Genomic DNA, 72089 nt, shown 5'->3' on the forward strand with positions numbered 1-72089 from the left:
ATGAAAAAGAACAAAGGGCAATAACTCAAAAATTGTATATGGAAGAGTTATCATTCTTGCGCACAGCATTCCTCATCCACCTATGACATTTCATGTTGATATCTCAAACACTTTTTGAGTTATGCTCCACTCAGGTGAAAAATTAAGTATGAAAAATAACAAAGGGCAATAACTCAAAAATTATGACAGGTAGAGTTATCATTCGTGTGCACTGCACACCTCCTGAGTGAGATCTATGCACCTATGAAGTTTCATGTTGATATCTCAAAGGCTTTTTGAGTTATGCTCTGGACAAAAATAAATTTTGAAAAATAACAAAGGGCAATAACTAAAAAATTATGCAGGATAGAGTTATCATTCTTGTGCATTACACTCCTCCTCAATGAGGTCTATCCACCTATGAAGTTTCAAGTTGATAACTCAAATACTTTTTGAGATATGCTCCGGACAAATATGTCGGACGGAAGTTCTCACAGGACAGTAATTATGTGGCTACTCTATTGTTCTCTCTATTGTTCTTTTTAGCCACACAAAAGAAAATAGCCACATAAAAGCATTACGGAATGAATGACATCAAAGAGAAAGAACAGTACGTTACCTATTGTCCCTCTAGCCACATAATTACTCTCCTGTGAGTGCGGACGGACGGAAGGTCGGACGGACGGATGGACGGACGGAGACTATTACTATATATAAAAAGGCAGGCCTTAGCGCGAGCTCGATTTTCTTTTACCGTAAGATAGTTTAAAATAATCGTTCATTTTTATTTTACATTTTCCGTTTTAAAATTGTCATTCGGTATTTTATACACTGCTTCCGTTTATTCTGGTTCCTCCTTCTATTATGGTTCCTATATACGTGCGCGGGACACCAGTCTACGCTTCGTTTTCAATCAGAGTACATCGGCTTTTATCGTTATCTTGTAATTCGAAAAGTTGCGATGTGTCCAATTCGGTACTTCGGACGAAAGTTTTCAAAACCATCACTTAGCAGGTACTCGCGTTACCGTAAAGCTCGCTTTGCGAGCAGGCCCTTCGGACCAGCTCGTCGAGCTCGCTAATATGAAAAAGGCAAAGCCTCAAAGCGAGCTCAATTTTCTTTTACCGTAAGATATTTTAAAATAGTCTTTCAATTTTATTTTACATTTTCCGTTTAAAAATTGTCATTCGGTCTTTTATACACTGCTTCCGTTTATTCTGGTTCCTCCTTCTATTATGGTTCCTATATACGTGCGCGGGACACCAGTCTACGCTTCCGTTTTCGCTCAGAGTACATCAGCTTTTATCGTTATCTTGTAATTCGACAAGTTGCGATGTGTCCAATTCGGTACTTCAGACCCATCACTTAGCAGGTACTCGCGTTACCGTAAAGATCGCTTTGTTTACCTTCCTCCATATTGGATGGAAGCACCGTATCAAGGAAAATCTGCACCGTTTCCCGTACCCGACAGTGCAAATAGACATGTGAAATAATTTAGATATGACATTGACCTTCAAATGACCTTGACTGTTAAATGAATTTTTTTTTTTGTCATTTACTTATGGAAAGGATTCATACTTGGACAAAACAACAAGTGTGGCTAGATAGACCTGAGAGGTCAAGTGCCGTAGATCAGTAAAAATATACGGCACCTTGTTATCGGGCCGAAATTGATACAAGTGACAGGATAAATGTGGATATATTACCTGCCAAGATCAAATATCACTCTCGCCTGACGGCTCGGGTGATAAATAACTGTTGCAAAAGTGCCAAATTCAATGTTTGTATATGCAAATAAAAAAAAATTCTTCATGATACCAAATTAACAATCTTGAGCCACCGTAAAAGCAAACAAATAAATGATTTAAACAAATCTTTAAAAAGAAATTTAAAAGAAAAAAGAATAAAGTTTTTGCTTTTTTTTTAAATAATAGGTCTATCTAGCCACACTTGTTGTTTTGTCCAAGTATGAATCCTTTCCATAAGTAAATGACAAAAAAAAAAATGTGTACATATAAGGAAAATTAATGACTACCGAAGCGGGGCCAATGTTGACCCCTGGGGTTTTATTTGAACAAACATGGTAGACACCCGTTAGAAAATGTTTCATGCTTAATATCTCAGCTCTAGCACTAGTTTTTAAGAAGATTTTTAAGTTTTTACCATATACATAACTATAAGGAAAATCAATGACGCGCCTTGGCGGGGCCAATTTTGACCCAATGCCTTTTATTTGAACAAACTTAGCAGACACTCGCTAGAAGATGTATTATGTTTAATATCTAAGCTCCAGCTTTTTGGATGTTTTTTTTAAGAAGATTTTTAAAGTTATTAGGAAAATCAATGACCCCCAACCATAGGTCTGCAATGACGAACGACGGATGGATGTCCGACCGGCCGAAATAGGATAAGGGGCCATTTCTTTTGTTTAATAGAGGGTCATGTGCCCCTTACTCTACTATTATAGAATGAATTCTTATGTTCTCTTTTGTTCTGTTTACAGTTAGGTGGCCCCCTATACTTATTCGGTTATGCGTACAACCACCGGACGAAAAGCGATCACTATAGCTCACCTCGTAACTTTATGAAAAATGTGTCAAATGTTATTGGACGGCAATTGGAACGACAACCTGACTGTAGAAATAGCTCGAAATTTGTTTCAAAGCTTGAGCCAAAAACAATAATATAAACAATAAAAAAAAACAATACCATTCATAGGAGTGATACATTTTTTTTAATTAAAGGCAATGTGTGTTGACAATATGAAAGTGTCAACCCAACAGGCAAAATGAATCCTCAAAAAATCTCAAATACTAATATTGACATTTTTTTTCTTGATAACGGCAATTACAAAAAATATCAAGTAGATTGTTCTGAAAAGTTAATTAAAAGATTAGAGTCCTTAAATTGGTGGAGTTGGTGGGTTTCTACTTGACTCCTGGCTTACGTCTGCATCATCTTCAAATCCTCGTCTGTCCAACAGCTTTGGTGCTTTAGGTGTGCACAGGATATAAAAACAGTTTGAGTACCATCTACCCTGGCTGAATGGGTTAATATTATTAGCAAATGTGTCTTTTAACGATTCGTTCGTGGTTTCTTCTCGGCAAACAAGTCGTGTATGATAAACTACAAGACATAAAAGTCCGGTTAACAGTATTAGTAAGCAAAGGATTCCTTCAATTACACTGGGTATTGACTTCATAAAAGCTTCGTTGATTGGATATTCTTGTGCCCGGAAAGAGATAACTGCCACGTTACAACCAATCACATAACATGACAGCACGTTCGCTATAATTAACAAAATAAAGTAATGTTTATAATTTCTTTTTCCGATGCAATTGGAGAGAAATGGGCAGTGGTGATCAAACCTTTCCACACAATTATCACAGACACTGCAATGGGATGACCTGGGCGGTCTGTAGATCTTACACGTTCTGCAGTATTGCTGCTGGAATACTCTTCCTTTGATATCTGTTTCCGTGTAACGCGACCCGTTGTCGTCTGTTTTGTAGTTAATTTCTTCCTGTTTTTCAATATCGTAAGCGGTGGCTCGTGGTAAAATTCCGGGGTCAGTAAAAGCGGTCACGTTAAACAATACCAGCATAAGAAGAAAGATGGGCACCCCTAACGCTGGAACCACTGGGCTTACTCTTTTTGATAGATACACGCTGTCGAAGCTGAAAAACAGCCCTCCTAAAATTGAAACAATTAAAAATCTAATTATTAAAATATGAACAACAACGATGATATAGATTGATTTACGTTGAAAAATAAAATTTACATATGACAATTTGAAGTGAAAAACCCTGTCAGTCAAATGGAAATCTTTCTATAAAGTCACACCGGTCATTTATGCACATTTTTACTGCTAAATTTATGTTGTTATTTTGACAGTTTACTTGTTTCTCTCCTATTAAATAAAATTATGCATCTTATAGACTAGTACCATCAAACAGAGATTATACTACATAGCAGAAAGGGTACGTATGTTCCGAGAAGTAATGGTTAATTAAATCTGATAGGTTTTACAAAACAACAATAATACTGTCGAATATATATAGTGCATTTAATCACGATAAATAGTCGTTCAAAAACTAATTTGATGAAGCAAAAAGACGGATAGAAACCTTTAATTAAGTGAATTATTTTGTGGGAATGAATATCGTATTGATTTGAATTAATAGTTTAAAAGTAATGCCTTAATTGATGTGAGGTTTCACTGCCCATGTTAGCCATTTTGAAACTTGTTACCCTTCGTGTAGTCCACATACATATTACACGTACTATATATAGAGTTCCTTCAGTGATCACAGATGATAGTTAAATTTTAAAAAAAATCGATAATTAAGTAAATCACGGGACATCACAAGTTATAAACGCAATATAACCACTATAAATGAGAAAAATATCGGTCTCTGAGCTATTAAACACCGGTTGTTTGTTTTAATGTGTAGGAATTGACCACGAAGGCCGCAACCCGTACTATTATAATACAATAATACCTATGATCAAGATCAAGGCGAGAGTGATCAGGTATCCGGTGCTATCAGGTCCACGGATATATCTTCCTTTACAACAGAATTTATTCCCTCCGGGGAACACCTCCCATTTTCTCCGACGTTTCGTTTTACCTGTAAAATGTTAAGAGATTACTAAAATAGTAATTGGAAACCGTCATATTACTGTAAGTCGTACAATAAGTTATTTTATGAAAAACAGATTCATTTTCAGCGGTATTTAGAAGCACATATTAAAGGGACTCCACTCGTGACACGATTGGACTGGAAATTATTCGAGAATTATGTTCCCTTTGATGGAGATCAAACTCCAAATAGGAAAGTGACTCAAATCGAGATAGACAGTATAATATCATAAAATTAAATAGCATTTTCAATTTCTGTTTATGTTTCTTAATAATCAATTTGCATATCTTTCATTTTTAAGTGCCCTAGCTGGTCTGGTCAATGTAAGAATTTTTTATGTAATAAGCTTTTGGACCTAAGTTGGATTCCTTTAACTGAAATCCTAACAATATTTGTGAAAATTGAAATTCTTTAACTCATGTAACTTTCTGACGAATAACAGTCATAAAATACAGGTTTTATGAATAGATTACCATACCTTTCGAATTTGCTTTTCTTTGGAAATTGCTGGAGGTCTTGGTCTCGTCTAGAATTTGGACGGTAACTGGTTGGTCATCCTTGGATGTGACAATCCCTGGCCCAACTTGGTTATTAGAAGGCTTGCATTGGCATAAAGAAGACTTTAATTTGTCTTGGCTATGGGATGACTTTATCTCACCTTGGCCATGGACAGATTGCCCTGTCTCTCCTTGAGTTTTGGGAGACTTTGGCTCTTTAAAGTCTTCCATTCGTAATTCGAGTCATTTCTGTAACAGAAGAAAGAAAGATATACTGCAAGCTACTAGTATTGTAAAACAAAAATTAAAGTTACTTTAAATCGGAACAAGATATTAATAAGTCAGGAGAAAAAAGCAAACAAAATAAAGTTATCAAGTTAAAAAAATTGGAGGATTTGATATTCATTGTTTTGTCACAATGACCATTGGAATTACTCAAAGCACAATTAGGTTACAGCTCAGATAAAGTAATATTTAAACAATTGTATGCAATGATCTTCAAGATATTCAATAAGAGCTAGGGACTGGTTCCCGGATTCATTTTTATCTCATACCTTTCTCTGAAGTGACTAGTCTATAGTCATGTCTACGTCCCCGTGAGGGGTTTGACATTAATGATAGATATTTAGATAGAATGACCTTGATTTTAGAACTTGGTTCTGGCTTGCGGCATACAGCCATTTATAAAAAATCAGACATAAACAACCATTGTGATAATTAAAACAAGAACAACATTCATTTGTTGCAAATAATGTCATTAAATTTCTGTTTTAACTGAAAAAGTTAGGCTATTCATGCATATTTATTGCATATATCTTCTTCTTTATAGAATCAAATAAAGAAAATTAGCAGAATAACAATGAAAATTTGTCTCCATTCAAGAAAACAATTTATTAATATTTGTACGAAACAAAAACCCAGGGCAAAATCAGTAGTCCTGTAATCGTTGGATATAACTTATTGCTTGAACTGTTAACAAAGTATACTCGATAATACAATGCTTGACTGATGATAAATAAAGATGTACTTATCTAACTTCATGACCAATTTATCTCCGAATTCATCATCGAATTTATGGGACTGCATACAAGTAATTCTAGATATTTATATTACGAATAAAATAAAAATACTCACTGAGAATGTTTCCTTTGGTAGGGTTTTCAGAAGCTATACTGATTCTGATTGACGTAAACGACGTCTCTAAGTAACGACGTCATGCGTGACAAGGGACGTCACTCTTTAAAATTATTGCGTTGCAGGGGACGTAATTTTTGTTCTATACTGCAAAATAATATATGCATGAGGGCTAATTGCTAATAGATATTAAGCTTAACTTCGCCAAAATTGTTTCCTACTTATTTTCAGCGTGTGCACTTTTAATGGTTACGTCACATGTCTTACGGTTATGTCATATGTCTACGTATAAAACGTCAACAGTGATTTTATTGCATAGTAACACGCACTTTCGGTCCTTCTTTATTCAATAGGGAAAATACTATTATTGTTAGAATAAACAACAAAGCACAAATTTGTTTGGCTTTTTAATTTTATTAGGTTTATCATGTGAAAGACATTAATAATTTTGTTTTTATTTCTTATTCTAAATAGTCACTGAATATACAATATAGATATAAATACCATCAGGTTAGAAAAGAATTTATAAAAGTATGTATGAAGAAATAAAAAAAACAGTTGTTTTCTCCCATGAATCTGTAATTCACTAAATACAATGTTTAAAATCAGTTGTAATGTCTATATATTATATATAGTTTATATTTGACTTACTTTTCACCTAAGTGCTGCAAAATGTGCTAAATTCAATATTTTTAAACACGTCTTTTTATTCATAATACAACATTTAAAACGGCGTTCTGTCAACGTGACATAATGGTTAAAATTGACCGTGAATTAAAAGACTCATTACACTTGACAATGCTATTATTACTTTTCAAAAAAAAATATGTTTTGTTATTTTGTAACAGTTTCTAAAATGTAACTCATTTAGCATATCAATGAAACATTTTTTTTTTGGCTATTAGAAAATTTAAAGTGTTTTAGTTAGCATACATTGTAATCTTAATTTATTATTCAGCACCTTTGCATAAAAACTGCGCATGCATGTTAACATTTAAGAAGGACAATTTAACTTGCATTAACAGATAGATTTCTGTGACCATGAGCCTCGTATTCCGCAGAAAGGTTGTAATCATATCTAAGACTTAATGTGCCTTTAGGAACATGTATTTGGTTAATTTATATTAGTCTGTTGTTAACTATGTGTTACATAAATATGTGTACAAACGCAACATGTACATATCTATCTCCTGCAACACGAGGATACATACATGTATATGTGAAATCACTAAATCTACTATAATAAAACTAGTGAGAAATTTACAGACCAAGAATGTGTCTGCAACCATTACCAACATTTCTTGAAAACATTGTGCTTTTTATTTTTACATGTATAACACACAGTTCATACAATTTAAATAACACATAATCATCTGTGACTTATTCTGTCATTTTAAATGAAGCCTCAAATAAGATACAGAAGTTACAGGTTTATTTTTTATCCATATATTACATCTACACTGTGTTTGTTTTTTCCCCAATTTCCATTTACCCATAACATGCTAAATATCCATTAGGACTTGTCCATCTTTCAATCTGGAGAAAACCATTTATCATTTTAGGGGAAATTTAAAATATGAACTGTTTGAAAAGTGAACGTGTCCAGACTATGATCACATGGTACAGATGTGCCCGTTAATCTTGGTCTGCACTGGTCACTTGGGTAATGTGTAATTTACCGTCACCAAACAACAACATGTGAGCATTATTTATAAATATATATTTTGTGCTCCCTTTTTTTCCTAAAAAAAATGTATAAACATGTAAACTGGATAAAATATTGTTTTTTCTTTCTTGTTTCAAATTGAAATGCACCAATGGCCAATGTGAGCAATGTGAATAGGTCATTCTGACCTTATATAGAGCTTAAATTATCTATACATTGTATTAACTATTTGTAAAGTCAATCACCCAGCTATAACAACAAACACCCATTTTTCTTTCAGGTTTCACCTGATTATTTATCACATATTATTTTATATCTAAAAAAGAGGAGTATTACAATAAACAAAAAATATGCCTATCTTCTTTACTTTAAAAGTAACAAAATGAAACTTTTTTTATTCCAAAATACTAAAGTAAAATGCACTGTTATTGTAATATTTCGGCTTCAATTTGTTGAGCTTAGAAAAAAAATCATAATTCATGGTTCATAAATAACAATCTTAATAAATTCTAATCATTTATAAAAATCTTAACAACAACATTCAAAACAAGAAACAAAGTATTAAGTACAGGATCTTGGGTTTTTATATCAACTTAGGTCATGGCAAATTTTCCTCATATTACATCAGAACTGATAAGTTTATCAGGCAAATATATATCATATGATACAAAGTTTCAAGGACCAGCTGCATAAAAATGTGTTCAAACTGAAGAATTGAGTCATATGATTCTCTTCTACCCTATCACATCTTAAATGGAATAGTCCATCTGTCAATCTGGATATAACCATAATTATTTTTAGGGAAAATTTGAAATAAGTACTGACTGAATTTCAAATGGTGCAGGCCATGATCAGATGGCACTGTGATGGCAAACCTTGATCTGCACTGGTCACATGGTTAGAATTAGTGTCATCAGGAGGCTGTAACGCTTAAACACAGCACAATAATGTACTGACTTATCAAAATTTCAGCATATTTTTACACTACTTAAATTTCTTTAAATATCGAATCCTGTATTAAAAGTAAGGTTTAGATAGCTTTAGCTTATGTTAGAGAAAGTGAGATTTATTACTAGAGATGGATTCCTGAGGATGTCATTTACAGTGAATGTCTCTTAAATCTTTACCTCAAACCCTGCTAATGCCTAGCTTACACTAATGGAACTTTTCATTATCAATTTTAGGGATATGATGATGAAAATCTTAAGTTAGACAGTATAGAGGTATAGAGCCTGGTCAGACTGTTAATTTTCATGCTGCCCTACCTTTATACTGGTGGCATAACCTAACTAAGTTAGTTTCCAACAGGGCAAAGGTTAAAATCAAATTTGCTTTTTAAAAACTAGTTTTTTATAATGATTACTTGCTAAAAATAAAGTTTGATATATGTACATGTAATAACAAGTTGAATGTCAGTGTAAAATATTAATCTGTACGGAATCAGAAAAAGGCACAGGATAGTGTGATATACCGGACATATGTACATATTGCATTCTAAACAAATCAATATTGCAAATGATTGACATATTAACAGCACTGCCTGCAGCACTTAATGATATTTTATGATATGTTACAATTAAATTCATAGTTAAATATATTATGTAAAAAAAAATCAAGCAAGATCATGTGCGATCAAATAAAAAAACAACATGTTTTTAAGTAAAACTTCTACATTGGTAAAACACAAAATGTAGATTAAGTCATTTATAAAACATCATTACAAAATACTACATGGGTTGGAAAATATATCAAAATATAGGTAAGGACAATTTGTAAAAATTGTCATTTGTAAAATTACATATATTTTCATCAACATAAAGGGTTATTCAATTCTATCTTCTGATAGGCTAATTTGTACACACATATTTAAATTTTGACCAATGACTAAGCTTTTTTTCAAGACTCATTTCCAGATTTATGTTCTATAAGTGTATGTAGAGTTTTTTTCTACAATGAATTAATTTCTGCACCTGCGTGCACTATTCTCAAAAAATAACTTATTTGTCTTCCAGATTGAGTCACCCTATTCCTATGGAAACTATACATTAACATAAATTATAGACCTCAACTCATGTTTTATGTGGACCAAAATGCATGTTTTTGTGTTTTAGAAAAAGAATAATATAAAGCTTATACAAAAATGAAAGATGCTATATAAATCAATGTTAATTGAAAATATGAAAATAATCAATTGAAGAGGTTGAGAAACTGATATACTAAAAGTTAACAAAATTACAGAAGTGTGTGAAAATTAAAAGTGAAAGTTTATAATAAATGGTTTGTGAGCAAGGTTTGAGTATTTCTGTAAGCCTAGTCTATTCCTACTTGCAATTAAAAAAGTGTCCAGAATGCTCAGAGCGTGTCTTCAGGAATAAACAGCGAATGAAAGAGAAAGATGGTTTCATTAATTTCTGGAGATATCAGAATCTACTAAATGTGATAAAATATATCAGATCAAAGGCTTTTCTTAAACAAATCTTTATAAGTTATATACAAGAGACAACATTGAAATAAAATGATGACATCTGCTTACTACAACTGTTTTCTTTTAGTTAGGGGTTGGAGTGTATATGTAAATGAACTGTAATATGGCCAATTACCATCTCTACTTGTAGAGGAAGACATCAAGTGCCCAACAATGTATTGTCTAAGGCAAGGTACCTCAGTAAAACTACCCATTTATAGCGTTCGTAAGCTTGCTGGACCATGCTTACATACATGTTGCAGTTTAACTTAAATCTGTATCGTAATTTTTTAAACAAAAGTAAAAATATAAACAAAACATAAGACAAAACAGGCTACAAGATATCACAGGCTACAATTTTAACTTGAATGGATCTATCATGATTACTAATTTAACAATAGATTATAAAATAAAGTATGTGAGTAGTTAAGAATACAAGAATGAAAAATATCACAGACTAAAGTTAACACTACTAATACATGTAAATAGTTATAAAAATCCCTGTAGAAATAAACAATGCTGTAGAAAAATGTAATGCTTTAACCAATTAATAATATACTTATATACCATAATTTATTTGGTAAATTCACTCCTCATGGTTTGACAGTACTCCTCATGGTTTGGCAGTACTCCTCATGGTTTGACAAATAGGAAGAAATAGATACATGTATAAATATAGGAGATTCAATATTGTGTTTCAAATTATATTAAATAAAAAACAACTTTTAAACAACATCCATCTCTTAAAATTAAAAAAAGTTGACACTGAAATCTGACCTTCAATGACCAAGAAAAGGCAAACAAGATTTATACACCACCTACTGGCCTGCAGCAGAAATATGACAGGCATTGGCTGTTACATGCAACACCTTCCACCTAGTGAATAGCATCAACAAAAACCTGGTAAACTCTTTGCCCTGCAGGCAACAACTAGATGGCAAAATAATGCTAATACCCATCCCACCTGCACAAAACTAATTATCTTTCATATCATTCTAAGTTATACTTGTTTGCCATGGTATAAAAGGCAATGACTAAAGCACACATGGATTTTGACAAGACTCATACAAAAACAGATTTACATGCAAACCCATCAAATTATTTGGGGGTAAGGACAATGATGTCTGTGAGAGTAGAGTGTAGGAGGAGGGGTACAGGCTAGTGTCAAATTACACTATATACACATGTACTTTTCTTTAAATCTTAAGATATTACAAGGATGATTTTGGGCTGGTTATGCTCTAGTAGAAATAATAGTCTATGATGATGGAGAAACTAGGTTTACTGACCAATAGCTTATGTTCCTGAATAATAATATACATGGGTTGTCCCAATATTCTGTGACAAGATTGTTTAAAAGCTTAATAAAAAAGGTACGAATTTGATATTTTTATATGTTATAAACCCATATAATTGAAACATTTCTACAAATTTACATAGAAAAATATCAACAAATAACAAGCATATGCCGTAAATACCATGGCAACTATCTGAATCGCAGCACAAGTCAAATGTCAAAGACGGCGTTAAATCTATATAAGGCGCATTTCTCAAATACTCTCAATGGCTTACAACGCAAAAATGGTACAGCTTTACCCATAAAATGTCAATTACAGACTTAAATCACCTGGTTGTTAATATCTGTTGAATGTCTGGATGGCATACATTAATGTTTGCTATACGAAAACTTCCGGTATTGTTGCACCTGCTTTTAGCTGTAGGAAAAAGGCGACGGAGATCAGTCTTCCTATCATTGTTTTCCTTTTTTCCGCTTTTTGTAGTGCAGAACTCTGGTTCAGTTCATGCCTTTAGTAAACAAATGCTCAGGATATGTTGCTAAATTGTTCTATTTGGTATATTTGTTGAAAACTGTAACATGTGTCATCTCGAAAATAGTCAAGAAACATGAATGACCTGTTCACTGCGTCGCAAATTCTTCAAACGTCGCCATTTTAACTTTCCTATTTTCTATGAGATATTTTCATTTATCTATATCTTGTTTGTTTTTTAAGTTATTTAACTAAATGTTTTTGGGATGATGTAAACATAGCAGCAGAGGAAGTCAACTTGACATTGTGCAGACACATCATCAGATATTTGAAATATATGTTATTAATTTTAGCCTTTTCATAACAAAATGCAAATTATTTGACGTGCGCCGGCAACTCAAACCAATGTCGTTAATACTGAAAATTTCTAAGTAACTAGAGTAAATATTTTGTAAATGATTTGTTGTAATGTTAAATAATAAACTTAACGGTTATATGTGTGAATTATTATCTATTGGCGTTAAAAATGAACTGTCTATCAAATTTGTCACAGACTTTTGGGACAACCCTCGTATATATATATTAGTGAAATGTTCCTGAATAAAAATATATATTTGTGAAATGAAAATCAAGTTTCATTCACAAGTTAAAAAAATTTGCTAGTAAATGATTATGCATTAAAAGCATTGTCTGTGAGATCTAATTTTGGAAACTGATGGTATTTTGATTAACAAAAAAACAAATAAACAACACAAAAAGCCCAACCCAAAACTGTTTTAACCTCAAGCAAATTATTCAACCTCAAGCAAATCCTCCTCACTACAGATCTGAAAAAAATAATCTCATATTACAGTAACCTGATGATCATCATCAGAAATTACATAATTAACCCACCAATGTTTTATTAAATAAGTAAAATTTGACCTAGCTAAACTCGTATATAAATCTGGTATCATAAAATCACACAAGCCTTGGATTGGTTATCTGTTTGACTATTATTCCTGTAATTTTTCACTGCCTTTTGAACACTATCTACACCTTTGGCTTTCATTACAACATTTCTTAATTGAGGTTCATTTTTCTCTGTATGTTTGTCTGTTTCTCCGTCAGAATTTTTATCCGTCTGCTGCGGAAGTGGTTTTAATAATGCTGATCTATCTATATCAAAGTCATCAATGTCTTTATTTTTATTTGTGCGTAAGAATTCTTGTTCTCGTTCATAAATGTCCTCTGCCTCTGACAACAGATTTTCTACGAGTTCATCAGAAATTGGATGCTCTGTTATATGAACAGCAGAAAATTCAAGTTTCACTCTATTCACTGTAAAACAAAAATGAAAATAATTGATAATATGAACAAATATAATACACTAAATAGTACTTATACACAAGACAATTATAACAACATTCCCTGACCACAATGAACAGCAGGGACTATTTTTGCTTTAAGAGTTCAAAGATCCTGGTTATGGCCCTGCTCTGCAAAAGACCTGACACTGCAATTTGGACATATCCACAGACAACAACAACAAGCAAGGCTAATTTCTGGCCCCCTCCTTTCCTAAGGCCATGATTACAATTTACTGGTACACTGACAACAATGAATGTCAGCTATCTCAGTGCACAGACAATAAACAAACAAGAATGTACATTTGAACTTGCAAAAAAAAAATTCATACATCATTAGTGTAAAAATATTATGTATAAATACCCACCATCTGTAGGCAGTACGACTATGGGATAGAGGCCGCCAGGAGGTTCAAACATTACTCGTGTTAATGCTATATTGCGATTTATTGTGAGGTAACATATCACCATTCTGTCGACTTTATCGATCTGGGATGTAGGCATTAACATACCCCAACCAACTAAATCCCCGACCTTCACTGACTTCTCCGCTGAAAATATTGAAAAACATATATAATAACCAAAACAATACAAACATCTGGTAAAATCAATATAAATATCTAAACAAATCAAATGACTAAAATTGCAGGTTTTGAAGCATTGACCTTCTGTGAATTTATATTCCCCTAAAAAATGATTGTCGATTATTTGGTAAGGTATTGAAGTGCCTAAGGCCAGAAATAAACAACAAGTAAAAAGACAGTTATCATATTTACCTTCTCCAACAGCCCAGAACCTGAGGTATTCAATTCTATAGTTTGAATTTATATCTTTTTGATTATCACTAGTCGCAGCTGCCGTCAAGGCTATGATTGGTGGAGGGGGGTTACCATTTCCAAACTCATCTAATATCTCAATCTCAAAATGATTGAAAACTGTAAAACAACATGTCAATGTTAAAGTATGAAAAGTCATGGTAAAAAATATGTTAAATTGAATAATGTGGTTATTCTCAACAATCATGTAAAAGTCATGTTTCTTTGGATGAATCTTTGTTGGGAATGACAGATTATATTTATATCTAGGAAAGAATGTGTTAAGCCGGATGTAGGGTTTAATAGGAAGGTTACAGAAAAGAACCTAATAACAAAAGTAAACCATTTTCTATGTAAATATGTAATAAATTACAGAAATACTGATCACACTTTTTTTCTGCTGTGGTACCAATCAAATGACTGACACTATTTAAAAAATCTTAATACCTATCATCACATGTGTAATATTTTAGTCATAGTTCATAACAAGAGAGCCATAATAAATGTTTTGTTGAGCTGATTAAGACACACCAACACTGTAAAGATCATATCAGGTATTTTCTAGCTTTACTGGTGGAAGAACACCTCAGCAGCACCTTCTTACACAACTCTCTAACTGGGAACCTGAGTAGAACCACCAATCTTCCATTAGCTAGCTGGATAGCTTCTTCGCATAGTTTCAATCTAAATCCCTGATTGAAAAGAGCTCTGTCTCTGTTTTGAAGAAACCTCTAGTAGGGAGAATTTTCATGCGGTTTTCCCTTGTTGGGGTCTTGGTGGAATTTCAGGCAATTTCCGCTGCACATATACACAATTGTGAAATAATCATGTGTTGATAATGATTTGCATTATAAGGATAAAAAAATAAGGATCCTGTTAGTGGCAGGTATATGCAGTTCAACTATATTTAAGGGGAGAATGTTGTTGAATTTCAACATCAAAATTTTTGAATTGATGGCCCAGTGCTATAATAATCCATAGTACTGAGGGGCAAATGATTTGATATCAGCAACTTACACTACTTAGCCACCAGAGTGACATGCATTAAGTTTATGTAAAATGAAAATCAATATTGCTAATATTATGGTTATGTTCTTAAGGTTATATGTACTTACATTCATTTAAATGTGCTGGACATTGTAACGAGACAGGTTTCAGATGGTCCTTGACTGTAACTATATTTGTTTGCTCATCTATTTTACTGTCTGGTGGCAAACACCAGTTTCCTAGGTTACACTGTAATTAAAACACATATCTATATGAAACACCCACTATCTTCTTGTTTGTATATTCTTATTTTTCAACTTATAAAAGACTGGTTGCTGGTACTGATGGGAATACCCAGATGGAGGGTAACTGTTTACAGCTTTTACAAGGTATTGCTCAGTTACCGATGCACTGAACAATAAATATGAGCCAGACACAAACATACTAGCAGCTAAAGTTTGCTTCTTTCTCTTGCATATTACATTTCAATTTTGGTTCAAAAATAAAACTTGAAAACTAACCCTTAACCGACTGGAACAGAAAGTAATTAACCTTAACCACTAATAAAGTGCCTGACCTACATGTTTGTACCGTCTGATAAGGACAGTTAACAATATGGAAGCTATACAATTAGATTTAAGAAATTAAAAGGATTAAAAGCTAACATTATCATTTAGCACCATTTTTTTTTTATTGTAGTGAATAACATTGACATCATTCATATTATGTGACTTATTTTAGAAAAAGATAAGTAAGATAACATTTCCTAAAGAAGCAATACATGTGTATTATATTGACAAATAACTTTTGTAATGATAATAAATAAATACAATTCTTACAAATACATGTATATTAGGTCCCTCTGAAAGTCGATTCTGCCAGAAGACGTTCAGTTTCACATCATAACCATTCCCGCACAATGATATTGTTGGTAATAATTCATCATGTTTAATTGTTACATAACGCATCCCAACAGGACGATTATTTTTTATAAATAAAACTACCGAGTCTCCATTATCATTAAAGATAGTTACATCTACACCAACAATATCACCTGCAATAATAAATATGGTAGTAATGAGGCTCTGCCAAATTTCTGCTAAACATTATATAATAGCAGTTTATGTTTGATTCTCTTTCTTAAAAATTACTAATAAAGTAAATTGTAGTATGTAAAGAAATAGGGAGAAATGTTCTATACAATGCTCCTACACTCCAAACTTCTGTCAGTCTATAGAAGGAAAGCCTGACAACAGGAAAAAATTGGCAAGCAGACAAAAGCAAATCTATATGCTAACCTCCCATCTAAGTGGAGGCATAAAAACTTTAAAATCATTTTTTCTTATTTTTTGTAAAATAGTAGCATGTGAGTTTACAACTTGATTCATTACAGTGGGAATGACATCATCAAAATTGTGTAAAGCTTAGCTGGCAAAATATACTTTAAAATTTCTTAAAGTGTAAAATCACATTGTTTTTTTATATTCTTATGGTAATTCATATGACAATACAAAATACTACTATGCTGACTAGACACTTAAAAAATAGCTTTAATTATACACTTCAGTCATAAAGTTAAAGCTAAACATAACAAAATCCCACTGATCCTTTTTCATATCTTTGTTTACTTTTCGTCCAGAAGGTTACAATAAAGGCATTAAAATAAAAAAAATTGTACATTTACCTTCATTAAATCTTTCACCTTCTATATTGCCATTTGCCTTTTCGTTGCAGTACATTTTCCCGTCACGGGACACATATCCCGTGGATAGAGGACATTTACCAGGATGTTTATTTAGTGGGAATTTATGATCACCAATACCTATGCTTATCACAGAATCTTCATCTGCAAACAAATATAAATGCTATAAATAGACTTTGTCTGTAGTAGAAACGTTCTTGAAATGTACATGAATTATAGTGACATTTCATAATTCTTTGCGTACTTGAATCTTTATTCAATATTTCCAGGATCTTACATAGCTTTTGCTATTTGAAGAATTTGTTTTGTCATCTACATAAATATTGAAAGATTATCATACATTAAGATAAACAAACACATGAACACAAACATGCACCTGCACGCACAAACACAAGTTGTTCTTATTGGGTATATATCTACCTTCTAATTATATAATATATACAAATAACATAAGTTTTAAGAAACTTTTTTCTCAACTGTTTGCTATTATAGCTTATGTAAAGCAATTAGGCTTTATGTGAGTAATAGCCTTAAGCCCTGCATGGTTTAAGGAAATAAAAGCTCTAGGAAGTCCAGAATGTTGTCAAATAAGCTTCAAACTTTCCCCACAACTTGATACAAATAAGTGCAATCATATAAGTTTAAACTAAAACTCAGCAATATGACTGCCCAATCAAAGAATGGCCCCTGTGTAAGCTTAACTTTACTTGAAACTTATATATGTATTATATTGACTTACTTAGTTTAACAATTTGAGCACAAAAGTATGAATGTTCTATGGTTAGACTGTCATTGAACTGTATCACATGAATTCTTCTCTTGTCCTTGGGGACACTGACTTCACAATAGCTCTCCCCCACCACAAGCTCAACATCATCTGACTTCCTGAACATATCTTTATTTAATTCTGCAGACAAATATAATTTTTTTATTTTACTAAGCATACGTTATAATTTCAAGTACATGAAAAACTGATATACAATGAACAAGTGTACAACAAAAGGAAATCAGTCAGGCAACTGTGTCTTAATAAATTAGGATAAGCCATCCATTCTCAGAAAATTAATAATAATTATTTAATTCATATACTGCATAATGACCATGTTGAAGAAATGGTGACTTATTTTCAAGAAGACTTACTTTCCAGACAGACTTATTATCTAATTTTTATAGAGTAATACACATTTATAAATATACCTCTGTATTCATTGTCTACTTGTATCATATGTTGAGCATCTGTCAATTTTTTTTGGTACAAATCATCTAGCAAGGAACGTGTACTTTCTTGACCTAGGTCACGATTTGTCTCTAAATCTAGGGAGACCTTTGAAGCTGAAATACATAAAGTTTACACGATTTATATATAAAATCATCTAAGCTATATATTTTTTTTAATTTTCATTTCAGCATGATTTAAAAAAAAAGAACTTTTATTAATCACTTTCTAGACCACATTCCGGATTTTTATTCCAGTCTTATAATATCAAAACTTGAAAAGCATTGAGAATTTCTTAACAATACCTATATTAATTAATTTGTTTATTAAACTTGTCATGCAAAATTTAAGCAAAAAGTGTAGTAATTATAATGTAATCCATGTACATGTATGTTAAATTACATACTGCAGACACTTTTTTTAGTAAAACTCTCCCAATAAGTATATCAAAAGAACATGAATGTACTTTATCTAACATTTTTGATATACCCAAAATTGATAATGATTATCCCCAGAAATGGGAGCCAGCCAAGACCATTTAAGAGATTCAGCAAGTTAGGGTTAAAGGCACATTATGCCTCAAAAATGAAAAGTTGTTCTTCTAAAGAAATGAGAAACAGACGTTTTATAGCATTTAAATAATGGTTTAAGAACAATTTAGATGCTTATCACCTGAAGAAAGTAGCACGGAATGTGAAGTTATTTGTTATAAAAGTAGCAAAATGTAAACAAAGTAGTATTTTGACTTCCATACAAAATACTAACTCACTATAAATGTACTAATTGCCAAAAATTGCCAAAAAGCAACAGGAGCAAAAGATGGTTCAGATAATTGGCCAAATTGAGTTTCTTTTTTTAAACTATGATAAGACACACAAAAATAAAAAGCTTTCTACAAATACAAATTTAAGCATTTCTGAGTCATAATGGGCCTACAGAAAATAAAACAAATCAAGATTTACCTGCCCTTGTCATTACAATTAAAGGATAGAAACCACCTGAGGGTTGTATCATCATTCTAAAGAACACAATTTGCATATCCATAGTAACAAAACATAAGACTAATTGTTGCTTTTTATCATCAAAATCTGGCTTTGACACTTCTGCTGGATTATAGTGAATTCCAAACCCGATTCTTTGACCTACGTGACACTTCAAGTCTGAAATACAGGTGTAGTGATTTAATTTTTTTCTTTAGAAGAACAAGTATATTTCAAGAAAATACAGGTTTATCTATCAGGCCAAAAAATGTATTCCATTTCTTTCAGACTCTGTTATTTTATTTTGGTTCTTTAAGAAATGCTTTTTTCTTGCATTTTGGAATACAAAATTTACAAATTGAAGAACTGCTTTTGATTGTGATTAAAGATTAAGCAAATTTATAATTTCTGAGTCTCTATGAATGCAGTAAAAATAAAATATCTATACGATATAATAAACCATGGATACAATAAGAATAAAACTTTAGAATGGCATATCAATCCATGGTTACAGTAAAATACCAATTTTGTATGACATATTAAACCATGGTTACAGTAAAATACCAATTTTGTATGACATATCAATCCATGATTACAGTAAAATACCAATTTTGTATGATATTAAATCATGGTTACAAGGAGAATATATTTTTTGTATGAATAATCAAACAGTGGTACCAATAGAGACTAAGCATTTCAAAATTTCCTGAACTAATTAATCAGCCACTGAGACATATAGTTAATAATCTGTACAGAAATCAATTTTCATAACCAAAACAATAATATTATTTTACATTTTAAAACTTAAATTATACCTTTCCCCTCAGCTTTCCATCTAAAGAAATCTCTAAGAAGAACACATGTTGGAGTTGGTATCAATGGGCTGCATGTCGCTAGACCAACGGCAGGACTTTCACCATCAGATGTTTCCATCACTATCATCTCATAGTGAACTAAATCTGAGAACAAAAATCATAAAAATCTGATCGAATTTTGTACATATGAAACCAGTCAACAAAATCAACAAGTTGGAGTTGCTTGCTAGTTTTATGCCAGCTTCCAAAATGATCAAATTGTCAATAAATGCACTCTGTTTGTCAATCAAATAGTATGTAAGTGAAATTCCATAGCAGATATGTTCAATTATTAGTTTCTTTATCATGTAAAAGGGCTCAACATTTATCACAACTGAACTTAAATTTATAGGTTTTAACAAATGTCTAAAATGAAAATTCTTCCAAACGATACTCTAGTCATTAAATAATTAAGTAAATTAGTAAATACTAAATATGGTATGATTCAGCAACATGATGCTTACATACCTCTGGTAAGAGGAACCGGACTTTGTAACGTGACCTCAAGCTCTTTCTTGTCATATGTAAACATGTTCTTAGCTGGATCATAATTTACCCCAGTGTCCTTAATCCAATTAAGCATGTTTCTCTGAAAAAAAGAAAGATTAGTTTTAATGTTTCATTTTTAAATGTAGATTAATTTTAAGATTTCATTTTTAAATGTATTTTTTTAGGTATTTTGACCTACAAGTATTCAACTGGAAATCTTCATTCTTCATGATTAGTTAAAATCTATTTATTGGTATAAAAGATTTTATCAGAATTTGTGAATGACTTACACAAGCTGTCATTTACAATGTGTACCTCAAAATGAGTGATGAAATTGTCAAAAATATTAAATTGTAACAACATCTCAAACATTATTACATTTGACGTGAAAAACTTTTAATTTATCATGTGTTGATGTTGGAAAATGAAAATATATCAATTTTCATAAGGATTAATATTACAACTAATGCAACAAAGAGCAATTCACACATATGAGAGACCAAATACACATTGTTGTTTCATACAGACCTATACCATTTCTGAGATGGGTTTCATTAAAGGCTTTATAATTATCTTTTTTTGGCATGGCATGACTGGATATAACTTTTTGAGATTTGTGAACCATTTGATGTGGATTACATGTAGAACCAGAGTAACTTGTGTGCAAAATTTCAGATCATTCCCTCTGACACTCAATTTTTCAAGAATAATCATTTTAATGAGCTAAATGACCCAAAAATGAAGTGTTTAAACACTTATCTTAAATTTTACTAAGAAATACAAAAGTAATAAATTTTCAATTTATTAAGAGTATATTTCTTTACTTTTACTATATTTTCCATTTTAAGTTTCCCAGATATAAGATCTATGTAAAAAATAAAGAAATTCTAATTTTATTTTTTAAACCTCAGTGGAGTACCTTATAACGTGACTACTCTATAGTCCTATAAAATTCTTTTTATCACACAATATCATAAAGCTAAAAATCAACAAAATAATCACAGTCTGATAAAACGATTTTTCGAATTGTCATAACAATTTATATTTCACACATATAACATACAAATATAAAAAAAACTACATGTAAATGGTTTCATAACATTGAAAAAAAATCACTGCCATGTGATAAAAACATATCTCACAAAGCTATATCAAATACATAGGTTAAATAAGTACCTCATCAAATTTCGGTATTCCAATAGCTGCCTGCGGCCACATGATACCTAAATCTATTGGTCCATTCTCTAGGCATAACGTTGGCAAGAACTTGCTGGAATCTGGCTCAAATAAATACCTGAAAATCAGCAAATAATAAGAGGTTTATACACGGCAGGAGAGGGCCGGAAGGTGATAATCGGCCCGCAAAATGAATAATGGACCCGAGGGCTTTAGCCCGAGGGCCATTATTCATTCAGGGCCGATTATCACCTCCCCGCCCTACTCTGACGTGTATTAATGTCTTTAATACACTTTGTAGATCTAATAGTAGCATTTTTTTTAGAAAATACAACAACAAAGTTCTTTCGTTAAAATTCTTGTCTACTCTTCTACTGTTCTGTACAGAGATGTTTAATGTTTGTGTGTTGAAAGCAGTAGAATCTAGAAGCAAGTTTTATTTTCAATTTTTCGGAATGAATTTGTCATATTATTTCTTCAAATTTCAAAAGTAACAAAAATGTGTTTGTACTAAATATGCTTAAGCTCTCATAATAAAAATAAAGCAATTCGTGCTGACAACCTACTTTCACTTTTACAGTTAACTGTTTGATGACGTAAAATATGACGTCATTGTTTCAGTTTGTGCATGTGCACATGTTCTGCGGGCTGATAACTAGTTCTCGGCCCCGGGCCGCAAACTCATAATAGGTCACGTGACACTCATAATCAGTTGAAATCATAGGCAATTTTGTTACTATATATAGTAACAAGTGTATTAAAGAGAATTAATTAACAATTGTCTTCACAAGTCAGTAAGTCTAAAATCATTAACCTATAGATTCCTATGTACAAAGCAGAAAATGTAGGTTATTTTCACTAGCATCAGTAGTTAAATAAAAGGCAGCACGATATTTATCAACACAAGCATAAGTTTAAACTTCCGTTTTCAAATCCAAAGGTTTCTGTCACATTAATGACCTTCGAACAATATTTTTCGGTGTAAAAGGGACCTACTCTCAAAAAGCGTCACAATATAAAGTATAAATAAGTTTTATAACTAATGATGTACTGTTACTAAAAGCTTTAACAGCAAAGTTTTTTATGATCTTAAACTATTCATGTACAACTTTAACCGTGGTAAAAGTAATGTTTCATAATTGTGCCATTTTCATTATCAATCACAGGAAAACAATTGACAAGCTATAAAACATGTACTGAATATAAATTGATAAAACCTAAACCCTTGCTTTGTCACCAAATGTTATTGGTGTTCCTAGGTTCTATAGGTTAAAAAGGCCTTGAAATACAATACATTTAAAATATTCATACACTAAGGATAACAGACAAGGTAATCCAAATTATATCCAACATTGTCTATAACATGTGTATATTGAGAATTTGAATTCTAAGTCTTTCTTATACCTAGTTGCAACTGGAATACCATTCTTGATGAACAGAACAGTTGACATAGTCTCTCCAAAGTAGGTCACCATCACCCCAAACATATCTCCTACAAAACCAAAGAAAATACATTATTTCAATTTAATTTGTAATATATTGGTCTTGTAGCATAATATCTTTTATACTAAACACCAAACATAATTAAAGAACTCAATGCATTGTATAGTGTAAGTGAAAATTCACTTATTCCTGAACAAGTGATAGTCCACAAGAGATACATGTATATTAGCAGACTTCATTGCTGGATGATTAAGGCTGCTGAGTTTAAAGCATTACAACAATCTTAAATCCTGGCAGGGACTTTAGATTATTCATTCTCATGAGAATGGTATCCTGCAAGATTACTCAAGTTGTTGGTTCTACCTAGGTACCGAACCAAAACAGAAAATGATACCTGAAAGCTGCTTTCACTAGTAAAGTCAACAGTTGACCTTTTAGTGTTTTTGTGACTTAAAACACAACCAAAAAGAGGTTCTATTAGTATTACATTTCATTTTATTTATGCTTTACTTTTCTAAAGCTATCCAATTTTTATTGAAAGCAAGTAAAAGTTAAGTGAAATCAGTCTTTAAACATGATATAACCAAAAAACCCATTTATTCTAAATTGGTATAATTTATTTAAGCAGAACATACATGTATATTGGCAGCATTCTCTAATATATACATTGCAAGTATATATCCAAATGATATACGGCTAAATAATTGTGATTGAAAACAAAATATGACCAACATCCGTATAAAATAACATTTACAATTTAACAAATATCAAATTGCAGTAAGAAACTATGTTTCAGTCTTTGTACCTATCTGATATATTTTCGGCAAGAGATTAAATATTTTACCAATTGAAAACTTCTCTCCTTTTGTGTTAGCAGAGCTATTATGTGAGGAAAAACATTTTCCTGTATCACTATGGAAACCGACAGTGTTGTTCCAATGTCCAGGATGGGCATCATTATCTATGTCAGGACCAGCTATACCCAGTGTTATACAACTGTGTTGTGCTGTGAAAAATAACATAAATTAAAATTTCCTGAGTGCTTGACATATATAACCCCATACTGATTTGAATTTAGAACAGTCCATTTAAAAATTCAGGGCTTTTGTTAAAACACAAAAACCGAGAGACCAACAGTATAGAATCTGGTCAGACTACTACATGTAGTTTCCAGTAGGTTAAGGGTTGAATTGAATATGAAGAAGAATTACATCAATAAATTCAATCAGGTACTGTACTCAGTACTTAGGATAAGTATAATATTTTAAAACACGTATTTGCCATATACATTTTGCAATAGTTTAAACAAAATAAAACATTTTACTTATATCATTCAGCATCATGATCATGTATGTAACATATTTACCAATTATACTAATACCTGTTGCTTTTCTATTCATATGAAAGCAAACTTTTGCTCTTAAATAGTAAATTATTTTTCTGAGAATAATGTGTCCTTTTTTTATTCATATAATATTTATATTCTTTCCCTGCAATTGAAAATACCCCTAAGGATAATATAATATTTCTTCCTAATTTATGGACATGTAAATAAACTTAACTAATTAGTCAGATTATTGTTTAGTTCAAATAATAAAGAAATAGATTCTTGGCAGTCATTGGACAAGACCAAATTAAAGATGTATAACTGATTGAAATGTCTCAACCAATTAACCATCGAGGCATGCTATGTACTCACCCAATGACCTGATTTGAGCAAAAAAATATGGATGTTCTCGTGTAAGTGGCTGCTTCAGTTGTAGAAAATTGCTTGTCTCAGAAAACTTCTTCAACTGAACATTGCTAATCTGTCCAGGTAGAGGTTGGTGATCATCAAACAAAATGTCACCTGCACAGCGAAACAGGCCAGACATTTTCTCAGTATCTGAAATAAAGTTTTAAAAAAATGTCAAAATCTATAGCAAAATGAATTTAAAAGCTGTATAATGAATGCTTACTCTTGCTGAATTTTGAAGTTGTCTTGGATATGATTTAAAGCTGACCTCTGTAAATAAGTTATGGTGATTTATATACTTGTATACATAAAACAGTTAACCATTATTGACCAGACAAATTAGCTAAATGTCTGTGGCTTGAATAATACAAAGACGACCAAGTAACAAAATCTTAAATAGTAAAACATGCCTAAACAAAACAGATTAAGGAGTTGATTATGCACCAGTCATAGTAACCTAAACACCTGGGGGAAAGTCAGGCACAATAAGTTTTGCCAAAGTTTGAGATGTTCAAACCTTATCTTTACAAATAATATACTCTATAGAGATTGAAAGAAGGTAAAATCCCATCACACTCAAAAATTGAGGTTATAGCTGCTAACATGAAATAACATTGACCTGGACAAAATAATGAAAAGTAAAAACTTTAGGCTCATTTCCCACCTTGTTCCTCACACTGCCTTAAGGCTATTGAGCTACTTTGTATTTTATGTATGGGTAATATTTCCTCTCTCAGAATACAAAATATATCTCTGAATCAAGTTTAGACATTGATATTTGACTTAATGTGTGGAGTAGTCAGAATATTCTTCATCACCCATCCAAAATTAACTTGATTTCTATTTTACAAGTCTTAGTTGGACTATTTTTCCACTTTATTATCTAGCCTGGCTATCAAAACATTATATGCAGCTTTTTACAAAATACTTCTTTTGTCCTTTGTGTTATTTTATTTTTGGATCAGAACTGTATTTAAACCATACCAGAATAACACACATACATTTATCTTGTTTTAATTTCCAACTTTCTATTCACAATTAATTTTTGAGTATTACTTGATAAAACAATTAATTCAATATCATTTAAAGAATCAAATTACTAGAACATTCATTAAAATTGCCTATTTTACTGCAAAACACAATTATTGGAGTTTCTCAACTATTTTGCCTTCAGTATACCTGTCCTGTGACATATAAAATCAGGTGCAATGAGGACCTAAAACTTCAATCTAAACATCAGGTTTAAGCTCAATAGGTAGAGCATTGACTGTGAACTGGGTGACCCGCCCAGGTTCGATTCCTGGTTGGCAATGCATGTCACTTTTATTGTGATCAATCATTTTTTTCTGGTTATTCGCACTGTCACAGACTCTGCTCTGGCACTTACAGAAGTTATCAGTTCCTTGTGAAAGTGAGGCAACTAGTACTGGTAATCTGCTCGACAGCCTCTCCTCAAATGATGGGGTGGCTGAATTGTGCTCTGGATTAATTCAATCTGACTTACAGCTGTGAGGGTAAACTATCATGGAATCCGGGTCAGCTCGGCCCTAAAACGTACTCGACCCCCAAGTCAGCTCGGCCCTGGGTCAACTCGGCCCACTTTTCAATTATTAATATTTGGGTTTGTGTTATCACTATTTATTGTGATAATTGTAATTATCTATAATACAAGGATTGACAGTTTCCGAACTAGCAGCAGACAGGCTTTTCTTATCAGTAGAATTGCGAGTAAAGATAACCGATTGAGTATCTCACTGAATTTCTGACTCGTGGTAGGTTTAACTCAGTGTTCGAAATTAGCAGTAGTCCTATAGCCCCTGACTTCTAAATTTCTCCTCGGGCTACCAATTTTTCAAAGTAACAAGCCCGACCAGGCTACTGTATTTTCAGACGCAATATAAACAACTGTTTTGAACCAATGAATTGTGCTAGTGAAATGTCTTTTGGGCTAGTGAATATTTCAATCTGGTAGTCCGACCAGCCTACTGGGATCCTATATATTACCGGACAAAATATGATGTTTTTTCGCTGTAACTTTTATTTAAAATAATAAAAAAGAATGAAATTTTACTCAAATAATTGTGACTTTTTAATATAAGTAAACATTCCTTTATCAAACATAAAATTAAACATTTGACCGTAGAAATGTGTCTTTAAAGTAGGGCATTAAAAGAGGGAAAAAATCGTGTAGACAACTCAATTTGAATGGCAAAATTGAGATACTGGAAAAAATAAGTATGTCACAGAAATAGACACGGCAGCCATGCTTGTTACGAAGAGGCCAATATAGGGGTGTAATTGAAATTAACACTATTAACTCAATTAACATATTGATTCTTCATGATTCTTAAACATTTTGATATTCAAATGGAATTCTGTTTTTTGTCATACAGTTTTGTCATCATGTAGCATGTTGCAAAAGCCATAAAATCTATTTTATTTATATACATGTAGTTTCCTCCCATGGGCGTAACCCGTTTCCTTATATGTTTTTTAATTTGCATTTCTTTGTAAAAGACAACAACAACGAGATGTTGTTTGAACGAAATTCAAAATTACTTTTTATCATTAAAATATGTTATGATTGTCTCCTGAGGTAACATTGAGAAGAATTAAAAGTAAAACCTATCTAAAATAACTCATTAAGGGCCTCATTATAGGGGATGCGCAGGACAGATTATTTCCCCGCATTGCCTGGAGTAACTAGTAAACAAAAGAGTATGTTAGTAAATAATGAACTGAATCGACAATATTTGCCTGAGAGTGGTTTTGTTGTTATTTACTTTGAAATAGAAAGTGTGTGTACCATTCAGACCGGATGATTTTTAATCGAAGCAAAAAATAAAGCCTTATTTGACAGGAATAGATTTTGTCCGGTAAACTGATTGTCCGGTAAACATGTAGGATCCCAGTAGTGGATTCAAATCCTAATTTCTAACACTGTTAACTGTAAATTTAAATACCTTCAGTGTCAAAACAATGTGTTGAAATATATACTGAGAGGAAGCTAAGATCACCAGCTTTTAATTGGTGTAATAAATTTTAAAATCGGACATAATTTGCATTCTTTTACAAGCGAAGGGAAACAACTCTTGATTTTTTTCACTCGATTTACCTCAGTTATTTACGTAGTTCATAAAGAGACTGTCAATTGGTGGAGACAAAGAGAGTTTATAAATATAACAAAGAGCAAACAGTGCTTATATAGAAGCTTATGATATTAAGTAAACACGTTTTTGTTTCAAATTTTTTTGAATATTACTTTACAAACAAAATGCATCTAAGGTAACACATTTTTATTAGATCTATATTAATTTTATCGAATCTGCAAGACAAATAAATAACATTTTTTTTTCCAAATATACTTTATTTCGGCAGAAGTACAATGTATAATAATAAGATATTTCTTATTAATTATTCATTTACCTTAACAACATGCAAAGCAAAGTTAATATGTTATATATTTTTGTAAAGTGCCGAGTTGACCCGTGCCGAGTTGGTAAAAGGGCAGAGTTGACATTTTTCCACTATCATGTTCAACACACTTGTAAACACATTAACCTACTGTCCTAGGATGATAACTTGAGCCTTTGTTTACATAACAAAGACCAATAACAATGCGAAAAATAGGTGAGGCAGATCAATGCCACAACCTATAAAAATGAAAATAAAACTGCATGTTATCATATGTCTTGTTAGCGCAGTAGGTAGAGCAACCGTGACAGTAATGTGTTTTACCTGTACAGGCAGAAGTTCGACTACTAGTAAGACACGTTTTTTACCTCAAAACTGTCAATTGTCCAGAAAAACAAGTTTGACCGTTTTTTTTTCATATACATACATGACTATGAGATCGAATATTTTATTACACTGCGATCAAAAATACAAAAAAGTAGAATTGAAATAAAAAATAAATATATACTATAAACCATATATTATAAGAAGAAATCAAAAAGGAAAACGAAAAATAAATAAATAATAATGATAAAAAAACAGAGCAAGAAGGAAAAAAATGTGGTTATAAAATGGCACCACGTGGGGTTCGAACCTATGAGGACAAAACACTAAAAATTACAATAACTTCGATCTAACGGCAAAGCCATAACGGTAATACACCAATGATACTGTAAGAATAATGCTATATAGTATATGTAAGTGTTTACTTTTACGATATCGGATAAAATTCCAGATAACCCCGTTTTTGGACTTTCCCATGTACCGTTAAGACCAAATTATCATCCTAGGACAGTACCACTTACCAGTTCTGCACTGTCTTAATCTTTAGTCAAGAGAAAAATCTCTTACCAACAATTGACATGGGCAAATTTTGCAATTAACTGACAAATAAGAAAACCAAAATAACAGTTGGCTGTTGAAAAAAAAGCTAACTTCATGTAGAAGAGTAGACAACAAATTGACTTTAATAGTCAGGAAAAAGGTAAAGTATGAAAAACGAAACTAGAAAGACATGTTCACATAACTTAACTCGTATAAAAGTTACCTAAGCATCACGTCTACAATATATTCCAAATCGAAATGAAAACAGGCATTTAAATGCTGTAGAGAAATGTCGTGTTTATTTTATTTTCAGTGTGCGTCATGTACATTGTTGACACCTGTAACCAAAATAAACGGAAGTGAAACTTTCGGATTACCTTTTCTTACACGCCACTAAATTATTTTCAATTTAAGCGATATGACACTACTATATTTTTTCCTTCTAGATCTACATGTTCCGAAAAATAACACTAATCCACCAAGCGGAAAGTATTTTTCTTAACATAGCCCTATTGTGAAATGAGTTTACAACTAACATCTGAAACCTATAATTATGGTTCTGTGCCCCACTATTCAGTTTTTTTAATCCCTTTATAAGATAAGATAAGTTTTATTTCAAGTTGTCAAGTTTACAACAGTACAACATAAGCTCTAAGAGCTTTGATAACACAGTCCTTTTTAAATATGTTTTTATAAAATAAACCAGATGCTAAAAAACTAAAATGATAGTTTACTTAATTCTACATCACTTGCTTGTATATTTAATCATGCTTACAATGTCAGGTATCTAAAACATTTTACTTAAAGTTCAATAAATTATACAGATTAAAACAATTAAAATGATTAATGAATAGACAAATAAATAAATGAATACTAAAGACTGTTTTTAGCTGATTTTAAATATGAAAGACTTTGGGTTATCAAACAAATAGACAAAGACAGAGGGGATCATAAGTCAACAGTTGAACTCATATAAGAGCTTGCTTGAGTCATGCTGTGAAGATAAGCAAAACAAAAAAAAACACAAATTAAGCAAGATCCTATCTAGAAGCTGAATGATAATATTAAATACGCTGGAATTATAAGTATTATTATTAAGTAAATAAATAAATAAAGAAATAGAAATTAGCTGCAAGCAATACATTTACACTGTTTACCATTCCAGGATGTGATTAACTTTTTAAACTGAGCAAAGTTTGAACACTTTCTAAAATTGTAAGGCAGGAATATCCATAAAGCAGCTGCAGCATACCTGAAGATTTTTTTACCAGCAGTTTTTACTTAAGGGATCTGCAATATATTTGAATATTTGAAATTTATACCAGATGTTTTCTTGACAGAACAGCAGGAGACATATCATGAAAGATCTTAAAAGTTTCAATAGCCATAGCCCTCATTCTTCTTTATATAATTATGCAAATAAAACTAGAACTATCACTAAATGTGATTAATACCCCTGCAAGATTGCTTCAGAAATGAGGAAGTTACTAGCATCAGAATACCTTAATTGCAAAAGAACTGAAATAGAGTTATGGTTGTGGGCAATTAAAGATAGTTGTCGTTCTTGTATGTTGCATTTCCTTTTAATGTGGTTGATCATTGATGAAGTTTTATTGAATTACTCTGTAATAAGTCCAAAAAGACTTGCGCTTCTTGAGCACTGCACTTCCTCTCATTGCGCTTGACCATTGTATGAAGTTGCATTGAATTCTAAAAATTAGTTTTTAAGTTATGCACCGGACAAGGAAAAGGAACAAAGGGCAATAACTTTACAAATACTGATGGAGTTATGGTTATTGTACACTGCACTTCCTCTCATTGCCCTTGACCATTGTATGAAGTTGTCTTTAATTCCAACTACTAGTTTTCAAGTTATGCACTGGACGAAAAAAAATAACAAAGGGCAATAACTGTAATTTGTCCCACTGCACTTCATCTGACGGCCCTTGACCATTGTATGAAGTTTCATTGAATTCCAACCATTAATTTTCAAGTTATAAACTGGACAATAAAAAGTAACAAGGGCAAAAACTCTTAAATGAGTCAAGAAAGAGTTATGGTTTCTGTGCACTGGGCTTCCTCTCAATATACTTGACCATTGTATGAAATTGTATTGAATTCCAACTAATAGTTTTCAAGTTATGCGCTGGACAAGAAAAAAGCAATGAAAAAGTAACAAAGGGCAATAACTCTATAATTGCCCTGGACAGAGTTATGGTTCTTGTGCACTGCACTTCCTCTTTTTGTGCTTGACCATTGTATGAAGTTGTTTTGAATTCCAACCAGTACTTTTCAAGTTATACTCCGGACAAGGAAAGAATCAAAGGGCAATAACTCTGTAATTAGTCAAGATAGAGTTATGGTTTTTGTGCACTACATTCCTCTCAATGTGCTTGATCATTGTATGAAGTTGTATTGAATTCCAACTAGTAGTAATGCTTCAGACAAGGAAAAGTAACAAAGGGCAATAACTCTGTAATTAGTCAATATTGAGTTATGGTTCTCATGCGCTGCACTTCCTCTCACTGTGCTTGATCATTGTATGAAGTTGTATTGAATTCCAACCATTAGTCTTCAAGTTATGCTCCAGAAAAAAAAAAGCAATGGAAAAGTAACAAAGGGCAATAACTCTGTAATTACTTTAGATAGAGTTATGGTTCTTGTGCACTGCACTTCCTCTTATTGTGCTTGACCATTGTATGAAGTTGTTTTGAATTCCAAACAGTAGTTTTCAAGTTATGCTCCTAACATGGAAGTAACAAAGGGCAATAACTCTGTAATTAGTCAAGATGGAGTTATGGTTCTTGTGCACTGCACTTCCTCTTATTGTGCTTGACCATTGTATGAAGTTATATTGCATTCCAACCATTAGTCTTCAAGTTATGGACCAGATCAAAGAAAGCTATGGAAAAGTAACAAAGGGTTATAACTCTGTAATTACTTAAGATAGATTTATGGTTCTTGTACACTGCACTTCCTCTTATTGTGCTTGACCATTGTATGAAGTTGTTTTGAATTCCAACCAGTAGCTTTCAAGTTATGCTCCGGACAAGGAAAATTAACAAAAGGCAATAACTCTGTAATTAGTCAAGATAGAGTTATGGTTCTTACGGACCTCTGGACTGATTTGACTCCTATATACACCCCCACCCCCAAACTTTGTTTTGGGGGTATAATTATTCATACAAACACGGACCTTAATTACCTGTGATACAAAATTCCCATTGAAGGTTGCAATTGAATAATAAGTAGATAGAACAGCTCTGCATTACACAATTAATGCATTGTAGTACTAATAGGGATGGGAGTGGGGATTCGCTTCGCTGCAGTGATGTGTTGTCAAACATTTTCAATTTTGTGTACTAGTATTTGGCTATCAACCAACTCAACATGTTGTTTAACGACTATTTATATAATCCTTTTAAATGAGTAAAGTACGTGTTAAACATACTCTACGATAGTCAAGGTTGCGTAATGTAATTCTTTTAATTAGTGATATCAATGCAAATTACATTTCTTGTTGGTGTGCTTATTTTATACTTGGCGCCGGAATGAAGCAATTGTCCGAGATTTATCAGCGTCCATGCCGGTGCACTGTAGAAGTCTCATTGAGGACCTCTTTTCAAGCCGAGTCTTCTGTAGCCTATTCTTCATTTGTTCGTGGGTGGAGGTACGACAAAACCGCCAAGGCATCACCTTTATGACGGCATCATAACAATAACGGCTCTTGTTAGCGCCACCTTCCCAAATTACATGCAAACTATCCTGTAACTTTAAGTCACCCAGCCTCGAACATGTTCTAAACTATATACTTAAACAAAATGCAGCAGTCAATTGCTTTTGTATTTGGAGGCAGGGAAGGCTTTGAGCCGCGAGTTTTAATCTTCCGTTTATGCAGTCAAAAATATATCCAACCGACATTATGAGGACATCTAGTGGGGACTCCCAAGATGTGGCCTTTATCAGGGCTTTGATTATCTGAGCGTTCTCGATATTGCATACAGTAAAAAAAACATTTCTACATATTCATCATCAGACATTTACAATCTTGACTCTGCAACACGGAGGGTAACAGAAGAAATTAATCTTTCATTTGTCCCGCACTGCCGGTCATTAAGCTGATTTACTTTTGTACCAAGATAGGATGGAATACAGCCTAACATGAATAGCGGGGTAGTGTCGATAGTGTTGCTGATTTAGCAATCTTATTGTAGAAATCCAATGCAATGTGTAACTATTGCTTTGCTGCCATAAAAAGATAAGGTGTTTTCCTATACCCTAGTCTACAATCTTGAGATCTGTGTATTATTTGATGTAGATTTTGACCAAAAAAAATGTGTGCAAATTTGCAGATCATGCTCTCAACCCGTTTTATCAGAATAATTATTTTTGCTGTGCAAAAATGACACAAAAATCAAAAGCGTTGCTCAAATCGGGCTTTGAATCACACAAAAAATTGATATTAATTTTAGTTCTGAATAAATTTCTCATCATTAAAGTGCTTCACATGATCTATGTAAGAATTTCAAATTATTAATTTGACCTCAGTGGAGTTTCTTTAACTTATATTTGACAATCTGTTGTGTCCTGCTTTTTTAAATTTTTTTTAGTATAAAAAAATCAAAAGCTTAACAGGCAATGAATAATTTGATGACTATCCTCTTTTTATCCACCAGTAAAGGCCTAAACATGCATTAGTAAAATACAAACATATTTCAGTTTTCACATACTCTATCTATTTACAAAATATTGTATACAATTTATAGTCAAAGACATAAATTTGCCATATTCACATTTTTTCCCTGTTTTAACAACTGAATATTCAATAAAATTTAAAATACAAATCCTATGTACATACTAAAAACTGATATTTTCTGTACATGATGTTTGGACTAAATGGATTTAGGACTCATGTATGCCAAACATTGTAAATCCAATACATCAACTGCTCCTGTTGTTTAAGATGCCAAGAAAGTTAAGATCTTAAATTACAGTAAAACAATATTCATATACATTATCATATTTTCACTGGACAAATAAAGCATAAAACAAAGAATTGGGACAGATTGTGGTCTAAATGGATAAGCAGGGTGGTCAGAATTTTGGATAATTTTACCATTGACCTAAAAAACTGAAATTCTGTTCTTTTAAAATCTATCTAATTCTAGGGCTTCCATTATTTGGGTAAAACATTTTGGACAATGAAAACAGGTGACACAATTTAAGTGTACTTTTAATGTACATGTATCAATTTCAGCTTATTACAGTGTATGTAATTTTAAATTTTCTTAATGAAGGATATTTTGTATGGTAGATTTCAACAATCTTTATCAAATTATTAACTGCTGAACAGTAATATTTTTAAATTGTTAATCTTTTTGACATTTTAAAAAAACATGACAATTCTAACTAAATTCACAAAGCCAATTATACAATTTACATACAATAATGAGATCTTTACATTTTCAGCAATAATTTAAAATCAAATATTATAATTAAAATGATAATTTAAAATGAAGTTACAGTATCAGTAAAGTACTTAAAATATGACCATATCGTTGAATGCCAGTAATGATATCAAATGCCTGCAATATACATGCAGTATGCCATGCACTGTAATCAAATGACCTTTAGGTATTCAAACACACTCAGTGTATTGGGAAGTATGCAAGATATCCCAAAATGCCGAACTTTATTCACAGGTAGGGGAAAATAACATTGTATTCTTGCAAATGGAGAAGAAAAAACATTGATGTAATTGAATTTCAGGGGAAAACTGCATGGTTTTAAAACTTTTCCTGGGGAACTGCCATTAAAGAAGAAAAAGCCCTGCATAAAGAAATTATGTGAATACAATGAAGGTACATGTATTATGACTGAATGCTTAATTGAATGAATAAGAAATCTAAAATCAATCCTTTCTTATACATTGACACCATTAAAGTCACATGGCTACTTTTCAGTCCTACTTGTGTAGGAAGACTTTAGGCATATTCCTGCACCTTAGCAAGAAATATCAACATTTCATAAGCTAGCAGGATGGCTTCCTGAAAAGGCTCAGATGCAAGTTAACAAAGCCTATGTCAAATTTTGAACCCAATGTCATGGGGGGGGGGGGAGAGGAGATGGCTGGGGGTCAAATGGTTCCAATAAAATTAATGTGGTAGTACAAAATAAAAGGCATTCTCAAAACAGCTTAACATTTGATAAATGTAGTATAGAATGTCACCAAGCATCAGTTCTCTTTCAAGACAGTACCAGACTGTTTCAATATATAAACAGTATCAATACAAATCATAACAGACTCAACCTTTTCCAGCATATTCAAATAAAATATATGTCACCTATATATAACACATGACTGATGACTTCATAAAATTTAGTTAAATAACAAGACTACATCAATCAATTTTTCTTTAAATTTCAGAACAATTCAAGTTGAACATCTATTCAGTAAGCTATAAATGAAAAGTTCATTCCCACAATCAAATGTATGAATTTTATAAAAATAATGAACATAAAATGTCTCTAAATTTCTCAGAAAAAGCCATTTGTAGCATCACTTTGTAAATTTGAATCAATTCTGGGATGTGGTCTCCAAAACTTTCAACTTCTTAATAACTACATTTTGTAACGGTAATGTGCCTTAACCTTTTCCCTTATATAAGCGTGTTTCGACGGCTTTTTGCCCCCCCCCCTTTTTGAGGCCTCAAACAGTGAAAAAATGCCCTATTTAGGCCCCAAACACTGTTTTTCATTTGAGAAATGCTGTTCAAAAAAGTGACAACTTTTTCGGGGCCGTCCCCCATCCAATATTATTACATCAGGGGGTTGCCAGAAGGGGGATGTGCCCCCTTCTGTTTGGGGGGTTTGAAGGGGGGCGGAGTCCCCCTCATCTCCAAGAAAATTTTGGACATGTGACAGGCTAAAAATGGCCTCAGGTCGATCTTAGAAAAGCCTTTTACTCTATCTCAATTCATTGAGAAGTTGCAGCACTTTGAACTCAGTTTTGATGGAAAAAAACAATGCAAAATAGTGATTTTTGGCAATTTTGAGACGTCCCCCCGTTGCCATGGTAACAGAAAACTTACCATTGAGCATGCTGTTACAGAGGCTATGGTGTAGTCAACATTTTTGCCAAGTTTCATTAGTATTGAAGCATTTTTCATACTTTCATAGCAGTTTGAACTTGTTACAGGAGGCTTTTCAGTGAAAATGGCCATTTTTCGCAATATGCTCATGGGGTAAAAGGTTAAATGAATCCATTATTGTATAAAAATAAACCCAATCAGTCACTCAAATTCTTTTGAGGAAAGAGAATTATATTAATATAATATACCGACTCTTCATTTCAATTATTCATATCAATTTATATTACAACAATTTCCTTTGCAAATACAAATTAAATCACATATTTTCATCTAGATCATACAAGTATACTTGTACACATATATAATACAACTCATCCTGTGCAATTTACTGAAATTTATTATCAGTGGAAGTAAAATGTTAGTTTCTTAGTAGTAGAAATTTTGGATCCTGTCATGAAGGCTGTACATTTTCAGCTATAGCAATTATATTATTATATACCGGTAAATGCTAAACATTCAACCTATCTTCAGTGACAGTGATAATGGGGCATCATTTTGTGCAATTACTGATCAGTAAAAATGCAAAATTAAAACAGCAAAAATGTCCTAATACACAAATAAGTAAATTTTTAGAGAATATTTTTTTGTTTTTAATCTTGTGAACTCTGGTGGAGATAAATTCTAGTTGTGAACTCTTTGGTCACTAAAATGAAATCTGAAAAGTCAGTTCTGGTACAAACAGTTAAAAGAGGGCACTACATGATTAAACAATTCCAATGCAAACTTAGAAAATATATATCAAATGTACTGACAGTCACTGTATTTAATACCTTTAGGCAATAAAAACTCAAACTTACTGTTGAAAGACAACAACTTTCATAAAAAAAATTCAATACAATACACTCAATGAACATTAAAGTGTTTGTATGTACTAGTTTCTTCAAAAATTAAATCTTCCCTTAATTGTTACATTTATCACTAAATGTTATGCAATCAAAATACAGGTTATTGTCAATGTGATATTATGATTGGACATCACGATGAATCACCAGACTCTACTTCTGCTGTGTTTGATTTATCATGTAACAGAACATATTCCCTTGAACTGAACCCAAATTTTAACACATCCTTTTCCATCAATTCAACATATCGCCTAGGTTCAATTTTCTTGTTATTTACAAAAGTGCCATTTGCCGAATCCAGGTCTATTATGTATGGGCATATTTTATGTGCTTTCCTGCCATCTTCCTTCTCATAGGGGATCATTCTATATTGATACACAGCATGTTGTTTTGAGCACGAAGGGTGATCTACTGGAATATCGGCAATTATTCGATCCCTCCCAAACAGGTATGCACTCTGGCGATGCATGTGAAAGGGTTTCAAAGCTTCATCATTTTTGAATGGGTACAGCCGCCATCTCTTTTTTGCCTTACGTGCCTCTGGTGGCTCATTGTATTTAATCACTACTCCTTTATAAGTGTTAGTATCTTCTGTTAGTTTCCCTGATAATTCAAAGTTTGGTTGGTCTTTTGACTCAGCAGCTTCATTCGTAGCTGCGTTATCACTCTGATCTTGACGGCCGTATCTCTGATGTTCTGACAGATGTTCTCTTTTTTGCCGATTATTACGTCTTTGTTGATCATTATGTCTCCTCTCTGCTCTTTGATGTCTCATCTCCTCCTCACTGTCTGGCTCCTGTTTAACTCTCACCATGCCCTCTTGTTTATTCCGATGCTCACGGTGTTCTCCATGATGTCTACCATGGTTACGCTCTATGTCTGTCACCCTTTCCCTCTTTGTGTGTTTCCTGTGTCGTCTATGTGACTCTGAATCTGATGACACTGGTTCTTCTTTTACCTTTACCCGGTGTCTTTCCACTTCTTCTAAACTTTCTGACCGACTTCTATGCCTATGATGTTTACGATGTCTTTTGTAAGAAACCTGAAAAAGGAAACATACATTAGCATTTCAATGCTTAATTCCTCTATCAAAATATTGCTAAAAGATATTAATTATAAATATTTTATAATAATTGTTTACAAACAAGCTTTCTAAATTGTGTGGATAAATAGAGGGTTAATGCATCATTTTTTTGTGCATTAACCACCACAGAAACACAAGAACACACTTAAAATCCACAGCCAAGGCGAGGGATTTAATCAGCCTACAGGCTTCTGCAGAAGTTATTGCATGAAAAAAAGTTGCATTCGCTCCATTCTCTCATAAAAGTAAATGTCTAATTTCTCTAAATCTATAATTCAGCATTTGGTTATGGAACTTATCTGTATTTTGTAAAAAGAATCCATTGCTTGTGCAATGCTTTCCATGTGCTAATTAGTCAGACTAATTGTAATACACACTGAGATTATATTATACAGCGATTTTTTTCCTTATAATTATAAGTGGTACCGAATAACGGACCCATTCACAATCACAAACAGTCTTCCACAATTTTCAGAATGGGTCCATCGGACCGGTTCACAATTCTGCAAAAATTCACAATCTACATAAATTTAATAAGCTTACAATTTCGCCTTTTTTACTGATTTTTTGTAATATAAGTGATTAAAATCTCAATTTGTCTTTGCGTTGATGTATTGTTTAAAATCAACAAGGGCAACATTGTCGCAATATACGACCTTCACAGAAGCTTTTGACAGAGATGTGGGCATTATAGATATACATATAGGAGATATTCTCTGGGCAATATCTGGAAAATATCTGGATATATTATCATCTCTAGTGATTTTTTTTATCTGAACTTTGACCCCTATGTGTGACCTTGACCACAGGGACCTTAATCTTGCATGTGACACTCTGCCTCACAATTTGTATGAAGTTTCATTAGAATCCTCCATAGTGTAGGAGATATGCTCTGGACAAAATCTCTATATTCTATCATCTTTAGTGACCTTGATAATCATCTTTAGTGACAATGACCTCGCGTATATTAACCTAAATTACATGTTTCACACCAGTAGTCATGATAATGACCATTTATGTTTCATTTCCTCAATTAATATCAATTAATGACTAAATGGTCCCAATACACATTTTCATTTTTTTCTCTGAACTTTTACCCCTATCAGTGACCTTGAACTTGGCTGCAAGGACCTAAATTTTCCTTGCAACACTACGTCTCACAAAAGTGAACATTTGTGCTAAGTTATATTGAAATCCCTCTTAGAAGTTTTGCTCCGGACAAGCGTTTTCCTATGACCTCTAAGTTTTACCTTGACCTTTGACCAAGAGACCTTGTTCATGTGCACTACACAGCTTCTCATAGTGGTGAACATTTGCATGAAGTTTCATTAGAATCCCTCCATATGTGTAGAAGATATGCTCTGGACAATATCTTGTGTCAGGTCCAGTGGCAGGTCACACTGTGGGACATGTCCTGACCCCCATGTGTCTTTGGGTACATTTACATCGCAATTTAATTTGTAGCACCCCGGTCACATATTCACGGAATACGCCCACGGAAGAGCCAAAGATTAATTTCGGCATCGTCCGTAGCTACCTGTACTGGTCAGTGGCTTTCCATATTGTAACTGTAATCAATCATAGTAGTCCTTGTATATCCGTAGCGATTCTTGACAATATTTGAACATGCACAAAAATTTGCTACAGAAAAAACAAACGTAGCATATCCCTACTAGTCTGTATTAAACAGTACTGATACTACAAGTCCGTACGTAAACCGTACTACTCCGTACTGATTCGTAGGCCTCCAACTTGTCCAGGATTTCCACGGTTTGGTGCGGAGAACTAAGTATTTGTACGGTTACCCTACGTATAAGCTATGGTCTTAATACAGATTAATACGGCATTGTCATGGAAAGCAACAATCGTAATATGTTGTTCTACAGAGAGGCAGGGATTAGCACGGTTTATTGTATTGCAACACGAAACAGTATGGAATGGTACTGTCCGCCACTGTCTAGTACGGATATAAATTAAGTATCATGTTCTTTTTCAAGGGTATAAATACTACCTTCTTGTTAAAAACAGACATATTTGCGTGAAAATTCAATAAATGATAATTGCCATTTACTGGCTGCAACTTTATATTGAAATGGCTCAGAATGCGGAGGCACTGGTCGAGCTGCTTGATGAGATGCAAAAAGTAACTAGAACTCCGCGAGTCGGATGTGTCGCCATGTGAACAATGTAGTTTAGGAGAAATAGCCAGGACAAAAATGAAATATGAAAAATAGCAATAACTAAAAAAATAATAAGTGCAGAGCAGCAGTTTCTGTGCACTGCACTTCTTATCAATAAGATCTATCATTCTATGATGTTTCAAGTCCATAGCTTTCATACTTGAGGAGAAATGACCAGGACAAAAATAAAGTAAGAAAATCAACAAAGGGCAATAACTCAAAAAATAAGAAATGCAGAGTATCAGTTCTTATGCACTGCACTTTTTCTTCATGAGATCTATCATCCTATGAAGTTTCAAGTCCATAACTTTTATACTTTCGGAGAAATGGCCTGGACAAAAATTAAGTATGAAAAATAACAAAGGGCCATAACTCAAAAATTAAGAAATGCAGAGTACCGATTCTTGTGCACTGCACTTCTTCTAATTGAGATTTATCATCCTATGAAGTTTCAAGTCCATAGCTTTTATTCTTAAGGAGAAATGGCCAGGACAAAATTAAAGTATGAAAATAAACAAAGGGCAATAACTCAAAAAATAAGAAATGCAGAGTAACTGTTCTTGTGCACTGCACTTCTTCTTAATGAGAGCTATCATCCTATGAAGTTTCAAGTCCATGGCTCTTATACATTAGGAGAAATAGCCCGGACAAAAACTAGAACTATCGCTGAATGCGATTCATACCCCCACCAATGTCCTTGACAGAAGACCACTTGGAAAGGTGGTTAAGGGAATAACTTATGTGGCACAAATACATAAAAAGAAATTATCTCTGGTGAAAAAAAGACCAATTGTACAGGTAATAGTATAAATATATATTATCAAATCATGTTCGAAACAGTTACAAATAACCTTTCATTTTCCCAATGTATTAAACATTTTATTTATAAGTCAATTTTTGACCTTCAAGTGTGGCCTTGACCTTAATCTGGCACAAGGGTAAGATGGGTTTTGCACATCACCCAGTTTGGTTGAACATTTGAGTAAAGACAAAGTTTGAAGAAAATCCTTCCAATAGTATAGAATTTATAGAGTAGACACAATATATTGTCTAGTATTGGTTGTATGTAAATTTGAAGACTTAAAAAGGGGCATAACTTTGTCAAAATGCAATACAGAATAATGAAACTTGACCTGCATATCTTATTTGCCACACCTCATATATCTTTTTTAAGTTTCAAGCAAATGCCTGCGCTAGTTTCAGAATTATTCAAGTACATGTTAAAATTTAAGAACATTTTCTAAGTCAATTTTTGACTTTCAAGTGTGACCTTGATATTTAGCCGGCACAAAGGTGACATGGATTCTGCACATAACCTTGTTGAGGTGAAAATTTGAGTAAAGTTTGAAGAAAATTCTTCCATTAGTATAGGATTTATAGAGCGGACACAACATATTGTCTAATATTTGATTGTATGTAAATTTGAAGACTTAAAAAGGGGCATAACTTTGGTAAAATGCAATACAGAGTTATGAAACTTGAACGAACAGCATATCGGAATTGTGACCCTTCAAAAATATTTAAAGTTTCCAGCAAATACCTTTTCCAGATTTAGAAATATTCAAATAAATGTTAAAATTTAAGAATATTTTCTAAGTCAATTTTTAAACCTTAAAGTGTGACCTTGACCTTAAGCCAGCAAAAGAGTGACATAAGTTCTGCACATCCCTTGGTTGAGATGAACATTTGAGCCAAGATTGAAGAAAATCTTTCAATTAATGTAGGACTTACAGAGCGGACATGACATACTGTGTAATATTAGATTGTTTGATATTTGACCTTCAATTGTGACCTTGACCATGAGCTGACACATGGGCAACATGGATTCTGCACATCCCTTGTTGAGGTGAATATTTGAGCCAAGTTGGAAGAAAATCTTTCAATTAGTGTAGGTCTTACAGAGCGGACACAACATACTGTGTAATATTTGATTGTTTGATATTTGACCTTCAATTGTGACCTTGACTTGAGCTGGCACATAGGCAACATGGGTTCTGCACATCCCCTTGTTGAGGTCAACATTTGAGCCAAGTTTGAAGAAAATCTTTCAAGAAGTGTAGGACTTACAGAGCGGACACGACATACTGTGTAATATTTAATTGTTTGATATTTGACCTTCAATTGTGACCTTGACCTTGAGCTGACACATGGGCGACATGGGTTCTGCACATCCCCTTGTTGAGGTGAACATTTGAGCCAAGTTTGAAGAAAATCTTTCAAGTAGTGTAGACTTACAGGAGCGGACACAACATACTGTGTAATATTTGATAGTGTTTGATATTTGACCTTGTGACCTTGAACCTTGAGCTGGCACATGGGCAACATGGGTTCTGCACATCCCCTTGTTGAGGTTAAACATTTGAGCCAAGTTTAGGAAGAAAATCTTTCAAGTAGTGTAGGACTTTACAGAGCGGACACAACATACTGTGTAATATTTAATTGTTTGATATTTGACCTTCAATTGTGACCTTGACCTTGAGCTGACACATGGGTGACATGGGTTCTGCAAATCCCCTGGTTGAGGTGAACATTTAAGCCAAGTTTGAAGAAAATCTTTCAAGTAGTGTAGGACTTACAGAGCGGACACGACATACTGTGTAATATTTGATAGTGTTTGATATTTGACCTTCAATTGTGACCTTGACCTTGAAATGACACATGGGCAATATGGGTTCTGCACATCCCCTTGTTGAGGTGAACATTTGAGCCAAGTTTGAAGAAAATCCTTCAATTGGTATAGGAGTTATAGAGCGGACACGAAAGTGGAGACGGACGGACGGACGGACCGACCGACGGACGGACCGACCGACCGACGCGACAAAGCGAATCCATTATGGCCCCCCCACATTTTGTGGTGGGGGTATAATAAAGTATGAAAATTAACAAAAGGCAATAACTCAAAAATTAGGAAGTGCAGAGTACCGGTTCTTGTGCACTGCACTTCTTCTTAATGAGATCTATCATCCTATGAAGTTTCAAGTCCATAGCTTTTTTAGTTGAAGAGAAATGGCCCGGACAAAATTAAAGTATGAAAATTAACAAAGGGCAATAACTCAAAAAATAAGAACTGCAGAGTACCGGTCCTTGTGCACTGCACTCAGGGTTATTGAAAGAAGCATGCATACCAAGTTTGAAGTCAATCAGACTTATAGTGACTGAGTTATGCTCCGGACAAGCTTTAGGGGACGCCGACAACGACGCCGCCGTTGACACAGACGCCGCCGAAAAGTAACCCCTTTATGTCACCTTTTCAAGGCGACACATAATAGCTTTCATACTTGAGGAGAAATGACCAGGACAAAAATAAAGTAAGAAAATCAACAAAGGGCAATAACTCAAACAAGATTGCATTTGTAAAAAATGCCATGCCACCGCATAAATACAACACTAAATAGTAATTAATGTAAGAACACATTTTTTTTTATTTCTATACAGATTGCCATAATGCATAGGTCACTTACCTATCTGTTATTATCAGATTAGTACCGACAACGACGCCGCCGACACAGACGCCGCCGAAAAGTATCCCCTATATGTCACCTTTTCAAGGCGACACAAAAATACACATGTATAATAATATCGTACTAGTTACAATTCATAAGTAATAGAATAACATTTAATGCTACATATTTTACAAACATTGGATCGTGAAATTGGAGTAAATATGTACATAAAACGAAGTGTCTCATAAGCCTCAGGCACTGGCCCTTGTGTGATAATAAGATTAATTAACAAGCTTTTTAAACATTCACGATAATTAATGTAATTGTAAAAGGAACAGCAAGTTTTAAAATCAAAAGAGAAGCAGTATTGATCAACATTTTTCATTAATGACTAATAGTCCATATCTAATCAGGTAATAGAAGACAGAGGAGATGGTGGACTAGAGATGGGCTTTTACGAAGACCCCTTCATGTCAAGCCATGAAATTCATTTTAATCGGACCCGATATGTCTCAGGGGTCGGACGCCATAGGCCGAATCCTCTCCGCCAAAATCATTGAACTCTGCAATTCGTTTTCTAGATGTTCTTTTCTTGTGAGGCATTTTGAAAATGAGCAAGCAAGAGGTTGTGGACGGAGCTAAATACTAAAATAGGTCTGTATAGATCAGTGGCAATTCGTTCTTCTCCGTATGAATTCGTTCTTCTCCGTATCAGATCGTATTTATTCGTACTAACCCATGCTTATGCCGTAGCAGACCATAGTGTATCCGTCAGTGACGGTCAGTAACAATCTGTGTCTTTTGGTGGTAAATCCGTTGAACTCCGTACTCATACCGTTGTGTGTTCGTACTGGAACTGTAGCGGACTACGGAATTTCACATTTCCGTAGTAATCTGTGAACGATAAGACCGAAGCTCTTCCGTGGCATTATCCGTGAATACAAACGTATGTGACTGGGGCATTATGCAAAGATTTAGATCCATGGTAGTGGAATAAACTAGAGTGTTAAAATGGCAGACTATTCCTCTCCATTTTTTTTCAATAGGTTAATACTGATTGATTAATATAATTTTTTAAATCATTAAATTATATAATTAAGAAAAAGGTAAATTTTATTATTATTACTAGTTTACTGTACTGGTTGGGGAGATAACTTCAGCTGGTTGATAAACTCGGCTTTTTATAATTTAATCAAATTATCAGATTTTCTAATCTAATCAAGCTCACCATCTCATACTATCGCTGGAATTCAACAATATCTGGAAATTTTGTCAAGTTTGGTAAGATATTTAAAGAATAACACAGACCTTTACCTGTTTGTTTACAAAACATGCCTATAAAAAGGACGAGATCCTCATTGTTGTGCGCATGCGCAATAGATGCTCATTTTGAGGCCCGCGCAGGGTTACTTTTATATATTGACCGACTACCGGTAAAGCACATGACGTTTACGGATACATTTTGTAGATGAAATTCAGAATCACTTTTGTCTTGCTAACTCAAAAAAAAAAATATTTACATTAAAATGATTTATATGTTACATAGTATGTTGCATATTAATATCGTGTTATCATAGATATTCATTATACTAACGTAATGCTCAACAATTTTGGTAACAAAATATTTTTTATTTGACATAAATGAATGAACAGCAAAGAAAAAATAAAATGTCTAAACATGTTATTTTACGTTTTAACTTACTCATTTAAGAAGAAAAACAAAGAGCCAGAATTATCTACTTGTGCGCGTTAAAAATATCCTTTTTATGTACCACTCCCAGGGCCTCTCAGAATTACGGTAGTCAGACTATTCTCTCCCTTACCAGTTCCTCCCCTGACGTTTCCTCCCTGGCGGTTCTCTCCCTATTTTGGGGGAGAACCGTCTGCATATTTTCAAATAAGCAGACAGTTCCTCCCATTCTTTATTTTTATTAATACATTATTATTGAAGTATTTAGATGTTTAATAAATGGATAAGTTTATTATTAAATTATAATATTAATTGATATAAATTAGAGGAAAAAAAATTCTATTGGAGTATTTAGATGTTTAATACATGGGCATGTTTATGATTAATTAATATAGATTAGATCTAGATAAAAAAATTTTTTTTTTAGCATATTTGTTTATTATTCTTGATTTTTTCATTAGATCTAACGTATACTTTTTAATGTGTTTAATTTACTTGATTAGGATAATCATTTGATATTTATTATTAGGTGAGGTTATTTTGTTGTTTGTTTTTTTTAATAAATAGAAAAAAAATATAAGAAAAAAATGATTTATAAATTTTAATTGCTAAATTTCATACTTTTGTGTTATGAAGAAAGGAGTTCAATACACATGTGCGTAAAGTTTGCTGTCAGAGATAATTAAGGTGTTTATTATTTTATTATTCAAGAATCAAGGTGTAATCTAACATAAAATAACTGTGAAAAGGTGATGATTAACAAATATTTCAAATTTGGGAGAGAACCGTCAGGGGAGGAAACGGTTTGGGAGAGAACCGTCAGGGAGAGGAACTTGTAAGGGAGAGAATAGTCTGTCATTCCAGAATTACCCGTTATGTTTCTAAATATAACTTTTATGGTGATACCGGAAAAATCGAAGAGCTAATGTTTATTATGGTGCAAGATTCATCAGAATACGTAAACAAATAAATGAAATATGCCCTAAAACACCGATTTTCGGCCGAGTTTATCTCCCAAACCAGTATACATTAAATTGGGGCGAAACGTCAGTGGGGCGAATCGCTATGCTTCACACATATTTATTTAACAATACATAAAATATCATAAAAAACTGACATATGTAGTTTAATGACAGTAATTTAACATCAAATATGTTTATTTGTGGACGTAAATCAATCTTATGTTATGAAATTGAAAATAACTTTTGTCTCGGGACCATAGGTAATCGGCGCGTTGATTGGTCACTACCCCCGCACCCCCCTCTAATATAATTTGATCATATTTATATGCGCAATACAATGAAATATGCATTCATTTTGAATAAACTGCCGTTTAGTCGGGTAATTTTGAAGAAAACCCAGCGGTCAGATCACTGTCGAGTTACACTTGCGGTGACTTCGAGATTACATATCTTCTTATAACTTGAAATGATTGTAATGACAACTTTAATTCCTTTAAGAGTAATCAATTCCCTACCATTTGGTACCAAAATATTGAAAATTGGTGAAAAAATGTTGAAGTTATGGAGTTCATATTAAGATGAGTGCTGAAAATTGAGCGGCGAGTTGCATACCTTTACTAAATATATATGTATCAATTTTTTATTTTTTGTAGGAAATGAAGGTTATTGAATTAAAAGCATAAACCAAATATTAAAACATGTTTCAAATGAAAAATACTGTATTTTACATGGTTTTGAGAGGTAGAAGGGCTGTAGAGTGGGTGTGGGGGTGAGGGGGTGCGCGGGTAGTGACCAATCAACGCGCCGATTACCTATGCTCGGGACGGAAGATAATCTGATAATTTAACCAAATTATTAAACAACGTAAACAAACCTCCGGACTTCGCGAACGATGCCTTCCATGGTGTTTCTTTCTTTCGTCAATGTCATTATCACTTGAAGAATATTTCCTGTAACGTTCTTTTACCATTGTTTTTTAACCAAACCTACGTTTTCGTTTCGTTCAACACTGTTAGCGAAAACGAGGCAGGATTTAACGAAAATTCGATTCGTACTCAAATATTTGGCACCCATTTACTTTCGCCCAGACAATGTAGTTTTGATGAAGTGGTGGTATTGATATAACATATCTGTCTTTTTTTTTTGGATAAAATGTACTGAATGTAATAATCTTAATAATTGCTTGTAATATGTCTATTTTTATGTTTTGGTGAAAATAAGATTATGTGTGTTATCTTTGATACTTTGATGTGTACTGTACGTAGTCTTAACTTTATAAAAGCTCTTCGTTAAATAAAGTGTTTATTATTATTATAATTATTATTATTATTATTATTATTATTTATTATTATTTATTATTTATTATTATTATTATTATAATTATTATTATTATTATTATTATTATTATTATTTTATTATTATTATTATTATTATTATTATTATTATTATTATTATTATTATTATTATATGCCTTTTTCACACACAGTCTTTCACATTATCAGAAATCTTCTTCCTCCAGATTAAGTGCCCCTCGGGAGCATCGTCGCACAACTGGGACTATTTACATTAGTGAAGGGAACACCAGTGCAGCTAAAACAGTTTAATCAAAGCACAGAAAGCGCTAAATTTGTTTGGGTCTCAGAATGTCAGAAAGGTGAAGGTTGTGAGATTATAAACCAATTTGTTTTTGTATAGTGCCACCAATGCTTTCCAGCGTTTTAATTGTAGTAAATTTGCCATAAGACTAAAATTGCAACACTGATGTTCAATTCAATGTTTATTTGACTAAAACAATTTGGGGAACAAGAGCTGTCAGTAGGACAGCAACGTTCGACTATTCTTAGTGCTTGATAGTAAAAAAAATGCTTGATACAGTTACCTCCTCCTGTTTACAGGTTGGGGTCATGATGGTGAACAAGTGTGCAAAGTTTCAAAGCCATATGTCAATGGACTTTGAAAATATTTGAACTATTACAAAAACTTTAACATAAATTCTAAGTCGAAAAAGGGGCATAATTCTGTCAAAATGCTTGATAGAGTTACCTCCTCCTGTTTACAGGTTGGGGTCATGATGTTGAACAAGTGTGCAAAGTTTCAAAGCCATATGTCAATGGACTTTGAAAATATTTGAACTATTACAAAACCTTTAACATAAATTCTAAGTCGAAAAAGGGGCATAATTCTGTCAAAATGCTTGATAGAGTTACCGCCTCCTGTTTACAGGTTGGGGTCATGATGTTGAACAAGTGTGCAAAGTTTCAAAGCTATATGTCAATGGACTTTGAAAATATTTGAACTATTACAAAAACTTTAACGTAAATTCTAAGTCGAAAAAGGGGCATAATTCTGTCAAAATGCTTGATAGAGTTACCGCCTCCTGTCTACAGGTTGGGGTCATGATGGTGAACAAGTGTGCAAAGTTTCAAAGCCATATGTCAATGGACTTTGAAAATATTTGAACTATTACAAAAACTTTAACATAAATTCTAAGTCGAAAAAGGGGCATAATTCTCTCAAAATGCTTGATAGAGTTACCTTCTCCTGTCTACAGGTTGGGGTCACGATGGTGAACAAGTGTGCTAAGTTTCAAAGCCATATGTCAATGGACTTTGAAAATATTTGAACTATTACAAAAACTTTAACATAAGTGGTTACGCCGACGCCGACGCCGACGCTCGGGTGACTGCAATAGCTCTACTTATTCTTATCGAATAGTCGAGCTAAAAAGTGAGTTGCGTTATCTGGGATTTGAACTCTAGACCTCTCGCTTCCTAAGCGGGCGCACAATCACCTCGGCCACGGTGAAGTTATATGTTTATGGCCTGAAGAAAAACCATATTTTTTCTAAATTAAGGTTTGTAACCCTTATTATTTCGACGCTAACTGTTGTTAAACACAGATGTAAATAATCATGGAGCTTACTATATAGAGGATATTTTTTAGTTCAGTGTAAGATCGGAATATATTTCACCGAGTGAGCACCAAAAGGTATATTTCACGAGTGGCGCAGCCACGAGTGAAATATGAACTTTTGGTGTTCACAAGGTGAAATATATTTCGATCTTACACTAAACTAAACAAATTTTCTTTTTATTATATGCAAATAAACGTTTTAAAAAGACATTAAATCTAATACTGAATGAAAAGCGCGCCAAATTATAATACAACGTGACGTCATTTACGACGTCACGTCATCAAGTTGGTACCCAGTACTGTGCACGCTGATATTTCCCTGAAACAACGTAAGGGGCTTAAATTCAAAACAGTGAAATTATCAAAGTGGTAATTTCACTGTTTCAAACAGTGAAATTACCAGTTTTATATCACTGATATATTTCTATAAACCACCGAAAAGCATGTAATAAAAGCATGTATATCTATAAAGAATAAAACAATATTATAAATCTTCGATCATTCGGGAACTATTTTGCTTGAAAATTAATGCGCCTGTCATTTGACCATCTTTACGCAGTGATCTCCCCTGATTTTTTCAGCGTTAGTGTACATTTAAAGGGAATTAACCGCTTCAAAAAAGCGGACTACTTTCGGCATTTGCAATTAACAGCATCAGGGTCTGAAATTTCGCTACCATTATTTGTTTGGTCTGACGACCCAAACAAATAAAAACATATTGCTCCAGTGTCACTGTGTAGCCCCCCACCCCCTCCCCCCATGCAAGGTTGTCTTGAAGAACCTAGAGATGGGGCTGACATAACTTTTTCTGGGGCTGTTCCTCATTTTGATCCCAGAAAAAAAGAGTATATTTATAACACTTAACGCAAGTATAAGGGTGAATACATGTATGTATTGACATCAACAGAAATCAGTGTATGTGATCGGATGTCAACCAGGTTGTTGATGACCCTGTACGTATGTACACCATCACTGCCTTCGCTTGTTGACGACGACTCTAGAGTATCTCAGCACAATGCTGGCATCATTGTAGTGACTGGCACTGCTGGTGTGACGATATTTACCTGCGCAGAATCTGGCTGCTCTTCGTTGGCAGTTGTCGAGATTGTTGATGTTGGCTATTTGTGTGGGTTCCATATTGCTTTTGTTAAATTTCATAAACTCCCATTTTATGTTTGAGAAATATGTTAAACTGTAATTTAAAAGTTTCTGGGACATTTTTCGGCATATAAAGATGTTAAAACTATTAGCATGACAGAATGGTTAACATTGCTTGCATTGTGACAGTTGTAATTCACAAAATGTTGATGAGGTGCATGTTGAATACAAAATTACAAATGTACACTGTCTAGCCACAGCCCCAGAGGAGCTGGTAGGATATTTGAACCTATGCGCTTGTTATAGTTATTGGCACCAGTTTCTTGCGAAAGTGAAGGCAATTAACAATAATTGACAGCATGCCCACGATTTTTTTGATTTTTTAACTTTATTTGAAAAAAAAGCGTAGAAGGAAAAAGCCAACAACAATAAGTTTCATGTAAAATTGATATAGACTGATAAAAAAATGTGGGATACTATTTATTTTACCCTTTACCGCATATTGTGAAAAATGGCCGTTTTCATTGAAAAGCCTCGTGTTACAAGTTCAAACTGCTATGAAACTATGAAAAATGCTTCAGTGCTGATGAAACTTGGCACAAATGTTGACTAGACCATAGCCTCTGTAACAGCATGCTCAATCTTTCATTTCCTGTTACCATACCAACAGGGGACGTCACAAAATTGCCAAAAATCACTATTTTTCTTTTTTTTTTCTCCATCGAAACTGATTTCAAAGTGCTGCAACTTCTCAATGGATTGAGATAGAGTTAAAGGCTTTTCAGCGTTGGTTACACGTTACCTTAAGATCGACCTGATGCCATTTTTAGCCTGTCCAAAATGTTCTTGGCGATGAGGGGGGGGGGGGGCTGCCACCCCCTTCAAACACCCGAAACAGAAGGGACAACCCCTTGATGTACCTGATAGGGGCGGCGCCGAAAAAGTGATCACTTTTTATCAAAATTTCTCAAAGGAAAACGTGTGTTTGCGGCCTAAACAGGACATTTTTTCACTATTTGAGGCCTAAAAGGGGATGAAAGTGCGTTGTTTTGCGTATATATGAGGTAAAAGGTTAAAACAAATGGAGTAAAATTCTAAGATTATTAAATAAACGAAATTACAATGGTATTTCTTGCAAGCTTAAACAATTCCATGCCATTATGTGTGCCATGTATTACGATTAAATGCACCTGGTTATTTGGACGTACGTGTTTATAATACATAGATAAATATATATGTCTAACTATTTCACTACAGACATGCCTCCTTTTCAGTAAATGTACGGGAATATAAAAATGTAAGAAAAGCTAGAAAGCTTTGAAAAAAATAGTATATAGCTCAACTAAGAAAAGCGGCGTCCATTTCAACGTTTATGCGGAATGTACCCACACAAACATGCCATAAGCAGGAATTAAGGTACAAAGGGCGGAGCAGGGAATAGGGAAGAAAATGAAATTTAAAAAGGAAAATAGATTAGATAATTAGGTACATGTTTTCATATGAAAAACTTAGAATGAAACATATTTATTGTCTTTTACTTATCTCATATATATAATCATTTCAAAATTTAATAGAAAACCAATGTCAGTGGTCCATTTATTGTGTTATCGAAAGAATCGGATTCTGTTCGGACGCAGATGTCAATCCTAGAATGACCCTTGTGATAAAAGGCACTTCCGGTGTCCCTGACCTATAAGTAATATAGAATGTTAGATATATCAAGCTTTTGAAGTAAATATGTCATAACTGTATTATAAACACAGTATAGCTAGAGATCAAATTAATACGGCAGCAAAGAATTCTATATTCTACAATATAATTATGTATTCTACATTATCATACAAGTTAAAAAAGATCTGTTTATCAAAATCAATTTTTAAGAAAGATATCTGGATTTTTTTGTCTGTTTTCCTGTTATTAAGTGTTTCTCAAATGTGACTTATTTGCCATTTACCTGAAACATCTTTTGCCTCTGTTGCCTTTTGATAATTAGTAGTACATTAATTGTGACTTTGTTTTTTGTATGAAAGTCAAAATACTACTTTATTTACATTTTACTACTTTAATGACAAATAATTGCACATTCATCGTTCCTTTCTTCATGTGATAAGCATCTGAAAGCACTAGAAGCATTACTTAAACTTAAAATATCATATTTGCTCTTTCTAAAGAAGGAAAATACTCTATTCTGAGGCTTAATGTGTATTTAAATGCAGGGATCTATGGCTGCAGAAGTATTTTCAATGTCTTCTGTACAGAGAAGCAGACTCACCAGAAGTATTTATCTACTCACATTTGTGAAGAAGGTACTTCGAATGAAATCATAAGATTTCTTACCCTGAAGTCAATGAACCTTCCATACCGATGATTCATTTCCGGTATGCACACTGGTGTGTCGTAAGCAATTCCGGCATGGTTATCCATAGCAACAGTAACTATGTTAGAGTGTCCAGCAAGGTAATCCTGGAATCAGAATTTCTTCAATATCAGCCAATAAATGAAGTAAGACTTTACTTTTCTATAGACTTTTACTGTTCCTTTGATCAAACTATGAATTCAGCGAAGATCAAAATAAATAAAGTGTTTTAAATATTTGCTCAGCGGCTGCTCTCATGCAAAATGTATGATTTATTTGAAATTTCAAGACAGAAGATAAGGTAATCGTCACAATACCTGAAGCGTTCCAAGCTTATGTCCCCGCATATCCACAAACCCGCCTTCTATCGCACTGCTGCTCGGATAATACCCGGTGCCTGTAGCAGAATACCGTGTGCCACCGGTGCAGTCAATATTGCCTAAATAGATAGATCTATATGATTGATTTACTGTTTTAATCTGCATTATCAAAAATACACGTTTGCTATGCCTTATGTTTTCCTCAATAGAGTGTATGGAAAGATTTTTTCTTGAAAAAGCGGACAGACTTTGGGTGTCTATACATAGACTGACATCTTATGAAATATTGGCAAACATTTCAAGCATCAAAGTTTGTTCAAAATTCTTTTCCGGAACTTTTGTTGAACAACTTTTATTTATATTGCGAGCATAACAAATAAACCAACAAGCACGCACCTCTAGGTGTGCAGCATCGTCTGGAAGCATGTCCAGAGCACATGTTGCTGACGTAACTTCCGGCGCAATGGAGGTTGTCTTCCTGACATGTCCCATGATGAGCAAGACATCTTGAATCATCGGCCGCTGTCAGATAAAATAAAATGTTACAATGATTTCTTGTGCTCAAACATATTCCATAGAATCATTCCATAATTTCCTAACCCCACCACTCGAATTTATAACACTTTACTTTGGGAGTATTTATGCCTTCAAGAGGGTTCATTATTACTTTTTGAACAATGGTAATGTTATCTTAATTCGAGACACACACTTCGGTTTTCATTGCATTAAAAGAAAAGGTATACAATGTATTTAAAGTAGTGGTGAGAAGGCGATGACACAAGGGTGAAAATTTTATGTCGATGGTACGATGGTGAAAAGGCGATATCATGCACGATGGTGAAAAGGTGATGGCACGATGGTGAAAACGCGATAACATAATGGTGAAAACGCGATGGAACGATGGTGAAGTTGCAGTGGTACAATGGTGAAAAACACGATGGTACGATGGTGAAATTGCAATGGTACGATGGTGAAAACGCAATGGTATGATTGTCAAAACACGATGGTGAAAACGCGATGGAACGATGGTGAAATCGCATTGGTACGATGATGCGCGTTTTCATCATCGTACAGTACTATCGCAATTGCACCATCATACTATCGTGATTTCACCATCGTGTCATCGTGCCATTGTGTTTTCACCATTGTAACATCGTTCATTGCTGGTAAGGGTAAAATAAAAAGTATTGATTGTCCAAACGGAACACCGTGGATTCAGGAAAAATTAAATCATTTAAATACAAAGTGTAAAATGCGGTAAACGACCAGGATATAAGAATTAAGTAGTTATTTCATCAGTTAAATAAAATAGCCCACCTATCGTATGTATAAGAATACCGACGAGGAGAACGAGCGTTTCAAATTTCATGTTGATCACTTTTCTATGTCGAATAATACATATGTATATATACGTTCCTTATCTTAATTGGGTCATTGTATATGAGGGAACATTTTATCTTATAAACGTGTCTAGTATATTTGATTTATATTTTGCGCCGTTTAAGAAAACGACTCTTGCAAATATTACGTGACAAACAACGCAGTTTTTAAATTTGAAGTCATTTATAGGTATAAAACGGTTTCACGTACAATCTGTTACTTCGGAACCATTGATTGTTGAAGATTGACTTGCTCAGTGGCCGGAGAGATGTTGCACGTACTTGCTCAGTGGTCGGAGAGATGTTGCACGTACTTGCTCAGTGGCCGGAGAGATGTTGCACGTACTTGCTCAGTGGCCGGAGAGATGTTGCACGTACTTGCTCAGTGGCCGGAGAGATGTTGCACGTACTTGCTCAGTGGCCGGAGAGATGTTGCACGTACTTTGCATTATCTTTCATGAGTGGCCGGAGAGATGTTGCACGTACTTTGCATTATCTTTCATGAGTGGCCGGAGAGATGTTGCACGTACTTTGCATTATCTTTCATGAGTGGCCGGAGAGATGTTGCACGTACTTTGCATTATCTTTCATGAGTGGCCGGAGAGATGTTGCACGTACTTTGCATTATCTTTCATGAACAGACTCAATCAAAACTGAAGTCTGAATTTTTTTACTTTTGTTTCCGGGGTTCTCGAATGATCTCGTATTAAATTATTCCTGTTATGCATTTGCGAAATTCTCATCACAAATGGTCGACCATGGTTGGCAATTTCACAGAACAAAGCTCGCCATACAGCTAGTTTGCCGACGGATAGTTAGTAGGGGTATACATATGTGTTAGCCTTTGACCTTTACAAAACAGTACTCTGGCTGTTTATTAGATCCATAAGACAGACTACTATATACTTATCAATTCAATCATTATATGAGTATTGTATTTCTTGATCATTGGTCATTGATTGAACTGGTAAAGTTTAATATCTATACATGAACGTACGTGCAGAAAACAGGAACGACGACCATGACCTTTTGTTTTTTTATTCTAAGATTTTTGTTGTTGTTGTTGTTGTTGTTTGTGTGTGTTGTTGTTGTTGTTGTTGTTGTTGTTTGTGTTGCTGTTGCTGTTGTTTGTGTGGTGGTGGTGGTGTTGTTGTTTGTGTTGTTGATTTTGTGTTTTGTTTTTTTTGTTCGTGTGTTGTTGTTGTTGTTGTTGTTGTTGTTGGTTTCAATGAAGGACTGGTAGAGAAAAGTTATTGTATATGATAATTATGGCGAAATATTAACGAAGATCATTTTACTTTTTATTATATTATCATTATGGCAATTTTATAATATAAAGCCTAATAAATCTATACTATACACGCTTTAGAATATTAAATAAAAACAAATAAAGTCAGTTTAAAGAAAGAAAATAAACAGTCTTGCTTGTGGAATTTGACCGCTTACGAACCATATAACAGGACGAGGAACTGATAGCGAACAGCATGGATCCTGATCAGACTGCGCGGATGCGCAGGCTGGTCTGGATCCATGCTGATCGCAAACCCATTATGTTGGTTTTGTCGTGACGCGGCTCATTTGAACCTTCAATACTCAAATGAATCCAAATTGTCAATCTCGGAAGCAGTTTTGAGTTGATTATATCTGATCCTATCTAAATAACGGAAATAAATTTAAACTGAAATATCTGTGTACATCCTATAATAGTGAGTTTAAACACTTAAATGGTGAATGTCAATCAATCTTTAATATAAATATACTTGCGATTAACCAATGTTTAACTTACATAAATGTTTATTTATATCACTATAATTATGAAATACTTTTATGTAGCATCAGTCATTCTTCAAACACTAATCGTTGCTAAACAAAATGTAGCGCCATATATAGTTAACCTTGTTCGTAAAGAATTCATTTTATATTTAAATATTTCATGAACTGCAATCAATTACAACTGTTCATGCACATCAGATAAAGTGTAAATTAAAACAGTTTTGCAGAATGAGTATATTAAATTAAAGTGTAATGTTCACAACACACATAGCGGTAATCTAATCTGATCGCTGGGTAAATAAATATCATGTCACATGTGCGAAACTAGTACACATAGTTTAAAAGTATGATTTAAATTACCATGGATGTATAAGGATTTTGACTATGGGTAAGTACTTTCAATTGTGCAATTTTTGAATAGTTTGCAAATGTTAAATATATAATTAACTGTGAAGAGGTGGTTGTCCAGCTAGGTTGTTCAGTTATAGACTAAAAGTATAATTTTTCATCTGATGTGTGCAGATATGCATGAAATAATGCTGGGTTGGACACATTTAGGCTTTCGATACGAGTTTCTCTTGTTGAGTTTAATGTTGCGTCGATAGCGTCAAGGTCATATGAAGACCCGTGCTATAACCATCGGCCGTCTGTGAGCTAGCTGGACACATTCATCAGATGAAAGAATCCAAAGTCCCTGACGCGATTCGAACCCACAGAGACGCAAGTGGTTTGAAGTTAGCTTCCCTAACTACTCGGCAATGCAGGCCCCCTCCGCTATCAGTAACATTTGGAGAGTCGGTGTACGACTATAAGTGACCTTTAACCCAAGAAATAAAGGCGCATATCATTATTATATTCTAAGCGTACAAGTAACGTAAACTGCATTAATTAGTAATCATTATGTATGTGATTTATTCGTAAAATAATCACTTCAACACGACACTACATGAAAATCCTGTTAACTAGATATTATCGTCTAGACAAATGAGTCAAACTTTAATACGATATAAATATTTCATGTCGTCAAAACAAGTTGTTTGAGAGAGGTCCTATTAGTCTGTCTCTCTTTGGTAACGGAAATTTGACCTTAACCTTCCAATCACGTAGTCACGGTGAAATTTTCAACAACAAAAATAAAAAAGGAGTTTTTTTTATCATTTCTTTGTTATCTTTTAACAGTTCTGATTTAACTCGAATAACTAAACACATATTGAACAAGTAAGAACAAGTTCAACCGTTTGAAGTACAGTCGGAAGGAGGATGGGAGGGTTTTTGTTTAATAAAATCACGTACTTACAGAAAATCAATTTGTTTGATAGTGATTTTTGTCTCCAACTTTCATTGAAAATAAATATTCATGTTGAGGGAATATCAGCGAAAAAAGTATTTGAAGTATTTGTTTCATGATATCTTTATAATTTTCTGTCTTATTATGATTTTGTTATAACAGTATAAAATTTAAAAATGTGTATTGTCTGATCCTAAATAGAACATGAGAGCTTTGAGTTTTATCGTGTATGTCTAAGTGCGTGAGTATGTCTAGGTCTACGAGTATGTCTAGGTCTCCGAGTATGCTAAGGCTCATGTGTATGTCAAGGTCTACGAGTATGTCTAGGTCCCCGAGTATGCTAAGGTTCATTTGTATGTCAAGGTCTACGAGTATGTCTAGGTCCCCGAGTATGCTAAGGTTCATGTGTATGTCAAGGTCTACGAGTATGTCTAGGTCCCCGAGTATGCTAAGGTTCATGTGTATGTCAAGGTCTACGAGTATGTCTAGGTCCCCGAGTATGCTAAGGTTCATGTGTATGTCAAGGTCTACGAGTATGTCTAGGTCCTCGAGTGTGCTAAGGTTCATGTGTATGTCAAGGTCTACGAGTATGTCTAGGTATGTGAGTATGACAAGGCCTGTAAGCATCCCCAGGTCCGGGAGTGTGTCTAGGTCTTTGAGTATTTTTAGGGGTGTAATAAATGCTACGCCCGTAACAATTGCTAGACCCATGACTACGTCTAGGCCCGTGAGTATGTCGATGTATGTAAGTTTGTCTATGTATTTGAGTATGTCTAGGTATGTGAGTATATTTAGGCCAGTTCAAACATTTAGGTTCGTAAGTATGTCTAGCTCCGTTGGTATGTCTTAATCTACAACGCCTAGGCCTGTGAGTATGTCCAGGCTTGTAGTGTGTAGGTCCGTGAGTATACAATCTATCAATATTGGCGGATATGTCTAGGCCCGTGAGTATGTCTAGGTCTGAGAGTGTGTCAAGATTGGTATGTCTAGGAATGGGAGTATATATAGGTCCATGGTCACTTCTAGGCCCGTGAGTATTAGGCTTGTGAGTGTGTCATGGTCCGTTAGTTTGTCTAGCCTAATTTTTATGTTTAGGCTGTAGAATATGTCATGGTCCGTAAGTATGTCCAAGCTAAGTTTTATTTTAGGCTGTTGAATATGTCATGGTTCGTTAGTATGTTTAGGCTGATTATTATGTTTAAACATAATAATGAGTATGAAATGGGACGTCCGTGGCCGAGTGGTTAAGGTCGTTGACTTCGAACCAATTGCCCCTCGCCGCTGTGGGTTCGAATCCCGACAGGGACTTTAATTGGATTCTTTCATGTGAGGAAGTATGAAAATGTAGAAAAACTATAGACACACCAATGGACCTCGGTACATATTCACGGACCATGTCATACTCAAGAGCCTAAACATACTTACTGAACTAGACATACTCATGGGCCTATATATATATGACATACGAAAATAGAAAATAATATGTTTCTTCTGTGTAATAAATTTTGCTCATATGTCTGAGGGGAATCGTACCGTTTTTAAACTTGTGATTCCTTGTAATTTCATGAATTCCTCTGCGTGGAAATAACTGATAAACAATGCAATATTGTTTCTTAAATGCATTGTCACAATTATATGTTTAATTATCATTTTATATATACTTTGCAGGTGTCATTGTTCATTATTTTCTGGTCGTCGCTTTGATCATCACTGGGCAACTTACGTGTTATGATGCGCGCGACACTCCCGGAAATAAAGAATTGACGGTTACATATTATTCATTATAAAATACCGTATTTTATTACATTTATGTTAATTTTTAGAAATTATACATCAACAAACATGATATTCTAAAATGCGAGGTTGACAATAGAAAACAATGCTTTACCACTCGACATCGATCTAAGACCAACACCTATTCTTTTACACAATATTTGTTTTCTATTACATTAAAGGTTATTTTTTGTTTGAACTTTTAAGTTGTATGACCGATGAATATGACAATAGCCATTGTAAATAGAATATACAATGTACCTTTAGCTGGTGATATATACTTTTAAAATTTCGAAAATTATTGTCATAACTGGATCTAAGTTTTAACGAAAGCGTGTCTGTTAACGCACATGAATTTATATAATTAAGAGTTCCGTTTTAGGGGCGGCTTCTTGAGTTCATGCGTCACCGCTGAACAAACGGTATTATTGAATTTAGGTTTTTAGAATGTAATCAATTCACAAACAAATATACTACCGATAAAAATAATAGCTCAATTTCTAATAAAATAAAACTTTTATTCTTTTATTGCAGGCAAAACCTGGAATTATCCTGGACAAAGACTCAGCGTTAACAGCCAATGACAACATAAAATCAACACTATTACCTTTAAAATCATCTGACGCCCTAAAAACTACGACATTAGCTACCCCCGGGGTAGTTACTGTTACTGCCCCGCCCATACCGTCACCAGCAACAGCGTCACCTGGTGGAAACGATGTTTCTAAAATCATAAACTTATTGTTTGCAATCCTGTAAGTATGTCACTGCATGAACATTATGACTATAGTAATAGAAATGTACATTTGTTGCTTTTGTGTTAAAGCTGCCGCAAACAGCTTAAGTGTATAGAATTAAGAAATCTTTAAGTCGAGTTTAAGACATATATACAGAGGATATTTAATGCGCGTAGGTTAACAATTGAATTTATTGAACGAGTTGGATAAAATTATATTATGTGAGCCTCTGGTGAGCAAAATATTATTTAATTCAACTATTCAATTAATTTTATATTAAATATACACTCATTTAATATCCTCTATGTATAAAGTATATATTCGCAATTCATATACTACTTAAGAGGTGATATGCAAAATATAACTTAAAATACTAATTTTATCATCGTATTTCTACTCTGTAACGGTAAACGAACTATTTTTGCATATACTTAAACTTTTATGTAATTTTTGTGAAGTGAAAATTCCTGAATGCATTTATGCTAAGTATTTTTGTCGACTTGAAAATAAAGCATTTTCTGTTGACTTTATAAAATAGCATGCTTTTTGGAGTCGTACAGCTTTAAACTTCCTTTGTTTTTGTACACAATATTTTTTGTAACAATTTGTAGAACATTGGCTTCAAAGTTATTCAAATATTATTGCAAGGTTTCTTTGTTTTGTTTTGTTGGATTTTAAGTCACACTGTAAAGGTTACAAGGTGATATTCTTGCAATCTTTTCCCGTGGAGGAAGACCTGAGGAGCCCTAGCTCCGTGCACTATTTCAGGCACGAATGTGTACTTAAGTAGGGCCAATGAGTTTCCGTTAGCTAGCCGGATAGCTAACTCTCATGAAATGAATTCCTTTCCATTAGTGAAGGTGGAAAGATTACACAATTGTGACCACTGCAGGGTCGGTGTGACCTAAAAAACGAATTCGAATTGATTAACGTTCTGCGAAATATATTTATTATGAAATTATTATGCGTATTGCACTTTGTTGCATGCAAAACAGATATATATGTGTAATTATTTGATTCTCTTATCTGTTTTAAGTACAACTTTTATGCTTTTATAATGATAATTTTGGCATATTAATTCCCTATTACATGTACAGTTTAACGACATTAAAATTCATTTCAAATTTAAATACATCTAACAAAATCGTCGTGCAAATCCAAGGTAATATCATCTTTGAAAAAAAGACTTGTCTGGAAAAAAAGATAAATTAATAAAGGCCCATAAAGCCCTTAAAAGTTTTTGTTTTGTTTTTATTTCCAATTTTTGTATATATTTTTTCCCTGTTATAGTTTGATAAAAGTTACTCTTTGGCCATATGAATGAACCATCTTAGCTCCTGTTGCTTTTTGATAATTAGTAACGTTATTATGATTTAGAATTTTGAAAAGATGTCAAAATATCAGCTTTATTTTGCTACTTTGAATACAAATTATATTACATTCTGGTCACTTAATCAGATGGCAGGCAATATATTATTAAAATACTATTAAACACATGTTTGCCTTTTTTAAAGAAGAAAAAGAATCATTTCTACGGCTTTATGTGCCTATAATGTTACATAAAACTATTATTTTCTTCAGCTTGGCAGTCACGGCAATTTTGATGGCGATCACTGGAGCATGTATGTTCGGACTTCGACGACGATATCTGTTTGTATCAAACCATTCAAAATACAAACAACTGGAGGAAATGCCTATCTGAGACAATGACACGAATCTATGTTTCAACTGTGAACAAAACAACAACAGCAAAATCAACAACAAAACTGATATATTAATGACAGTCTCTTTTTAAAACGAGTCACAGGAAATTGAAAAATAAATATCTTTTTATGTAATGGTAGTTCATTGATCACAGCATTTGTGCATACGTTTTTGTTTGTAAGGATCTTCTTATAGATTGTTATTTTGTTTTGTTGGAACTCATAGAGCTCGGAAAATAAACTTTGAAGTATTAAAACTTGCATGTTGTTATTTATGTTATGGTGATTAGTTAAGGGGAAACGCGGGGTGAATAGCAAATATATATTACAGTATATGTCATCATACATCATTTACGTAGAACCGATTTGTGATATTATTCAAGAAGACATATATATACGAGAGTTTTTTTGTTATGAATTTCACATATTATCATTTTGTATATCAGACTTTCTATTGCGATTTGTGTGAAGATATCACGCAAGACGTATCGTACATAATCAAACCACCAAAAGAACATGCTTAGGCGGTTGGCGCGGCAAAACATATCTTCTTTTGGACTTGATGTTATTGAAAACTATACGCATAATAACAAAAACGACTTCGGTTAACATTTAAGTATTCCGTGATATACTTCTACTACTACATACATGTACCTCCTTTCATCTAGAATGAACATTAATTTTATTTCTGTCCAATACTGATTTGTTTTCAGCAGAAAATGACCCGTGCTTGTATAAAAAGGGTACAATTTTAATTTTCACAAATAGGGTGCCGACGGTGAAACAAATAGGAACTACATTTCTCCTATTTTTCAGTGTGTACGCCGTCATGGGTGGCGTGACACAAAAAGTCATCTACTATAGTGAAGTTTGACAAACAAAATTAAGACATAATAAATAAATGAAAATATTCTTTAACAACCACTATTGTGAACATTTTTGTCTACTTATTCGTCGAAAAGTTTTCTCGCAAATGAAGCAATGTTCACCTTTTAACTTTTTTCAAAACGAATTAAATAAATCGTTACACACTGTGTATAAAAGGGGTTACGTCAATATAGTGTTTCGAGTGGCGCTATATATTACACTTACAATTGAGATGGAGCTTGGAGTTACAGAAATGATGTTTTGTTATTTAATTTTTGTTTTTGGTGCAGCGTATTGCTACAATTTTCGGAATAATGATACATGCCTCAATTTTCATGTCACCAGTTTTAATACTTGTGTTGGCAGCTCGGATAGTATTAAATTAACCCCCATATCAAGACTATCTTTGTACGAGTGCGTGTCTCAGTGTGCAGTAAGAGGAAATTGTGCCGGGCTTATTTACAGAAGAAAGAATTTATTTTGCCAACTTTTTAAAGACTTAAATAGTACACAGGAGGCAAAAGGCGATTGTGTTTATATAAAACGCAGTGATATTTTCACGGTAAGTATGTTATGTGTTGGATTGTGTTGAATAAATACATGCATGCAGAGGGTATTAAATGAGTATATATACGGGTTGTGTAAAATTTTGTGCTTCCAGTCAGTCAACGAGTTAAATATTTCAGTAATAAAGTTATACGAAAAAAATGTTTCTCGTTGACTATAGTTCATTCCAAATGCGCTAAAATGACGTCATTTTATAGCAAGCGATTCATCTAGCACCCCATCACCGGATCCCCAGATGAAATTTCCGGCATGGGTAAAAGTTACGGAAGCACCAGTCTTGTATGCAAGAAATTGTAAGTCAGTAAATCAGTGTGTATGATGTGAAAACAGATATACTGATGAACGTAGACGTCATCAGCCGAGTATCCATCTGTCACTGTATGTTTCGCCCCTTATCTCGGAACAGATGGTGGGGCAGGTAGTGTTGATCAGGTACTACACCGTCTACGATGGCCGCCAGGTTGGTTCATTGCGTCTTAGCCAGAGCCAACTGGACGCTCTTTCTGCAGCTTTGCCAAGAGCATGTGCTGCGGTTTTCCGGGGTCCTCCTTGAATGCCCACTGCTCCCAACATTTTCCAAACTGACTGTGATGGAAAGCCTCTACTGGGAAGATCAATGTCCTCTATCTCTACAAGTGTCTGCCAAGTTTTGGTATTTTCCCTTCTTGATCTCATACGATTCTTCTACTCTCTCTTCCGAAGGGACAGTGAGTTTTACTTTCACCATCAACTTCGGAAACCTTGACCACATAACTATGTCTGGCCGAAGGGATTTGTAAGTCACGGTCTATCTTTCTTTCTCTCTTCCTCCAGGATGTCTGCCATTATCTATTGCGAGCATAAGCACTCGTTATATTGTATCATTTCTTGCGAGCATAGGAAGTAGATGAGTGCACCCACTGTGAATTATTTATTGCATATCAGACTGGTGTTCCCGTTTGTTTTACCTAGGCCGGAAATTTCAGATGTGTCCAGTGTTAAACAAAGACATCATTTTAGCGCATTAAGTATGAACCGCGTTAAAATAGCGTCTTTTCAGCACATTTTAGAATGAAACTATGTGCCTAGGATGACACCATTTTACCGTTATGAATAAAGTTGTAAATTAATACGCTATTGAAAAAATTAAATTATATCAATTTCCATGAAAATAATACTTTATTGAGGTAAACCATTTTAAATGTGGCAGAATATGGCAGAGAGTGCAAGAAAAAATAGTTGACATTTGTTTGCTATTCAGGTTGGAATACCAGTCCCCCTAGTACCCGCCTATAGACGGCAACTCGGCTCAATGGGCGGTTATCCAATCTAAATCTTCAGATATGACATATATATCTATTCCTGGACCAAAATTATTCCAGAAAGATACTGAACAAAAAAATTGATTCCCAAATTATCAGCCAGCTGAACATTGCAAACGAATTTATTTGCATACGAAAACTAACGTTTGAATCTATGACAAGTCAAAAATGGTAATATAATATTTGGTGCGACCGAATATAATAACGACAATTGATTTAAATAAGTTCTTAAGTTCTTCATTTTGCAGGTTCCGCAGAGCAAAAATATGCCAAATTGTGAAAATGAAAATGAAGGCGCAATCGCAACTCCAGGTATATAACTTTCTACTCTGAAGTAGGTGTTTTCATGTATCGATAACCACTAAGAATATACATTAAATCAGATAAAAGTACATGTACATTGTATATGTCTTGTTTGAAAAAGCAATGTATCGATATTATTATGTCATATATCGATAATTAAAGCAAAAGTATATGTCATGTATCAATAATGCGAAAGTGTATGTCATGTATTGATAAAGCGAAATTATATGCCATTTATCAATAAATCGATAATTAAAGCAAAAGTAATTGGCATGTATCAATAAAGCGAAATTATATGCCATGTATCAATAAAGCGAAAGTACATGGCATGTATCAATAAAGCAAAAGTATATGTCATGTTTCGATAAAGGAAAAAAAGTATATGTCATGTTTCGATAAAGAAAAAAAGTGTATGACATGTTTCGATAAAGAAAAAAGTGTATGTCATGTTTCGATAAAGAAAAAAGTGTATGTCATGTATTGATAAAGCGAAATTATATGTCATGTATCAATAAAGCGAAAGTACATGGCATGTATCAATAAAGCGAAATTATATGCCATGTATTGATAAAGCAAAAGTATATGTCATGTTTCGATAAAGAAAAAAAGTGTATGTCATGTTTCGATAAAGAAAAAAGTGTATGTCATGTTTCGATAAAGAAAAAAGTGTATGTCATGTATCGATAAAGGGAAGGTATATGTTGCATCGATAAAGCAAAAGTGTCGTGTATCGATAAAGCGAAATCATATAACCATGAGACTAGGTCAGGTATCATACGAATGTAAAGTGTATGTTGAGATAATTCGAACATAATCTGAATGCTTCGATAATACGAAATTAAAGGTCATATTTCGATGATATTCCCATAAGTATCGATAATACGAAGAGTATCGGACATGGGTTCGAATTTCGACTTTTTCAATGATTTTCTCGTTACTTAATATCATTTATATTACTAGTAAATATGACTTAGAGATTCGAATTTATCGATCGTAAGAATAGTCATTTTCGATCGTACGATTTTCTGTTTGGGACACTAAAATGTCACTTCACTCCCTTGAACAAGGGAATTAAACGTGAAACGAGTTTCCCAATAAAACATGTTAAATATCGTTACTTTGTCCAAAAAGGACACTGTACGATTGAGGACAGGGCTGTGTTACTAGGGTTTCCTATTGAGTGATGTTTGAATTTCCGTAAAACACTTCAGAAACAATGATATAATTCAAAACATATTTAACCTCAAAATATTTGACGATACTTTTACACTAATGTATATATAAAAAGGGAAGTATGAAAGCGTCTGAGCTATTGTTTCAATTTTGTATTTTTCAAAACAAACAAAGATTTTAATTGACTTGCACTATACGAACTAAAATAACAAGACAAAAAGTGACGGAAATGAAAATTAACAAGTTTCTGAAAATAAAATGTCAGATTCAATTATGTGGTCGATAACTTCTGTAAATAATACACAACGTACGATTCTACTTATCAGAGAATCAGAAACAATAAGTTATAACGCCCTTGTACAGAAATGTTCAAAAAATTTCATTTTGACTATACAAATACAATGCAAGGTCTGCAGAGCGGTCATTCTGTAGAGCAGCTTTACAACAACAGCTTCAAATATTCACAATAGATCTAACCTCTCTAGAGCAACAGTTCGCTAGAAATTAAGGTTCATATTCGTTCAATGCTCAGCTTCGAGATTGGTCAATATTTAGCCTCCAGTTTGTTCAATCATCAGCCTCCAGATCCCCAATTCGGTCAATGTTTAGCGACGAGCCCTCGAGATCGAACCATGTTTTGTTTTGAGTTTGTTTGAAATGTTTAGCCTCAAATTTGTTCAATGTTTTGCCTCGCGTTTGTTCAATTTTTAGCCTCAAGTTTATTAAATCGCTTCTTATTCGTACACTGTTTAGCCTCGAGTTCGCTCGGTATCTATCTAACCCTGTGCATTTTCAAAATGGTATATCTATTACAACATATCTTATCTTGATGAAAGTAAGTTTGTATTGTACATGTTGCCACATAATAATCGTTTTGATGATTTACTCAAAATTTTCAGGCTAAATATACATTATTTTACAGAATGTTCCTATCCGGAGGTAGACAACGGAAAGCCGGTTGGAAATATGTTTATCGTTCACAGTATTCAAACTATTCAGTGTAATCAGAGTTATTTCGTTCTTGGTTCAAACAAGATTTATTGCACGAGTAACTTAACATGGAGCTCCATGCCAGAATGCTACAAAGGTGAGAAGTTACTCTATATGTCTTTCAATTAGCAAGGATAATTTCCCATGGCCAATTCTGTCTATGAGCGAATAAAATGAGCTATCCCATGAAAATTATTTAATTTCGTTGACAAAAACTGTACCGAAAATAACAAAAAATATTGATCGCTTAGAGAATTAAGCCTTTTAATACGCAATGACTATGAGAGGCTAAAAGGGTTGAGTCAAATATCATGAAGTAATTTCTATATGTATCAGAATGCGTAAAAGCTATGCTGTTCAATCAAGTGATTGGATTAAAACAAACAAACAAAAAACTTGTTGACAGTTATAACGAATATTTTTTTGGACTGGCGATCACACTTTAGTCATCACCATGTTTACCCTAAAGTTCCGTGTCCCCTAAGTATCGTTATAATGGATAATGGCAACTATATCAGTCGTTACAGCATAAATTATGCATTTGAAATAGTTCCATTCGGCTTACCAAATTTTAATAGTTTATCCAGATAAAGGTTTTTTCTAGAAATGTAATCAACAGGTAAGTGTGCTTCTTGTCTGCTGTTTTGCGCTTGTGTTTACAACAGTTAATACTGATTTTTTATTTCTTCTAAAGAATGTATAGCTCCGGAAGTTGACAACGCCGACGTTGATGCTGACATGGAACAACTTCCTGCACGTGCTACAGTTTCGTGTCATGAAAATTTCATATCAACCACTACTAGCAGCAAGTTATACAATATTACAGAAGAATCCCTTATCTGTGATAAAACTGGGAAATGGGTGCCAGACATGGTCTGTACATCATATCTCAGTGAGTTTTGTTCATTTGGTATTTATATTTGCTGAACTGTTGAATTTAAATATTGTTGTTAAAATAAAAAGAACTTTTTTAAATGTTTGTTTTTCAATTTAAATTTTTTATCCCCTTTGCCCCAAAAACAAAGGGTTTTAAATTAAAGCTTTAGTCTTTTTTTTTGTATAGCCATTGTTTGGGGCCCAAATTTTTAAATTTAATTTTTTTTTAAATTTTGTCTCCTTATACACCAATGGGGCCTTTGGGGAGGGAAAAAAAATATTTCAAAATTTCCCAACTGGGGGAAAAAAAGAAAGTTTACCTCATCTCCCTCGCACCGACTTCGGCAATATTCAATGATTTCAATAATCAACACTAAAAATATTGATATCAGTTCCCGAATGAACAAAAGAAATTTCTAAAAAAAAAGTTTTAACAAAAAACTTAATTTTTAAATAATTTAAATTTGATATAGTGAAAAAATTGTTTAAAAAAGAATCAGATGTCATTTTATCAAAAAAATGTTTTTGTTTAAAAACCCCTTGAAAAATTTATCCCTTTTTAAAATTTTCCCTGTTGCGTTTTTACCCGAGGGCCGACTAACTTTACCCTTTTCCTTCCCACGTTTTTCTCGCCCCTTTTCCCGGTTTTTATGAAAAAGAGGATTTCCCCCCGGTCAGAAATAGCGAAATGACTTTGAAAAGTAAAAAGGGGGTTTTATGGGGGGGAGCTTTCCCAATACGTGGGACATAAATGGCGGGGGGGAAACCCCGGGCTTTTTAACTATAACCCCCTTTTTGGGTCCCATTTTATGTTACCTCTATCCGTTTTCCTTCTGTATATCCCAAAAATCGTGTTATGTACTGACTGGATACTTTAAAGCATAGATAGATGGTCACAAGAAGTTCAATGTCCAAGAACTCTCACTATACCTTCATGTTTTTTAATAATCCTCCTTTGTTAATCAGTCACTTTTCCTGACCGTGATATAGTGCGAGCACTACAAGGGATTGACTTTAAATTTAGAAAGGTGGCAACTAAGAGTGGTGCAGCGCTAAACACAGCATCGTCGTTTAACTACTGTATATATTCCGTATATACCTAGATTATATAGGTAATGTACGGAATATAGACCGTGGGTAACCAAAGTTGTAACAACAGATGCCTATCACGTTTAGCTTCATTTAAAGATTTCACCCCAAAAATGACTTCTTTGTGTCGCCATCTGCGGTCAGGCTTCTTTTGTGTCAAAGCGATTTACGGGGTATCAGCTGATTGATCTAGTCTGTTATGTAAGCGTATGTCTTTATTTCGTAGATATATTTAGCAAGGCATTTAATAGACCAGCACGCCAGAGCTCAACATATAGACATTATCAAGCAACTTTAGCGACCGATGGATTGTGGAATCCAGACTTCAGGAAAGGGTCATGTATGCATACAAATTTTACTGAGGATACTGCGTGGTGGGAGGTAGATATGCTTGAAGTGTATCCCATTCGCCGGTTGATAATTCTCAACAGAGGAAGTGGTAATGTTTCAATTCATTTCTTTCTTTTTTTCAATTTTGTTAATTTCGATATAGATTGTTTATGTTATAATAACTTGTGTATTGGGAGGGAGAAGTTCATGTCATAGAACATTTGTTGTCGAGTTATTAGTTTCTGATCAACAACTAAGCCTTGTTGGCCTAGGAACTTCAAACTTGGTATGGAGATTGGACACGTTGATCTTTTATCAAAACGATTTCAGACTAATAACTCGACAACCAATGGGCCTCCTCCCTCAAACTTCACGGTTATATTGGTCCTGGCAAATAGATAAGGTCAACGTCACCCTGATCTTTTATAAACAGCTTCCGACCAATCATTCGACAACTCATGGGCCGTTGACTCTCAAACCTCACAGGGGCATTGGTCTTGTCAATTGATTTTGGGTTCAATGGGTCAAAGGTCACAATTGGTCAAAGGTCCCATTCACCTAGTTAACACAGGCCTGTTGATGGCCCCTTATTATTTTGGAAGCAGGGGACCAAATGTTTAGGTCAGATTCACCTTGATTTGTATCATATTGCACTAGAATTGACTATGATTGTTAAATTGTTGTAAACCTACTAATTTTTTAAAAAAGATTTTTTTTGAAAAATTTTCCTAATAAAATTACATTATATTTTTTGTGCTTTCATAATGTTTTTTATTTTCCCCATTTTCCCTTTATTTTTCCCTTTCGATTTTTTTAAAGGTAAAAAGGGCGGGCTTTTGGAACAAACAAAAAAGGGGTGTTTTTTTATCCCAATTTTTAAAAAACATTTCCTTTGGGGGTTTAATAAAAAAATTTCTTTTTCCCAGGAATTATTTGGGTAGACCTGCATAATGGGTAAAAATTCAAAAATGGGGGGGGGAAAAAAAAAGACAAATTTTTTTCAAACAAAGGGCTTGGTCCCTTTTCAAACCTTTTGGCCTTTTTAAACCACCGGCAAAAGGTTTTTAAACTTTTTTTAAACATAAATAAGGGGGGGTATGGGCGAATCCCAAAAACCCAAAAATTTATAAATTTTAGGATTTAACCTTTTCTTATTGAATTTTTCGGAAAAAATTTTAAGAAAAACGGGTAATCCTTTTTATATTTAAACAGAAAAGGGTTTTGCCCAAGGGAATGTGGGCGTTTTTTTTCCTTTTAAAAAAATTTTTGAAGGGAAAAAAATTAAAAAAAAATGCCCAAAGCATTTTAAAAATTTGGGCAATTTTTTTCCCGAATTTTAAACCGAAAACCCTTTAAAAAAATAATTCAAATTTTGTTTTTTTTTAAAATTTTCCCAACCCTTTTGTTTTAAAAGCTTTTTGTTAATTAAATTTTTTAAATTTTTTTTATGGAAAAAATTTAATTAGTACTCCCATTGGGGTAATATAATTATTTAAATTTGGGTAATTTTTTAAATATTTTTTGGGAAAAAAATTATTTAAAAGGGGGTATATAAAAAGTGAACCTGTTTTTTTTTGTGGAAATGGGAAGGTTAATTTTTAAAACGAGTTTTCCAAAAATTTAACCTTTTAATCCGATAGAAAATTTTTTTCCCATCGAAAATTTGGTTTTTTTAAATACCAAAGGGGATGGAATTTTTTTGGGGGGAAATTTTTGGGGTTTTTAAACATTTTATAAATTTTTTGGAAGGGGATGAATTTAAAAAATTAAATTTTTTAACTTTTTTCTTTCTTTGGTTTAAGAAAAATTAATTTAAAAACAAAGAAAAAAGTTTTTTAAAAAATTTTTGGCAAAAAGGAATTTTTTCCGGAATGAAAAAAATTTGCCCTAAAAAATTAAAAATTGGAATGAAAAAAAAAAAAGTAAAATTAAAGTTTGAAAATTTTTTTTTTGGTTTTCCAACTTTTTGCTTTTAAAAGGAAAAAAAAGTTTTTAAAGGGGTATGTGGGCTGTGTTTTGTTTTACCAAAAGGGGAAATTGGGTTTGTTTTTAAGGCAACTCGGGGTCACTTTTGGAAGGTGAATATTAAAATTACTTTTTAAATTGCAATTCTATTAAACGATGAATAAAAAAATTCGGGAGGGGGTTATGGGAACAAGGCCAAAAACCCTTTTTGTTTTGAAAAGGGACAAAAAAGGGAAAATTTCGTTTGGGTTTTGGTTTTCCCCTAGAAAAAAAAAAATACACCATTAATAACCAAAAAGCCTTAAAGTTTAAATTTTAAACAGAAAAATTTGTTTTTTTAAATTTTAAAAATATGAAAATTACGACTTTTTTTAAGTAAAAATTTTTTTTGGAAAACTCTTTTTATGAAAAAATTTCCCTTTTTTCCCAATTGTATTTTAATTTTAATATTTTACAAAAATTCCCAATTTTTTAAAAAATTTTGTTAAAAAAGGTTTTTTTTTTAATTCTTCTTTTTTAAGTTAAAAAAATTCCCAAATCAACCTTTTAAAAAATTTTTTCGGGTTTTTAGAAAAAATTTTGAACCAAAAGTTGGTTTTTTTTTTAAATTCCCCTTGAAACCATAAGAATTTTTAAAAAATTTTTTTGGGAAAATGACAACAAAAAATTGTAAGCTAACGGTTTAAAACGAGAAATTCGGTACCCAAATGAAAACAACAAAAAAATGAAATTAATTTAAAAACCGGTCGGTTAAAAATAAAAG

At 33.4% G+C, this 72089-nt stretch overlaps 5 protein-coding genes across 5 annotated transcripts in view; 1 reads left to right on the forward strand and 4 right to left on the reverse strand.

Moving 5' to 3' along the window:
- Window positions 1-2696: 2696 nt before the first annotated feature.
- LOC132760081 (palmitoyltransferase ZDHHC14-like) lies at window positions 2697-6564 on the reverse strand. Its single transcript, XM_060751973.1, has 4 exons — window positions 6254-6564; window positions 5101-5368; window positions 4482-4610; window positions 2697-3672 (listed from the first exon to the last, which is right to left on the reverse strand). Exons 2-4 carry the CDS (start codon window positions 5348-5350, stop codon window positions 2882-2884), a joined length of 1170 nt encoding a protein of 389 aa, XP_060607956.1. The 5' UTR covers window positions 5351-5368; window positions 6254-6564; the 3' UTR covers window positions 2697-2881.
- Window positions 6565-12423: 5859 nt separating this feature from the next.
- LOC132760082 (uncharacterized) lies at window positions 12424-29551 on the reverse strand. Its single transcript, XM_060751974.1, has 16 exons — window positions 29397-29551; window positions 24860-25045; window positions 24005-24166; window positions 23122-23209; window positions 21718-21835; window positions 20521-20641; window positions 20014-20157; window positions 19181-19378; window positions 18200-18334; window positions 17742-17909; window positions 16985-17146; window positions 16140-16354; window positions 15429-15549; window positions 14275-14433; window positions 13867-14049; window positions 12424-13472 (listed from the first exon to the last, which is right to left on the reverse strand). The coding sequence occupies exons 2-16, from the start codon at window positions 25032-25034 to the stop codon at window positions 13105-13107; spliced, it is 2517 nt and encodes an 838-aa protein (XP_060607957.1). The 5' UTR covers window positions 25035-25045; window positions 29397-29551; the 3' UTR covers window positions 12424-13104.
- A 6880-nt stretch (window positions 29552-36431) lies between these two features.
- On the reverse strand, window positions 36432-47565 carry LOC132760083 (smad nuclear interacting protein 1-like). Its single transcript, XM_060751975.1, has 2 exons — window positions 47400-47565; window positions 36432-38208 (listed from the first exon to the last, which is right to left on the reverse strand). Exons 1-2 carry the CDS (start codon window positions 47493-47495, stop codon window positions 37300-37302), a joined length of 1005 nt encoding a protein of 334 aa, XP_060607958.1. The 5' UTR covers window positions 47496-47565; the 3' UTR covers window positions 36432-37299.
- Window positions 47566-52044: 4479 nt separating this feature from the next.
- LOC132760091 (uncharacterized) lies at window positions 52045-54668 on the reverse strand. Its single transcript, XM_060751988.1, has 5 exons — window positions 54530-54668; window positions 53609-53734; window positions 53210-53331; window positions 52874-52999; window positions 52045-52226 (listed from the first exon to the last, which is right to left on the reverse strand). The coding sequence occupies exons 1-5, from the start codon at window positions 54579-54581 to the stop codon at window positions 52104-52106; spliced, it is 549 nt and encodes a 182-aa protein (XP_060607971.1). The 5' UTR covers window positions 54582-54668; the 3' UTR covers window positions 52045-52103.
- A 1801-nt stretch (window positions 54669-56469) lies between these two features.
- Window positions 56470-72089, forward strand: part of LOC132760089 (uncharacterized) — a 17822-nt gene continuing 2202 nt past the window's right edge. Inside the window, exons 1-8 of the mRNA XM_060751986.1 lie at window positions 56470-56752; window positions 59321-59418; window positions 59960-60180; window positions 61744-63294; window positions 64849-64912; window positions 66999-67163; window positions 67761-67958; window positions 69258-69470. Coding sequence (XP_060607969.1) covers window positions 62767-63294; window positions 64849-64912; window positions 66999-67163; window positions 67761-67958; window positions 69258-69470 — 1168 coding nt within the window. The 5' untranslated portion in view covers window positions 56470-56752; window positions 59321-59418; window positions 59960-60180; window positions 61744-62766. The remainder of the gene's footprint in view (window positions 56753-59320; window positions 59419-59959; window positions 60181-61743; window positions 63295-64848; window positions 64913-66998; window positions 67164-67760; window positions 67959-69257; window positions 69471-72089) is intronic.

The sequence above is a fragment of the Ruditapes philippinarum genome, unplaced genomic scaffold (assembly GCF_026571515.1).
Source record: "Ruditapes philippinarum isolate M1 unplaced genomic scaffold, ASM2657151v2 ctg1277_1_1_1_1, whole genome shotgun sequence".
Taxonomy (NCBI): Eukaryota; Metazoa; Mollusca; class Bivalvia; order Venerida; family Veneridae; genus Ruditapes; species Ruditapes philippinarum.

What these genes read in the sequence shown, in the direction of transcription:
- LOC132760081 (XM_060751973.1), bottom strand. Translation starts at nt 5,350, where the DNA reads ATGGAAGACTTTAAAGAGCCAAAGTCTCCCAAAACTCAAGGAGAGACA. An exon ending in AAGAAAAGCAAATTCGAAAG is followed by an intron (nt 4,611 to 5,100) that starts GTATGGTAATCT and finishes AACATTTTACAG; the next exon opens with GTAAAACGAAACGTCGGAGA. An exon ending in CGCCTTGATCTTGATCATAG is followed by an intron (nt 3,673 to 4,481) that starts GTATTATTGTAT and finishes TTTCAATTTTAG; the next exon opens with GAGGGCTGTTTTTCAGCTTC.
- LOC132760082 (XM_060751974.1), bottom strand. Translation starts at nt 25,034, where the DNA reads ATGTCTGGCCTGTTTCGCTGTGCAGGTGACATTTTGTTTGATGATCAC. An exon ending in TGCTCAAATCAGGTCATTGG is followed by an intron (nt 24,167 to 24,859) that starts GTGAGTACATAG and finishes TATTTTTCACAG; the next exon opens with CACAACACAGTTGTATAACA. An exon ending in TCCGGTTCCTCTTACCAGAG is followed by an intron (nt 20,158 to 20,520) that starts GTATGTAAGCAT and finishes TTTTGTTCTCAG; the next exon opens with ATTTAGTTCACTATGAGATG.
- LOC132760083 (XM_060751975.1), bottom strand. Translation starts at nt 47,495, where the DNA reads ATGGTAAAAGAACGTTACAGGAAATATTCTTCAAGTGATAATGACATT. An exon ending in ATCGTTCGCGAAGTCCGGAG is followed by an intron (nt 38,209 to 47,399) that starts GTTTGTTTACGT and finishes TTCCTTTTTCAG; the next exon opens with GTTTCTTACAAAAGACATCG.
- LOC132760091 (XM_060751988.1), bottom strand. Translation starts at nt 54,581, where the DNA reads ATGAAATTTGAAACGCTCGTTCTCCTCGTCGGTATTCTTATACATACG. An exon ending in ATAAGCTTGGAACGCTTCAG is followed by an intron (nt 53,000 to 53,209) that starts GTATTGTGACGA and finishes TTCTGATTCCAG; the next exon opens with GATTACCTTGCTGGACACTC. An exon ending in GAAGGTTCATTGACTTCAGG is followed by an intron (nt 52,227 to 52,873) that starts GTAAGAAATCTT and finishes TATTACTTATAG; the next exon opens with GTCAGGGACACCGGAAGTGC.